The following is a 72,089-nucleotide window of genomic DNA, read 5'->3' on the forward strand; positions in this document are numbered from 1 at the left end:
TTATTTTACGAGATACAGCTGTGGGTTTTATTTGTATTTTTGAAAATAACAGAGCTTGTGGGTGTATCCGTATTATTTTCCAAGATACAGTTAAGGGTTGTATTTGTATTTTTGAAAATAACACATCTTGAGTGTGTATTTTTATTATTTTCCGAGATACAGCTAAGAGTTGTATTTATATTTTTGAAAATAACACAGCTTGGTGGTGTATTTGTATTATTTTCCGAGATACAGCTAAGGTGTGTATTTCTATTTTTTAAAATAACACAGATTGTGGGTGTATTTGTATTATTTTCCGAGATACAGCTAAGGGTTGTATTTGTATTATTGAAAATAACAGAGTTTGGGGGTGTATTTGTATTATTTTGCGAGATACAGCTAAGGGTTGAATTTGTATTTTTGAAAATAACACAGCTTGAGGGTGAATTTGTATTATTTTCCGAGATAGAGCTAAGGGTTGTATTTGAATTTTTGAAAATAACACAGCTTGGGGGTGTTTTTGATTTATTTTCCGAGATACAGCTAAGGGTTGATTTTATTTTTGAAAATAACACAGGTTGGGGGTGTATTTCTATTATTTTCCGAGATACAGCTCAGGTTTGTATTTGTATTTTTGAAAATAACAACGCTTGCGTGTGTATTTTTATTATTTTCCTAGATACAGCTAAGGGTTGTATTTGAATTTTTGAAAATAAACGAGTTTGGGGGTGTATTTGTATTATTTTCCAAGATACAGCTAAGGGCTGTATTTGTATTTTTGAAAATAACACAGCTTTGTGGTGTATTTGTATTATTTTCAGAGATACAGCTGTGGGTTTTATTTGTATTTTTCAAAATAACAGAGCTTGTGGGTGTATCCGTATTATTTTCCAAGATACAGTCAAGGGTTGTATTTGTATTTTTGAAAATAAAACATCTTGGGGTTGTATTTGTATTATTTTACGAGATACAGCTATGGGTTGTATTTGTATTTTTGAAAATAACACAGCTTGGGGGTGTTTTTGTATTATTTTCCGAGATACAGCTAAGGTGTGTATTTCTATTTTTAAAAATAACACAGATTGGGGGTGTATTTGTATTATTTTCCGAGATACAGCTTAGGGTTTTATTTGTATTATTGAAAATAACAGAGCTTGGGGTTCTATTTGTATTATTTTCCGAGATACAGCTAAGGGTTGTATTTCTATTTTTGAAAATAACCCAGCTTGGGGTTGTGTTTGTATTATTTTCCAAGATACAGCTATGGGTTTTATTTGTATTTTTGAAAATAACACAGCTTGCTGGTGTATTTGTATTATTTTCCGTGATACAGCTCAGGGTTGTATAGGTATTTTTGAATATAAAACAGCTTGGGGGTGTATTTGTATTATTTTCCGAGATACAGCTAAGGGTTTTATTTGTATTACTGAAAATAACAGAGCTTTGGGGTGTATTTGTATTATTTTCCGAGATACAGCTCAGAGTTTTATTAGTATTTTGGAAAATAACACAGCTTGGGGGTGTATTTGTATTATTTTCCGAGATACAGCTAAGCGTTGTATTTGTATTTTTGAAAATAACACAGCTTGGTGGTGTATTTGTATTATTTTCCGAGATACACCTCAGGGTTGTATTTGTATTTTTGAAAATAACAGAGCTTCGGGGTGTATTTGTATTATTTTCCGATATACTGCTATGAGTTGTATTTGTATTTTTGAAAATAAGACAGCTTGGGTGTGTATTTGTATTATTTTCCGAGATACAGCTAAGGTTTGTATTTGTATTATTGAAAATAACAGAGCTTTGGGGTGTATTTGTATTATTTTCCGAGATACAGCTCAGGGTTGTATATGTATTTTTGAAAATAACACAGTTTGGGGGTATATTTGTATTATTTTCCGAGATACACCTAAAAATTTTATTTATATTTTTGAAAATAACACAGCTTGGGGGTGTATTTGTATTATTTTTCGAGATACAGCTTTTGGTTTTATTTGTATTTTTGAATATAACACAGCTTGGGCGTGTATTTGTATTATTTTCCAAGTTACAATTCAGGGATGTATTTGTGTTTTTGAAAATAACACAGCTTGTGGGTGTATTTGTATTATTGTCCGAGATATAACCAAGGATTGTAATTGTATTTTTGAAAATAACACAGCTTGGGGGTGTATTTGTATTATTTTCCGAGATACAGCTATGGGTTGTATTTGTATTTTTGAAAATACCACAGCTTGGGGGAGTATTTCTATTATTATTTGAGATACAGCTCAGAGTTTTATTTGTATTTTGGAAAATAACCCAGCTTGGGGGTGTATTTGTATTATTTTCCGAGATACAGCTAAGAGTTGTATTTGTGTTTTTGAAAATAACACAGCTTGCGTGTGTATTTGTATTATTTTCCGAGATACAGCTATGGGTTGTATTTGTGTTTTTGAAAATAACACAGCTTGGGGGTGTATTTCTATTATTATCCGAGATATTGCTCTGGGTTGTATTTGTATTTTTGAAAATAACACAGCTTGGGGTTTTGTTTGTATTATTTTCCAAGATACAGCTATGGGTTTTATTTGTATTTTTGAAAATAACACAGCTTGGGGGTATATTTGTTTTATTTTCTGAGATACAGCTAAGGGTTGTATTTGTATTTTTGAAAATAACACAGCTTTGGGGTGTATTTGTATTATTTTACGAGATACTGCTCTGGGTTGTATTTTTATTTTTGAAAATAACACAGCTTTGGGGTGTATTTGTATTATTTTCCGAGATACATCTCAGGGTTGTATTTGTATTTTTGAAAATAACACAGCTTGGTGGTGTATTTGTATTATTTTCCGAGATACAGCTAAGGGTTGTATTTGTATTATTGAAAATATCAGAGCTTTGGGGAGTATTTGTATTATTTTACGAGATACAGCTATGGGTTGTATTTGTATTTTTGAAAATAACACAGCTTGTGGGTGTATTTGTATTATTTTCCGAGATACATCTATTGGTTGTATTTGTATTTTTGAAAATAACACAGCTTCAAGGTGTATTTCTATTACTATCCGAGATACAGCTCAGGGTTGTATTTGTATTTTTGAAAATAACACAACTTTGGCGTGTATTTGTATTATTTTCTAAGATACAGCTATGGGTTTTATTTGTATTTTTGAAAATAACACAGCTTGGGGGTGTATTTGTATTATTTTCCGAGATACAGCTCAGGGTTGTATTTGTATTTTGTTAATTAAACAGCTTGGGGGTTTATTTGTATTATTTTCCGAGATACAGCTAGGGGTTGTATTTGTATTTTTGAAAATAACACAGCTTGGGGGTTTATTTTTATTATTTTCCGAGATACTGCTAAGGGTTGTATTTGAATTTTTGAAAATAAACGAGTTTGGGGGTGTATTTGTATTATTTTCCAAGAAACAGCAAAGGGCTGTATTTCTATTTTTGAAAATAACACAGCTTGGTGGTGTATTTGTATTATTTTACGAGATACAGCTGTGGGTTTTATTTGTATTTTTGAAAATAACAGAGCTTGTGGGTGTATCCGTATTATTTTCCAAGATACAGTTAAGGGTTGTATTTGTATTTTTGAAAATAACACATCTTGGGGGTGTATTTGTATTATTTTCCGAGATACAGCTAAGAGTTGTATTTATATTTTTGAAAATAACACAGCTTGGTGGTGTATTTGTATTATTTTCCGAGATACAGCTAAGGTGTGTATTTCTATTTTTGAAAATAACACAGATTGTGGGTGTATTTGTATTATTTTCCGAGATACAGCTAAGGGTTGTATTTGTATTATTGAAAATAACAGAGTTTGGGGGTGTATTTGTATTATTTTGCGAGATACAGCTAAGGGTTGAATTTGTATTTTTTAAAATAACACAGCTTGAGGGTGAATTTGTATTATTTTCCGAGATAGAGCTAAGGGTTGTATTTGAATTTTTGAAAATAACACAGCTTGGGGGTGTTTTTGATTTATTTTCCGAGATACAGCTAAGGGTTGATTTTATTTTTGAAAATAACACAGGTTGGGGGTGTATTTCTATTATTTTCCGAGATACAGCTCAGGTTTGTATTTGTATTTTTGAAAATAACAACGCTTGGGTGTGTATTTTTATTATTTTCCTAGATACAGCTAAGGGTTGTATTTGAATTTTTGAAAATAAACGAGTTTGGGGGTGTATTTGTATTATTTTCCAAGATACAGCTAAGGGCTGTATTTGTATTTTTGAAAATAACACAGCTTTGTGGTGTATTTGTATTATTTTCAGAGATACAGTTGTGGGTTTTATTTGTATTTTTCAAAATAACAGAGCTTGTGGGTGTATCCGTATTATTTTCCAAGATACAGTCAAGGGTTGTATTTGTATTTTTGAAAATAAAACATCTTGGGGTTGTATTTGTATTATTTTACGAGATACAGCTAAGGGTTGTATTTGTATTTTTGAAAATAACACAGCTTGGGGGTGTTTTTGTATTATTTTCCGAGATACAGCTAAGGTGTGTATTTCTATTTTTAAAAATAACACAGATTGGGGGTGTATTTGTATTATTTTCCGAGATACAGCTTAGGGTTTTATTTGTATTATTGAAAATAACAGAGCTTGGGGTTCTATTTGTATTATTTTCCGAGATACAGCTAAGGGTTGTATTTGTATTTTTGAAAATAACACAGCTTGAGGGTGAATTTGTATTATTTTCCGAGATACAGCTAAGGGTTGTATTTGCATTTTTGAAAATAACACAGCTTTGGGGTGTTTTTGTATTATTTTCAGAGTTACAGCTCAGGGTTGTATTTGTATTTTTGAAAATAACACAGATTGGGGGTGTATTTGTATTATTTTCCGAGATACAGCTAAGGATTGTATTTGCATTTTTGAAAATAACATAGCTTGGGCTGTATTTGTATTACTTTCAGAGATACAGCTAACGGTTGTATTTGTATTTTTGAAAATAACAGAGATTTGGGTTGTATTTGTATTATTTTCCGAGATACTGCTATGGGTTGTATTTGTATTTTTGAAAATAACACAGCTAGGGGGTGTATTTGTATTATTTTCCGAGATACAGCTCAGGGTTTTATTTGTATTTTTGAAAACAACACAGCATGGGGGTGTATTTGTATTATTTTCCGAGATACAGCTAAGGTTTTTATTTGTATTATTGAAAATAACAGAGCTTTGGGGTGTATTTGTATTATTTTTTGGGATACAGCTAAGGGTTGTATTTGTATTTTTGAAAATAACACAGCTTGGGGGTGTATTTCTATTATTTTCCGAGATACAGCTATGGGTTGTATTTGTATTTTTGAAAATAACACAGCTTGGGCGTGTATTTGTAATATTTTCTGAGATTCTGCTATGGGTTGTATTTGTATTTTTGGAAATAACACAGCTTGGGGGTGTATTTGTATTATTTTCCGAGATACAGCTTATGGTTGTATTTGTATTTTTGAAAATAACACACCTTGGGGGTGTATTTGTATTATTTTCGAGATACAGCTCAGGGTTGTATTTGTATTTTGGAAAATAACACAGCTTTGGGGAGTATTTTTATTATTTTCCGAGATACAGCTAAGGGTTGTATTTGAATTTTTGAAAATAAACGTGTTTGGTGGTGTATTTGTATTATTTTCCAAGATACAGCTAAGGGCTCTATTTGAATTTTTGAAAATAACACAGCTTGGTGGTGTATTTGTATTATTTTCAGACATACAGCTGTGGGTTTTATTAGTATTTTTCAAAATAACAGAGCTTGTGGGTGTATCCGTATTATTTTCCAAGATACAGTCAAGGGCTGTATTTGTATTTTTGAAAATAACACATCTTGGGGGTGTATTTGTATTATTATCCGAGATTCAGCTAAGGGTTGTATTTGTATTTTTGAAAATAACACAGCTTGGGGTTGTTTTTGTATTATTTTCTGAGATACAGCTAAGGTGTGTATTTCTATTTTTGAAAATAACACAGATTGGGGGTGTATTTGTATTATTTTCCGAGATACAGCTAAGGGTTTTATTTGTATTATTGAAAATAACAGAGCTTGTGGGTGTATTTGTATTATTTTCCAAGATACAGCTAAGGGCTTTATTTATATTTTTGAAAATAACACAGCTTGTTGGTGTATTTCTATTATTATTCGAGATACAGCTCAGAGTTTTATTTGTATTTTGGAAAATAACACAGCTTGGGGGTGTATTTTTATTATTTTCCGAGATACAGCTAAGGGTTGTATTTGTATTTTTGAAAATTACACAGGTTGGTGGTGTATTTCTATTAATTTCCGAGATACAGCTCAGGGTTGTATTTGTATTTTTGAAAATAACACAGCCTGGGGGTGTATTTGTATTATTTTCCGAGATACAGCTAAGGGTTGTATTTGTATTATTGAAAATAACAGAGCTTTGATGTGTATTTGTATTATTTTCAGAGATACAGGTAAGGGTTGTATTTGAATTTTTGAAAATAACACAGCTTGGAGTTGTTTTTTTATTATTTTCCGAGATACACCTCAGGGTTGTATTTGTATTTTTAAAATAACACAGCTTGGGGGTGTATTTGTATTATTTTCCGAGTTATAGCTCAGGGTTGTATATGTATTTTTGAAAATAACACAGCTTTTGGGTATATTTTATTATTTTCCGAGATGCAGCTAAGGATTGTATTTGTATTTTTGAAAATAACACAGCTTGGGTGTGTATTTGTATTATTTTCCGAGATACAGCTGAGTATTGTATTTGTATTTTTGAAAATAACACAGCTTCGGGGTGTATTTCTATTATTTTCCGAGATACAGCTCAGGGTTGTATTTGTGTTTTTGAAAATAGCCCACCTTGGTTTTGTGTTTGTATTATTTTCCAAGATTCAGCTATGGGTTTTATTTGTATTTTTGAAAATAACACAGCTTGCTGGTGTATTTGTATTATTTTCCGCGATACAGCTCAGGGTTGTATAGGTATTTTTGAAAATAACACAGCCTGGGGGTGTATTTGTATTATTTTCCGAGATACAGCTAAGGGTTGTATTTGTATTACTGAAAATAACAGAGCTTTGCGGTGTATTTGTATTATTTTCCGAGATACAGCTCAGAGTTTTATTAGTATTTTGGAAAATAACACAGCTTGGGGGTGTATTTGTATTGTTTTCCGAGATACAGCTAAGCATTGTATTTGTATTTTTGAAAATAACACAGCTTGGGGGTGTATTTGTATTATTTTCCGAGATACAGCTCAGGGTTGCATTTGTATTTTTGAAAATAATAGAGCTTGGGGGTGTATTTGTATTATTTTCCGATATACTGCTATGAGTTGTATTTGTATTTTTGAAAATAAGACAGCTTGGGTGTGTATTTGTATTATTTTCCGAGATACAGCTCAGGGTTCTATTTGAACTTTTGATAATAACACAGCTTCGGGGTGTATTTGTATTATTTTTCGAGATACCGCTATGGTTTGTATTTGTATTATTTAAAATAACAGAGCTTTGGGGTGTATTTGTATTATTTTCCGAGATACAGCTAAGAGCTGTACTTGTATTTTTGAAAATAACACAGCTTAAGGGTGTTTTTGTATTATATTCCGAGATACAGCTCAGGGTTGTATTTGTATTTTTGAAAATAACACAGCTTGGGAGTGTATTTGTATTATTTTCCGAGTTACAGCTCAGGGTTGTATATGTATTTTTGAAAATAACACAGTTTGGGGGTATATTTGTATTATTTTCCTAGATACACCTAAAAATTTTATTTGTATTTTTGAAAATAACACAGCTTGGGGGTGTACTTGTATTATTTTCTGAGATACAGCTTTTGGTTTTATTTGTATTTTTGAAAATAACACAGCTTGGTGGTGTATTTGTATTATTTTCCAAGTTACAATTCAGGGATGTATTTGTATTTTTGAAAATAACACAGCTTGGGGGTGTATTTGTATTATTGTCCGAGATACAGCCAAGGATTGTAATTGTATTTTTGAAAATAACACAGCTTGGGGGTGTATTTGTATTATTTTCCGAGATACAGCTATGGGTTGTATTTGTATTTTTGAAAATACCACAGCTTGGGGGTGTATTTCTATTATTATTCGAGATACAGCTCAGAGTTTTATTTGTATTTTGGAAAATAACCCAGCTTTGGGGTGTATTTGTATTATTTTCCGAGATACAGCTAAGAGTTGTATTTGTGTTTCTGGAAATAACACAGCTTCCGTGTGTATTTGTATTATTTTCCGAGATACAGCTATTGGTTGTATTTGTATTTTTGAAAATAACACAGCTTGGGGGTGTATTTCTATTATTATCCGAGATAGAGCTCTGGGTTGTATTTGTATTTTTGAAAATAACACAGCTTGGGGTTTTGTTTGTATTATTTTCCAAGATACAGCTATGGGTTTTATTTGTATTTTTGAAAATAACACAGCTTGGGGGTGTATTTGTTTTATTTTCCGAGATAAAGCTAAGGGTTATATTTGTATTTTTGAAAATAACACAGCTTTGGGGTGTATTTGTATTATTTTCCGAGATACTGCTCTGGGTTGTATTTGTGTTTTTGAAAATAACACAGCTTTGCGGTGTATTTGTATTATTTTCCGAGATACAGCTCAGGGTTGTATTTGTATTTTTGAAAATAACACAGCTTGGAGGTGTATTTGTATTATTTTCCGAGATACAGCTAAGGGTTGTATTTGTATTATTGAAAATAACAGAGCTTTGGGGTGTATTTGTATTATTTTCCGAGATACAGCTATGGGTTGTATTTGTATTTTTGAAAATAACACAGGTTGTGGGTGTATTTGTATTATTTTCCGAGATACAGCTAATGGTTGTATTTGTATTTTTGAAAATAACACAGCTTTGGGGTGTATTTGTATTATTTTCCGAGATACTACTATGGGTTGTATTTGTATTTTTCAAAATAACACAGCTTGGGGGTGTATTTCTATTATTTTCCGATATACAGCTCAGGGTTGTATTTGTATTTTTGAAAATAACACAGCTTGGGTGTGTATTTGTATTATTTTCCGAGATACAGGTGAGTATTGTATTTGTATTTTTGAAAATAACACAGCTTGTGGGTGTATTTCTATTATTATCCGAGATACAGCTCAGGGTTATATTTGAATTTTTGAAAATTACACAGTTTTGGGGTGTATTTGTATTATTCTCCGAGATATAGCTAAGGATTGTATTTGTATTTTTGAAAATAACACAGCTTTGGGGTGTATTTGTATTATTTTCCGAGATACATCTATTGGTTGTATTTGTATTTTTGATAATAACACAGCTTGGGGGTGTATTTCTATTATTATCCGAGATACAGCTAGGGTTGTATTTGTGTTTTTGAAAATAACCCACCTTGGGTTTGTGTTTGTATTATTTTCCAAGATACAGCTATGGGTTTTATTTGTATTTTTGAAAATAACACAGCTTGCTGGTGTATTTGTATTATTTTCCGCGATACAGCTCAGGGTTGTATAGGTATTTTTGAAAATAAAACAGCTTGGGGGTGTATTTGTATTATTTTCCGAGATACAGCTAAGGGTTTTATTTGTATTACTGAAAATAACAGAGCTTTGGGGTGTATTTGTATTATTTTCCGAGATACAGCTCAGAGTTTTATTAGTATTTTGGAAAATAACACAGCTTGTGGGTGTATTTGTATTATTTTCCGAGATACAGCTAAGCGTTGTATTGTTATTTTTGAAAATAACACTGCTTGGTGGTGTATTTGTATTATTTTCCGAGATACAGCTCAGGGTTGTATTTTTATTTTTAAAAAAACACAGCTTGGGTGTGTATTTGTATTATTTTCCGAGTTACAGCTCAGGGTTGTGTATGTATTTTTGAAAATAACACAGTTTGGGGCTATATTTGTATTATTTTCCGAGATACACCTAAAAATTTTATTTATATTTTTGAAAATATCACAGCTTGGGGGTGTATTTGTATTATTTTCTGAGATACAGCTTTTGGTTTTATTTGTATTTTTGAAAATAACACAGCTTGGGGGTGTATTTGTATTATTTTCCAAGTTACAATTCAGGGATGTATTTGTATTTTTGAAAATAACACAGCTTGTGGGTGTATTTGTATTATTGTCCGAGATATAGCCAAGGATTGTAATTGTATTTTTGAAAATAACACAGCTTGGGGGTGTATTTGTATTATTTTCCGAGATACAGAGATGGGTTGTATTTGTATTTTTGAAAATACCACAGCTTGGGGGAGTATTTCTATTATTATTTGAGATACAGCTCAGAGTTTTATTTGTATTTTGGAAAATAACCCAGCTTGGGGGTGTATTTGTATTATTTTCCGAGATACAGCTAAGAATTGTATTTGTGTTTTTGAAAATAACACAGCTTGTGTGTGTATTTGTATTATTTTCCGAGATACAGCTATTGGTTGTATTTGTCTTTTTGAAAATAACACAGCTTGGGGGTGTATTTCTATTATTATCCGAGATAGAGCTCTGGGTTGTATTTGTATTTTTGAAAATAACACAGCTTGGGGTTTTGTTTGTATTATTTTCCAAGATACAGCTATGGGTTTTATTTGTATTTTTGAAAATAACACAGCTTGGGGGTGTATTTGTTTTATTTTCCGAGATACAGCTAAGGGTTGTATTTGTATTTCTGAAAATAACACAGCTTTGGGGTGTATTTGTATTATTTTACGAGATACTGCTCTGGGTTGTATTTGTATTTTTGAAAATAACACAGCTTTGGGGTTTATTTGTATTATTTTCCGAGATACAGCTCAGGGTTGTATTTGTATTTTTGAAAATAACACAGCTTGGTGGTGTATTTGTATTATTATCCGAGATACAGCTAAGGGTTGTATTTGTATTATTGAAAATATCAGAGCTTTGGGGTGTATTTGTATTATTTTCCGAGATACAGCTATGGGTTGTATTTGTATTTTTGAAAATAACACAGCTTGTGGGTGTATTTGTATTATTTTGCGATATACAGCTAACGGTTGTATTTGTATTTTTGAAAATAACACAGCTTTGGGGTGTATTTGTATTATTTTCCGAGATACTACTATGGGTTGTATTTGTATTTTTGAAAATAACACAGCTTGGGGGTGTATTTGTATTATTTTCCGAGATACAGCTCAGGGTTTTATTTGTATTTTTGAAAATAACACAGCATGGGGGTGTATTTGTATTATTTCCGAGATACAGATAAGGGGTGTATTTGTATTATTGAAAATAACAGAGCTTTGGTGTGTATTTGTATTATTTTCCGAGATACAGCTAAGGATTGTATTTGTATTAATGAAAATAACACAGCTTGGGGGTGTATTTCTATTATTTTCCGAGATACAGCTATGGGTTGTATTTGTATTTTTGAAAATAACACAGCTTGGGCGTGTATTTTTATTACTTTCCGAGATTCTGCTATGGGTTGTATTTGTATTTTGAAAATTACACAGCTTGGGGGTGTATTTGTATTATTTTCCGAGATACAGCTCATGGTTGTATTTGTATTTTTGAAAATAACACATCTTGGGGGTGTATTTGTATTATTTTCGAGATACAGCTAAGGGTTGTATATGTATTTTGGAAAATAACACAGCTTGGTAGTGTATTTTTATTATTTTCCGAGATACAGCTAAGGGTTGTATTTGAATTTTTGAATATAAACGAGTTTGGGGGTGAATTTGTATTATTTTCCAAGATACTGCTAAGGGCTGTATTTGTATTTTTGAAAATAACAAAGCTTGCTGGTGTATTTGTATTATTTTCTGAATTCAGCTGTGGGTTTTATTTGTATTTGTCAAAATAACAGAGCGTGTGGGTGTATCCGTATTATTTTCCAAGATACTGTTAAGGGTTGTATTTGTATTTTTGAAAATAACAAATCATGGGGGTGTATTTGTATTATTTTTCGAGATACAGCTAAGGGTTGTATTTGTATTTTTGAAAATAACACAGCTTGGGTGTGTTTTTGTATTATTTTCCGAGATAAAGCTAAGGTGTGGTTTTCTATTTTTGAAAATAACACAGATTGGGGGTGTATTTGTATTATTTTCCGAGATACAGCTAAGGGTTGTATTTGTATTATTGAAAATAACAGAGCTTGGGGGTGTATTTGTATTGTTTTCCGAGATTCAGCTAAGGGTTGTATTTGTATTTTTGAAAATAACACTGCTTGGGGGTGAATTTGTATTATTTTCCGAGATACAGCTAAGGTTTGTATTTGTATTTTTGAAAATAACACAGCTTGGGGGTGTTTTTGTATTATTTTCCGAGATACAGCTAAGGATTGTATTTGTATTTTTGAAAATAACCCAGCTTGGGGGTGTATTTGTATTATTTTTTGTGATACAGCTTTGGGTTGTATTTGTATTTTGAAAATAACACAGCTTGGGTGTGTATTTCTATTATTATCCGGGATACAGCTAACGGTTGTATTTGTATTTTTGAAAATAACACAGCTTGGGGGTGTATTTGTATTATTTTCCAAGATACAGCTGTGGATTTTATTTGTATTTTTGAAAATAACACAGCTTGGGGGTGTTTTTGTATTATTTTCCGAGATACAGATCAGGGTTGTATTTGTATTTTGGAAAATAACACAGCTTGGGGGTGTATTTGTATTATTTTCCGAGATACAGCTAAGGGTTGTATTTGTATTTTGGAAAATAACACAGCTTGAGGGTGTATTTGTATTATTTTCCGAGATACAGCTATGGGTTGTATTTGTATTTTTGAAAATAACACAGCTTGGGGGTGTATTTCTGTTATTATCCGAGATGCAGCTCAGAGTTTTATTTGTATTTTGGAAAATAACACAGCTTGTGGGTGTATTTGTATTATTTTCCCAGATACACCTAAGAGTTGTATTTGTATTTTTGAAAATAACACAGATTGGGGGTGTACTTGTATTATTTTCCAAGTTACAACTCAGGGATGTATTTGCATTTTTGAAATAACACAGCTTGGGGGTGTATTTGTATTATTTTCCGAGATACAGCTAAGGATTGTATTTGTATTTTTGAAAATAACACAGCTTGGGGGTATATTTGTATTATTTTCCGAGATACAGCTATGGGTTGTATTTGGATTTTAAAAATAACACAGCTTGGGTGTGTATTTCTATTATTATCCGAGATACAGCTCAGGGTTGTATTTGTATTTTTGAAAATAACACACCTTGGGGGTGTATTTGTATTATTTTCCAAGATACAGCTATGGGTTTTATTTGTATTTTTGAAAATAACAGGGCTTGGGGGTTTATTTTTATTATTTTCCGAGATACAGCTCAGGGTTGTATATGTATTTTGGAAAATAACACAGCTTGGGGGTGTATGTGTATTATTTTCCGATATACAGCTAAGTGTTGTATTTGTATTTTTGAAAATAACACAGCTTTGGGGTGTATTTGTATTATTTTCTGAGATACTGCTATGGGTTGTATTTGTATTTTTGAAAATACCACAGCTTGGGGGTGTATTTCTATTATTATTCGAGATACAGCTCAGAGTTTTATTTGTATTTTGGAAAATAAAACAGCGTGGGGGTGTATTTGTATTATTTTCCGAGATACAGCTAAGGGTTGTATTTTTATTTTTGAAAATAACACAGCTTTGGGGTGTATTTGTATTATTTTCCGAGATACAACTATGGGTTGTATTTGTATTTTTGAAAATACCACAGCTTGGGGGTGTATTTCTATTATTATCCGAGATACAGCTCAGAGTTTTATTTGTATTTTGGAAAATAACACACCTTGTGTGTGTATTTGTATTATTTTCGAGATACAGCTCAGGGTTTTATTTGTATTTTGGAAAGTAACACAGCTTGATGTGTATTTGCATTATTTTCCGAAATACAGCTAACGTTTGTATTTGTATTTTTGAAAATAACACAGATTTGGAGTGTATTTGTATTATTTTCCGTGATAGAGCTAAGGGTTGTATTTGTATTATTGAAAATAACAGACCTTGGGGGTGTATTTGTATTATTTTCTGAGATACAGCTATGGTTTGTATTTGTATTTTTGAAAATAACACAGCTTTGGCGTGTATTTGTATTATTTTCCGAGATACAGCTCATGGTTGTATTTGTATTTTTGAAAATAACACACCTTGTGTGTGTATTTGTATTATTTTCGAGATACAGCTCAGGGTTGTATTTGTATTTTGGAAAATAACACAGCTTGGTGTGTATTTGTATTATTTTCCGAAATACAGCCAACGGTTGTATTTGTATTTTTGAAAATAACACAGATTTGGGGTGTATTTGTATTATTTTCCGTGATAGAGCTAAGGGTTGTATTTGTATTATTGAAAATAACAGACCTTGGGGGTGTATTTGTATTATTTTCCGAGATACAGCTAAGGGTTGTATTTGTATTTTTGAAAATAACACAGCTTGAGGGTGAATTTGTATTATTTTCCGAGATACATCTAAGGGTTGTATTTGTATTTTTGAAAATAAGACAATGTGGGGTGTTTTTGTATTATTTTTCGAGATACAGCTCAGGGTTGTACTTGTATTTTTGAAAATAACACTGCTTGTGGGTGTATTTGTATTATTTTCCGAGATACAGCTCAGGGTTGTATTTGTATTTTTGAAAATAACACAGCTTGGGCGTGTATTTATATTATTTTCCGAGATACAGCTATGGGTTGTATTTTTATTTTGAAAATAACACAGCTTCGTGGTGTATTTCTATTATTATCCGAGTTACAGCTAAGGGTTGTATTTGTATTTTTGAAAATAACACAGCTTGGGCTGTGTATTTGTATTATATTCTAAGATACAGCTATGGGTTGTATTTGTATATTTGAAAATAACACAGCTTGGGCGTGTATTTGGATTATTTTCCGAGATACAGCTCAGGGTTGTATTTGTATTTTGGTAAATAACAAAGCTTGGGGGTGTATTTGTATTATTTTCCGAGATACCGCTAACGGTTGTATTTGTATTTTGGAAAATAACACAGCTTGGGGGTGTATTTGTATTATTTCCGAGATACAGCTAAGGGTTGTATTTGTGTTATTGAAAATAACAGAGCTTGGGGGTGTATTTTTATTATTTTCCGAGATACAGCTAAGGGTTGTATTTGAATTTTTGAAAATAAACGAGTTTGGGGGTGTATTTGTATTATTTTCCAAGATACAGCTAAGGGCTGTATTTGTATTTTTGAAAATAACACAGATTGGGGTGTATTTGTATTATTTTCCGATTTACAGCTAAGGGTTGTTTTTGTATTTTGGAAAATAACACAGCTTGGTGGTGTATTCTTATTATTTTCCGAGATACAGCTAAGGGTTGTGTTTTTATTTTTGAAAATAACACAGCTTGTGGGTGTATTTGTATTATTTTCCAAGATACAGATAAGGGCTGTATTTGTATTTTTGACAATAACACAGATTGGTGGTGTATTTGTATTATTTTCCGAGATACAGCTGTGGGTTGTATTTGTATTTTTGAAGATAACACAGCTTGGGGGTGTATTTGTATTATTTTCGGAGATACAGCTCATGGTTGTATTTGTATTTTTGAAAATAACACACCTTGGGGGTTTATTTGTATTATTTTCGAGATACAGCTCAGGGTTGTATTTGTATTTTTGAAAATAACACATCTTGGGGGTGTATTTCTATTGTTTTCCGAGATACAGCTATGGGTTGTATTTGTATTTTTGAAAATAACACAGCTTGGGCGTGTATTTGTATTATTTTCCGATATTCTGCTATGGGTTGTATTTGTATTTTTGAAAATAACACAGCTTGGGCGTGTATTTGTATTATTTTCCGATATACAGCTCATGGTTGTATTTGTATTTTTAAAAATAACACAACTTGGGGGTGTTTTTGTATTATTTTCGAGATACAGCTCAGGGTTGTATATGTATTTTGGAAAATAACACAGATTGGGGGTGTATTTTTATTATTTTCCGAAATACAGCTAAATGTTGTATTTGAATTTTGGAAAATAAACGAGTTTGAGGGTGTATTTGTATTATTTTCCAAATACAGCTAAGGGCTCTATTTGTATTTTTGAAAATAATACAGCTTGGTGGTGTATTTGTTTTATTTTCGAGATACAGCTGTGGGTTTTATTTGTATTTTTGAAAATAACAGAGCTTGAGGGTGTATCCGTATTATTTTCCAAGATACAGTTATGGGTTGTATTTGTATTTTTGAAAATAAAACAGCTTAAGGGTGTTTTTGTATTATTTTCCGAGATACAGCTAAGGTGTGTATTTCTATTTTTGAAAATAACACAGCTTGGGGGTGTATTTTTATTATTTTCCGAGATACTGCTAAGGGTTGTATTTGAATTTTTGAAAATAAACGAGTTTGGGGGTGTATTTGTATTATTTTCCTAGAAACAGCTAACGGCTGTATGTGTATTTTTGTAAATAACACAGCTTGGTGGTTTATTTGTATTATTTTACGAGATACAGCTGTGGGATTATTTGTATTTTTGTAAATAACAGAGTTTGTGGGTGTATCTGTGTTATTTTCGAAGATACAGTTAAGGGTTGTATTTTTATTTTTGAAAATAACCCATCTTGGGGGTGTATTTGTATTATTTTCCAAGATACATCTAAGGGTTGTATTTGTATTTTTGAAAATAACACATCTTGGGGGTGTTTTTGTATTATTTTCCGAGATACAGCTAAGGTGTGTATTTCTATTTTTGAAAATAACACAGATTGGGGGTGTATTTGTATTATTTTTTGAGATACAGCTAAGGGTTATATTTGAATTTTTGAAAATAACACAGCTTGGGGGTGTATTTGTATTATTTTCCGAGATACAGCTAAGGGTTGTATTTGTATTTTTGAAAATAACACAGCTTGGGGGTGTATACGTATTATTTTCCTAGATACAGCAAAGGGTTGTATTTGTATTTTTGAAAATAACACAGCTTGGGGGTGTATTTATATTATTTTCCGAGATACAGCTATGGTTTGTATTTGTATTTTTGAAAATAACACAGCTTGGGCGTGTATTTGTATTATTTTCCGAGATTCTGCTATGGGTTGTATTTGTATTTTTGAAAATAACACAGCTTGGCGGTTCATTTGTATTATTTTCCGAGATAGAGCTCTGGGTTGTATTTGTATTTTTGAAAATAACACAGCTTGGGGTTGTGTTTGTATTATTTTCCAAGATACAGCTATTTGTTTTATTTGTATTTTTGAAAATAACACAGCTTGGGGGTGTATTTGTTTTATTTTCCGAGATACAGCTAAGGGTTGTATTTATATTTTTGAAAACAACACAGCTTTGGGGTGTATTTGTATTATTTTCCGAGATTCTGCTCTGGGTTGTATTTGTATTTTTGAAAATAACACAGCTTTGGGGTGTATTTGTATTATTTTCCGAGATACAGCTCAGGGTTGTATTTGTATTTTTGAAAATAACACAGCTTTGGGGTGTATTTGTATTATTTTCCGAGATAAAGCTAAGGGTTGTATTTGTATTTTTGAAAATAACTCAGCTTGGGGGTGTATTTCTGTTGTTTTCCGAGATACAGCTATGGTTTGTATTTGTATTTTTGAAAATAACACAGCTTGGGCGTGTATTTGTATTATTTTCTGAGATTCTGCTATGGGTTGTATTTGTATTTTTGAAAACAACACAGCTTGGGGGTGTATTTGTATTATTTTCCTAGATACAGCTCATGGTTGTATTTGTATTTTTGAAAATAACACACCTTGGGGGTGTATTTGTATTATTTTCGAGATACAGCTCAGGGTTGTATTTGTATTTTGGAAAATAACACAGCTTGGGTGTGTATTTTTATTATTTTCCGAGATACAGCTAAGGGTTGTATTTGAATTTTTGAAAATAAACGAGTTTGGGGGTGTATTTGTATTATTTTCCAAGATACAGCTAAGGCTGTATTTTTATTTTTGAAAATAACACAGCTTTGTGGTGTATTTGTATTATTTTCAGAGATACAGCTGTGGGTTTTATTTGTATTTTTCAAAATAACAGAGATTGTGGGTGTATCCGTATTATTTTCCAAGATACAGTCAAGGGTTGTATTTGTATTTTTGAATATAACACATCTTGGGGGTGTATTTGTATTATTTTACGAGATACAGCTAAGGGTTGTATTTGTTTTTTTGAAAATAACACAGCTTGGGGGTGTTTTTGTATTATTTTCCGAGATACAGCTAAGGTGTGTATTTCTATTTTTGAAAATAACACAGATTGGGGGTGTATTTGTATTATTTTCCGAGATACAGCTAAGGGTTTTATTTGTATTGTTGAAAATAACAGAGCTTGGGGGTGTATTTGTATTATTTTCCGAGATACAGCTAAGGGTTGTATATGTATTTTTGAAAATAACACAGCTTGAGGGTGAATTTGTATTATTTTCCGAGATACAGCTAAGGGTTGTATTTGTATTTTTGAAAATAACACAGCTTGGGGGTGTTTTTCTATTATTTTCCGAGATACAGCTAAGGGTTGTATTTGTATTATTGAAAATAACAGAGCTTTGGGGTGTATTTGTATTATTTTCCGAGATACAGCTAAGGGTTGTATTTGTATTTTTGAAAATAACACAGCTGGGGTTGTATTCCTATTATTTTCCGAGATACAGCTATGGTCTGTATTTGTATTTTTGAAAATAACACAGTTTGGGCGTGTATTTGTATTATTTTCTGAGATTCTGCTATGGGTTGTATTTGTATTTTTGAAAATAACACAGCTTGGGGGTGTATTTGTATTATTTTCCTAGATACAGCTCATGGTTGTATTTGTATTTTTGAAAATAACACACCTTGGGGGTGTATTTGTATTATTTTCGAGACACAGCTCAGGGTTTTATTTGTATTTTGGAAAATAACACAGCATGGGGGTGTATTTGTATTATTTTCCAAATACAGCTAAGGGCTCTATTTGTATTTTTGAAAATAACACAGCTTGGTGGTGTATTTGTTTTATTTTCGAGAAACAGCTGTGGCGTTTATTTGTATTTTTGAAAATAACAGAGATTGTGGGTGTATCCGTATTATTTTCCAAGACACAGTTAAGGGTTGTATATGTATTTTTGAAAATAACACATCTTGGGGGTGTATTTGTATTATTTTCCGAGATATAGCTAAGGGTTGTATTTGTATTTTTGAAAATAACACAGCTTGGGTGTGATTTTGTAGTATTTTCCAAGATACGGCTAAGGGTTGTATTTGTACTTTTGAAAATAACACAGCTTGGGGGTGAATTTGTATTATTTTCCGAGATACAGCTAAGGGTTGTATTTGTATTTTTGAAAATAACACAGCTTGGGGGTGTTTTTGTATTATTTTCCGAGTTACAGCTCAGGGTTTTATTTGTATTTTTGAAAATAACACAGATTGTGGGTGTGTTTGTATTTTTTTCCGAGATACAGCTAAGGATTGTATTTGTATTTTTGAAAATAACACAGCATGGGTGTGTATTTCTATTGTTTTCCGAGATACAGCTATGGGTTGTATTTGTATTTTTGAAAATAACACAGCTTGGGCGTGTATTTGTATTATTTTCCGAGATTCTGCTATGGGTTGTATTTGTATTTTTGAAAATAACACAGCTTGGGCGTGTATTTGTATTATTTTCCGAGATACAGCTGCTGGTTGTATTTGTATTTTAGAATATAACACAACTTGGGGGTGTTTTTGTATTATTTTCGAGATACAGCTCAGGGTTGTATATGTATTTTGGAAAATAACACAGCTTGGGGGTGTATTTTTATTATTTTCCGAATTACAGCTAAAGGTTGTATTTGAATTTTGGAAAATAAACGAGTTTGGGGGTGTATTTGTATTATTTTCCAAATACAGCTAAGGGCTCTATTTGTATTTTTGAAAATAACACAGCTTGGTGGTGTATTTGTATTATTTTTGAGATACAGCTGTGGGGTTTATTTGTATTTTTGAAAATAACAGAGATTGTGGGTGTATCCGTATTATTTTCCAAGATACAATTAAGGGTTGTATATGTATTTTTGAAAATATCACATCTTGGGGGTGTATTTGTATTATTTTCCGAGATACAGCTAAGGGTTGTATTTGTATTTTTGAAAATAACACAGCTTGGGGGTGTTTTTGTAGTATTTTCCGAGATACGGCTAAGGTGTGTATTTCTATTTTTGAAAATAACACAGATTGGGGGTGTACTTGTATTATTTTCTGAGATACAGCTAAGGGTTGTATTTGTATTATTGAAAATAACAGAGCTTGGGGGTGCATTTGTATTATTTTCCGAGATACAGCTAAGGCTTGTATTTGTACTTTTGAAAATAACACAGATTGGGGGTGAATTTGTATTATTTTCCGAGATACAGCTAAGGGTTGTATTTTTATTTTTGAAAATAACACAGCTTGGGGGTGTTTTTGTATTATTTTCCGAGTTACAGCTCAGGGTTGTATTTGTATTTTTGAAAATAACACAGATTGTGGGTGTGTTTGTATTTTTTTCCGAGACACAGCTAAGGATTGTATTTGTATTTTTGAAAATAACACAGCTTGGGGGTGTATTTGTATTATTTTCCGAGATACAGCTATGGGTTGTATTTGTATTTTGAAAATAACACAGCTTGTGTGTGTATTTCTATTATTATTCAAGATACAGCTCAGGGTTGTCTTTGTGTTTTTGAAAAAAACAAAGCTTTGGGGTGTATTTTTATTATTTTCCAAGATACAGCTATGGGTTTTATTTGTATTTTTGAAAATAACACAGCTTGGCGGAGTATTTGTATTATTTTCTGAGATACAGCTCAGGGTTGTATTTGTATTTTGGAAAATAACACAGCTTGGGGGTGTATTGGTATTATTTTCAGAGATACAGCTAAGGGTTTATTTGTATTTTGGAAAATAACACAGCTTGGGGGTGTATTTGTATTATTTTCCGAGATACAGCTATGGGTTGTATTTGTATTTTTGAAAATAACACAGCTTGAGGGTGTATTTCTATTATTATCCGAGATGCAGCTCAGAGTTTTATTTGTATTTTGGAAAATAACTCACCTTGTGTGTGTATTTGTATTATTTTCCGAGATACACCAAATGTTGTATTTGTATTTTTGAAAATAAAGCAGCTTGGGGGTGTATTTGTATTATTTTCCAAGTTACAACTCAGGGATATATTTGTATTTTTGAAAATAACAAAGCTTGGGGGTGTATTTGTATTATTTTTCGAGGTACAGCTAAGGGCTGTATTTGTATTTTTGAAAATAACACAGCTTGGCGGTGTATTTTTATTATTTTCCAAGATGCAACTATGGGTTGTATTTGGATTTTGAAAATAACACAGCTTGGGTGTGTATTTCTGTTATTATCCGAGATACAGCTCAGGGTTGTATATGTATTTTTGAAAATAACATACCTTGGGGGTGTATTTGTATTATTTTCCAAGATAGAGCTATGGGTTGTATTTGTATTTTGGAAAATAACAGGGCTTGGGGGTGTAATTGTATTATTTTCCGAGATACAGCTCAGGGTTGTATTTGTATTTTTGAAAATAACACAGCTTCGGGGTGTATTTGTATTATTTTCCGAGATACATCTATGGGTTGTATTTGTATTTTTGAAAATAACACATCTTGGAGGTGTATTTGTATTATTTTCCGAGACACAGCTAAGGGTTGTATTTGTATTATTGAAAAAAACAGAGCTTCAGGGTGTATTTTTATTATTTTCTGAGATACAGCTAAGGGTTGTATTTGTATTTTTGAAAATAACACAGCTTCGCGGTGCATTTGTATTATTTTCCGAGATACAGCTAAGAGTTGTATTATTATTTTTGAAAATAACACAGCTTGGGGGTGAATTTGTATTATTTTCGGAGTTCCAGCTAAGAGTTGTATTTGCATTTTTGAAAATATCATATCTTGTGGGTGTACTTGTATTATTTTCCAAGATACAGCTATCGGTTATATTTGTATTTTTCAAAATAACACAGCTTGGGGGTGTATTTGTTTTATTTTCCGAGACAAAGCTAAGGGTTATATTTTTATTTTTGAAAATAACACAGCTTGGGGGTGTATATGTATTATTTTCCGAGATACAGCTAAGGGTTGTATTTGTATTTTTGAAAATAACAGCTCTTGGGATGTATTTGTATTATTTTCCGAGATACAGCTAAGGGTTGTATTGTATTTTTGAAAATTACACAACTTGGCGATGTATTTGTATTATTTTCCGAGATACAGCTTACGGTAGTATATGTATTTTTGAAAATAACACAGCTTGTGGGTGTACTTGTATTATTTTCCGAGACACAGCTATGGGTTGTATTTGTATTTTTGAAAATAACACAGCTTGGGGGTGTATTTGCATTATTATCCGAGATACAGCTCAGGGTTGTATTTATATTTTTGAAAGTAACACAGCTTGGGGGTGTATTTGTATTATTTTCCGAGACACAGCTAAGGGTTTATTTGTATTTTTGAAAATAACAAAGCTTTGGGGTGTATATGTATTATTTTCCGAGACACAGCTAAGGGTTTTATTTCAATTTTTGAAAATAACACAGCTTGTGGGTGTATTTGTATTATTTTCCGAGATACAGCTAAGGGTTGTAATTTATTTTTGAAAATAACACAGCTTGGGGGTGTTTTTGTATTATTTTCCGAGATACAGCTCTGGGTTGTATTTGTATTTTTGTAAATTACACAGCTTGGGGGTGTATTTGTATTATTTTCCGAGTTACACCTCAGGGTTGTATTTGTACTTTTGAAAATAACACAGCTTGGTAGTGTATTTTTATTATTTTCCGAGATAAAGCTAAGGATTGTATTTGTATTTTTGAGAATATCAGAGCTTGGTGTTTTATTTGTATTATTTTCCGAGATACAGCTATGGATTGTATTTGAAGTTTGAAAATAACACTGCTTGGGGGTGTATTTCTATTATTATCTGAGATACAGCTCAGAGTTTTATTTGTATTTTTGAAAATAACACACCTTGGGGGTGTATTTGTGTTATTTTCCAAGATACAGCTAAGGGTTTTATTTGTATTTTTGAAAATAACACGGCTTGGGAGAGTATTTGTATTATATTCCGAGATACAGCTAAGGGTTGTATTTGTATTTTGGAAAATAACACAGCTTGGGGGTGTATTTGTATTATTTTCCGAGTTACCACTCATTGTTGTTTTTTATTTTTGAAAATAACACAGCTTGGGGGTGTATTTGTATTATTTTTCGATATACAGCTATGGGTTGTATTTGTATTTTTGAAAATAACACAGCTTTGGGGTGTACTTGTATTATTTTCCGAGATACTGCTATGGGTTGTATTTGTATTTTTGAAAATAACACAGGTTTGGGGTGTATTTGTATTATTTTCCGAGATACAGCTCAGGGTTGTATTTGTATTTTTGAAAATAACACAGCTTGGGTGTGTATTTGTATTATTTTCCGAGATACAGCTAAAAATAGTATTTGTTTTTTTGAAAATAACACGCCTTGGGGGTGTATTTCTATTATTATCCGAGATACAGCTCAGGGTTGTATTTGTATTTTTGAAAATAACAGAGTTTGGGGGTGTATTTGTGTTATTTTCCGAGATACAGCTAAGGATTGTATTTGTATTTTTGAAAATAACACAGCTTGGGGGTGTATTTCTATTATTTTCAGATATACAGCTAAGGGTTGTATTTGCATTTTTGAAAATAACCCAGCTTGGTGGTGTATTTGTATTATTTTCCGAGATTCAGCTATGGGTTGTATTTGTATTTTTGAAAATTCCACAGATTGGCGGTGTATTTCTATTATCCGAGATACAGCTCAGAGTTTTATTTGTATTTTGGAAAATAACGCCGCTTGGGGGTGTATTTGTATTATTTTCCGAGATACAGCTAAGAGTTGTATTTGTATTTTTGAAAATAACACAGCTTGGGGGTGTATTTTTATTATTTCCGAGATACAGCTAAGAGTTGTATTTGTATTTTTGAAAATAACACAGCTTTGGTGTGTATTTGTATTATTTTCCGAGATACTGCTCTGGGTTGTATTTGTATTTTTGAAAATAACACAGCCTTGGGTTGTATTTGTATTATTTTCTGAGATACAGCTCAGGGTTGTATATATATTTTTGAAAATAACACAGATTTGGGGTATATTTGTATTATTTCTGAAATACAGCTATGGATTGTATTTGTATTTTTGAAAATAACACAGCTTGGGTGTGTATTTGTATTACTTTCCGAGATACAGCTGAGGATTGTATTTGTATTTTTGAAAATAACACAGCTTGGGGGTGTATTGGTATTATTATCCGAGATACAGCTCAGGGTTGTATTTGTATTTTTGAAAAAAACACAGCTTGGGGGTGTATTTGTATTATTTTCCGAGATACAGTTAAGGATTGTATTTGTATTTTTGAAAAAAACACAGCTTGGGGGTGTATTTGTATTATTTTCCGAGATACAGCTAAGGATTGTGTTTGTATTTTTGAAAATAACACAGCTTGGGGGTGAATTTGTATTATTTTCGGAGTTCCAGCTAAGAGTTGTATTTGCATTTTTGAAAATAACATATCTTGTGGGTGTACTTGTATTATTTTCAAAGATACAGCTATCGGTTATATTTGTATTTTTGAAAATAACCCAGCTTGGGGGTGTATTTGTTTTATATTCCGAGACAAATCTAAGGGTTATATTTTTATTTTTGAAAATAACACAGCTTCGGGGTGTATATGTATGATTTTCCGAGATACACCTAAGGGTTGTATTTGTATTTTTGAAAATAACAGCTCTTGGGGATGTATTTGTATTATTTTCCGAGATACAGCTAATGGTTGTATTTGTATTTTTGAAAATAACACAGCTTGTGGGTGTACTTGTATTATTTTCTGAGACACAGCTAAGGGTTGTATTTGTATTTTTGAAAATAACACTGCTTGGGGGTGTATTTCCATTATTTTCCGAGATACAGCTAAGGGTTGTATTTTATTTTTGAAAATAAACCTGGTTGGGGGTTTATTTGTATTATTTTCTGAGGTACAGCTAAGGGTTGTATTTGTATTATTCAAAATAATAGAGCTTGGGGGTGTACGTGTATTATTTTCCGAGATACAGCTAAGGGTTGTATTTGTATTTTTGAAAATAACACAGCTTCGGGGTGTATTTGTATTATTTTCCGAGTTACAGCTCAGGCTTGTATTTGTATTTTTGAAAATAACACAACTTGTGGGTGTATTTGTATTATTTTCCAAGATACAGCTAAGGGTTGTATTTGTATTTTTGAAAATAACACCGCTTGGGGGTGTATTTATATTATTTTCCGAGATACAGCTAAGGGTTTTATTTGTATTTTTGAAAATAACACAGCTTGGGGTTGTATTTGTATTATTTGCCGAGATACAGCTAAGGGTTTTATTTCTATTTTTGAAAATAACACAGCTTGTGGGTGTATTTGTATCATTTTCCGAGATAGAGCTAAGGGTTGTATTTGTTTTATTGAAAATTACAGAGCTTGGGGGTGTATTTGTATTATTTTCCGAGATACAGCTAAGGGTTGTATTTGTATTTTTGAAAATAATACAGCTTGGTGGTGTTTTTGTATTAGTTTCCGAGATACAGCTCAGGGATTTACATGTATTTTTGAAAATAACACTGCTTGAGTGTGTCTTTGTATTATTTTCCGAGTTAGAGCTCACGGTTGTATTTGTATTTTTGAAAATAACACAGCTTGTGGGTGTATTTGTATTATTTTTCGAGATTCAGGTAAGGATTGTATTTGTATTTTTGAAAATAACACCGATTGTGGGTGCATTTGTATTATTTTCCGAGATAAAGTTATGGGTTGTATTTGAATTTTTGAAAATAACACAGCTTGGGGGTGTATTTGCACTATTATCCGAGATACAGCTCAGGGTTGTATTTGTATTTTTGAAAATAACACAGCTTGGGGGTGTATTTGTATTATTTTCCGAGATACAGCTAACGGTTGTATTTGTATTTTTGAAAATAACACAGCTTGGGTGTGTATTTGTATTATTTTCCAAGACACAGCTAAGGGTTTTATTTGAATTTTTGAAAATAACACAGCTTGGGGGTGTATTTGTATTATTTTCCGAGATACAGCTAAGGGTTGTAATTTATTTTTGAAAATAACACAGCTTGGGGGTGTTTTTGTATTATTTTCCGAGATACAGCTCAGGGTTGTATTTGTATTTTTGAAAATAACACAGCTTGGGTGTGTATTTGTATTATTTTCCGAGATACAGCTGAGAATTGTATTTGTATTTTTGAAAATAACACGCCTTGGTGGTGTATTTCTATTATTATCCGAGATACAGCTCAGGGTTGTATTTGTATTTTTGAAAATAACACAGTTTGTGGGTGTATTTGTATTATTTTCCGAGATACAGCTAAGGATAATATTTGTATTTTTGAAAATAACATAGCTTGGGGGTGTATTTCTATTATTATCCGAGATACAGCTCAGAGTTTTATTTGTATTTTGGAAAATAACACAGCTTGGGGGTGTATTTGTATTATTTTCCGAGATACAGCTAAGAATTGTATTTGTATTTTTGAAAATAACACAGCTTGTGGGTGTATTTGTATTATTTTCCGAGATACAGCTAAGGGTTGTATTTGTATTTTTGAAAATAACACAGATTTGGGGTGTATTTGTATTATTTTCCGAGATACTGCTCTGGGTTGTATTTGTATTTTTGAAAATAAAACTGTTTTGGGTTGTATTTGTATTATTTTCCGAAATACAGCTCTGGGTTGTATATGTATTTTTGAAAATAACACAGCTTTGGGGTATATTTGTATTATTTTCCGAAATACAGCTAAGGATTGTATTTGTATTTTTGAAAATAACACAGCTTGGGTGTGTATTTGTATTATTTTTCGAGATACAGCTGAGGATTGTATTTGTATTTTTGAAAATAACACAGCTTGTGGGTGTATTTGTATTATTATCCGAGATACAGCTCAGGGTTGTATTTGTATTTTTGAAAAAAAATACAGCTTGGGGGTGTATTTGTATTATTTTCCGGATACAGCTAAGGATTGTATTTGTATTTTTGAAAATAACACAGCTTGGGGGTGTATTTGTATTATTTTCCGAGATACATCTATTGGTTGTATTTGTATTTTTTAAAATAACACAGCTTGGGGGTGTATTTCTATTATTATCCGAGACATAGCTCAGGGTTGTATTAGTATTTTTGAAAATAACACAGCTTGGGTTTGTGTTTTTATAATTTTCCAAGATACAGCTATGGGTTTTATTTGTATTTTTGAAAATAACACAGCTTGTGGGTGTATTTGTATTATATTCTGCGATACAGCTCAGGGTTGTATTGGTATTTTGGAAAATAACACAGCTTGAGGGTGTATTTGTGTCATTTTCCGAGATACAGGTAAGGATTGTGTTTGTATTTTTGAAAATAACACAGCTTGGGGGTGAATTTGTATTATTTTCGGAGTTCCAGCTAAGAGTTGTATTTACATTTTTGAAAATAATGTATCTTGTGGGTGTACTTGTATTATTTTCAAAGATACAGCTATCGGTTATATTTGTATTTTTGAAAATAACACAGCTTGGGGGTGTATTTGTTTTATTTTCCGAGACAAATCTAAGGGTTATATTTGTATTTTTGAAAATAACAGCTCTTGGGGATGTATTTGTATTATTTTCCGAGATACAGCTAAGGGTTGTATTGTATTTTTGAAAATTACGCAACTTGGCGGTGTATTTGTATAATTTTCCGAGATACAGCTAACGGTTGTATTTGTATTTTTGAAAATAACACAGCTTGTGGGTGTACTTGTATTATTTTCCGAGACACAGCTAAGGGTTTTATTTGTATTTTTGGAAATAACACAGCTTGGGGGTGTATTTGCATTATTTTCCGAGATACAGCTAGGGGTTTTATTTTATTTTTGAAAATAAAACTGGTTGGGGGTTTATTTGTATTATTTTCGGAGGTACAGCTAAGGGTTGTATTTGTATTATTCAAAATAATAGAGCTTGGGGGTGTATGTGTATTATTTTCCGAGATACAGCTAAGGGTTGTATTTGTATTTTTGAAAATAACACAGCTTGGGGGTGTTTTTATTTTATTTTCCGAGATACAGCTCAGGGTTGTATTTGTATTTTTGAAAATAACACAGCTTCGCGGTGTATTTGTATTATTTTCCGAGTTACAGCTCAGACTTGTATTTGTATTTTTGAAAATAACACAGCTTGTGGATGTATTTGTATTATTTTCTGAGATACAGCTAAGGGTTGTATTTGTATTTTTGAAAATAACACCGCTTGGGGGTGTATTTATATTATTTTCCGAGATACAGCTAAGGGCTGTATTTGTATTTTTGAAAATAACACAGCTTGGGGTTGTATTTGTATTATTTGCCGAGATACAGCTAAGTGTTTTATTTCTATTTTTGAAAATAACACAGCTTGTGGGTGTATTTGTATCATTTTCCGAGATACAGCTAAGGGTTGTATTTGTTTTATTGAAAATTACAGAGCGTGGGGGTGTATTTGTATTATTTTCCGAGATACAGTTATGGGTTGTATATGTATTTTTGAAAATAACACAGCTTGGGGGTGTATTTGTATTATTTTCCGAGATACAGCTAAGGGTTGTATTTGTATTTTTGGAAAGAAACGAGCTTGGGGGTGTATTTGTATTATTTTCCGAGATATAGCTAAGGGCTTTATTTGTATTTTTGAAAATAACACAGCTTTGGTGTGTATTTGTATTATTTTCCAAGATACAACTGTGGGTTTTATTTGTATTTTTGAAAATAACGCAGATTGGGGGTGTATTTTTATTATTTTCCGAGATACAGCTAAGGGTTGTATTTGTATTTTTGAAAATAACACATCTTGGGAGTGTGTTTTTATTATCTTCTGAGATATAGCTAAGGGTTGTATTTGTATTTTGGAAAATAACACAGCTTGGGGGTGTTTTTGTATTATTTTCCGAGATACAGCTCAGGGTTTTATTTGTATTTTCGAAAATAACACAGCTTGGGGGTGTATTTGTATTATTTTCCGAGATGTAGCTAAGGGTTGTATTTGTATTTTTTTGAAAATAACACAGCTTGGGGGTGTATTTGTATTATTTTTCGAGATACAGTTAAGGATTGTATTTGTATTTTTGAAAATAACACAGATTGGGGGTGTATTTGTATTATTTTCCGAGATACTGCTATGGGTTGTATTTGTATTTTTGAAAATAACAGAGTTTGGCTGTGTATTTGAATTATTTTCCGAGATACAGCTAAGGGTTGTATTTGTATTTTTGAAAATAACACAGCTTTTGGGTGTATTTTTATTATTTTTTGAGATACAGCTAAGGTTTGTATTTGTATTATTGAAAATAACAGAAATTTGGGGTGTATTTGTATTATTTTCCGAGATACAGCTAAGGGTTGTATTTGTATTTTTGAAAATAAAACAGTTGGGGTTGTTTTGTAATTATTTTCCAAGATACAACTCAGGGTTTTATTTGTATTTTTGAAAATAACACAGCTTGGTGGTGTATTTGTATTATTTTCAAAGATACAGCTAAGGGTTGTATTTGCATTTTTGAAAATAACATGTCTTGTGGTTGTACTTGTATTATTTTCTGAGATAAAGCTATAGGTTGTATTTGATTTTTGAAAATAACACAGATTGTGGGTGTATTTGTATTATTTTCCGAGATACAGCTAAGGGTTTTATTTGTATTTTTGAAAATAACACAGCTTGGTGGTGTATTTGTATTATTTCCGAGATAGAGCTAAGGTTTGTATTTGTATTACTGAAAATAGCAGAGCTTTGGGGTGTATTTGTATTATTTTCCGAGATAGAGCTCAGGGTTCTATTTGTATTTTGCAAAATAACACAGCTTGTGGGTGTATTTCTATTATTTTCCGGGATACAGCTAAGGGTTGTATTTGTATTTTTGAAAATAAACGAGCTTGTGGGTGCATTTGTATTATTTTCTGAGATATAGCTAAGGGCTTTATTTGTATTTTTGAAAATAACACAGGTTTTGTGTTTATTTGTATTATTTTCCAAGATATAGCTGTGGGTTGTATTTGTATTTTCGAAAATAACGCAGATTGTATGTGTATTTTTATTATTTTCCGAGATACAGCTAAGGGTTGTATTTGTATTTTTGAAAAAAACACAGCTTCGGCGTATTTTTTTTATTATTTTCCGAGATACAGCTCAGGGTGGTATTTGTATTTTTGAAAATAACACAGCTTGTAGTTTTATTTTTATTATTTTCCGAGTTACAGCTCAGGGTTGCATTTGTATTTTTGAAAATGACACAGCTTGGGGGTGTATTTGAATTATTTTCCGAGATACAGCTAAGGGTTGTATTTGTATTTTTGAAAATAACACATTTTGAGGGTTTATTTTTATTATTTTCTGACATACAGCTAAGGGTTTTATTTGTATTTTTGAAAATAACACAGCTTGGGGGTGTATTTGTATTATTTTCCGCGATACAGCTCAGGGTTGTATTTGTATTATTGAAAATAACAGAGCTTGGGGGTGTAATTGTATTATTTTCCGAGATACAGCTAAGGCCTGTATTTGTATTTTTGAAAATAACACAGCTTGTGGGTGTTTTTGTATTATTTTCCGAGATACAGCTCAGGGTTGTATTTGTATTGTTGAAAATAACACCGCTAGTGGGTGTATTTGTATTATTTTCCGAGTTACAGCTCAGGGTTTTATTTGTATTTTTGAAAATAACACAGCTTGTTGGTGTGTTTGTATTATTTTCCAAGATACAGCTAAGTATTGTATTTGCATTTTTGAAAATAACACAGCTTGGGGGTGTATTTGTGTTATTTTCCGAGATACAGCTATGGGTTGTATTTGTATTTTTGAAAATAACACAGCATGTGGGTGTATTTCTATTATTATCCTAGATACAGCTCAGGGTTTTATTTGTATTTTGGAAAATAGCACAGCTTGGGGGTGTATTTGTATTATTTTCCGAGATACAGCTGAGTTGTATTTGTATTTTTGAAAATAACACAGCTTGGGGCTCTATTTGTATTATTTTCCGAGATATAGCTAAGAGTTGTAGTTTTATTGTTGAAAATAAACGATCTTTGGGGTGTATTTGTATTATTTTCTGAGATACAGCTAAGGGCAGTATTTGTATTGTTGAAAATAATACAGCTTGGGGGTGTATTTGTATTATTTTCCGAGATACAGCTTTGGGTTTTATTTCTATTTTTGAAAATAACACAGCTTGGGGGTGTATTTGTATTATTTTCCGAGATACAGCTAAGGGTTGTACTTGTATTATTGAAAATAACAGAACTTGGGTGTGTATTTGTATTATTTTCCGAGATACAGCTAAGGGTTGTATTTGTATTTTTGAAAATAACGCAGCTTTGGGGTGTATTTGCATTATTTTCCAAGATACAGCTGTGGGTTGTATTTGTATTTTTGAAAATAACGCAGATTGGGGGTGTATTTTTATTATTTTCTGATATAAAGCTAAGGGTTGTATTTGTATTTTTGAAAATAACACATCTTGGGGGTGTATTTTTATTATTTTCTGAGATACAGCTAAGGGTTGTATTTGTATTTTTGAATATAACACAGCTTGGGGGTGTATTTATATTATTTTCTGAGATACAGCTAAGGTTTGCCTTTGTATTTTTGAAAATAACACAGCTTGGGGGTGTATTTGTATTATTTTCCGCGATACAGCTCAGGGTTGTATTTGTACTTTGGAAAATAACAAAGCTTGGGGGTGTATTTGTATTATTTTTCGAGATACAGCTATGGGTTGTATTTGCATGTTTGAAAATAACACAGCTTGGGGGTGTATTTATATTTTTTTCCGTGATACTGCTCAGGGTTGTATTTGTATTTTGCAAAATAACACAGCTTGGGGGTGTATTTGTATTATTTTCCGAGATACAGCTAAGGGTTGTATATGTATTTTTGAAAATAAACGTGCTTGGGGGTGTATTTGTATTATTTTCTGAGATACAGCTAAGAGCTGTATTTGTATTTTTGAAAATAAGACAGCTTTGGGGTGTATTTGAATTATTTTCCGAGATACACCTCAGGGTTGTATTTGTATTTTTGAAAATAACACAGCTTTTGGGTGTATTTGTATTATTTTCCGAGATACAGCTAAAGATTTTATATGTATTTTTGAAAATAACACAGCTTGGGGGAGTATTTCGGTTATTTTCCGAGATACGGCTATGGGTTGTATTTGTATTTTTGAAAATAACACAGCTTGGGTGTGTATTTCTTTTATTATTCGAGATACAGTTCAGGGTTGTATTTGTATTTTTGAAAATAACACAGCCTGGGGGTGTATTTGTATCATTTTTCATGATACAGCTAAGGGTTGTATTTGTATTTTTGAAAATAAAACAGCTTTTGGGTGTATTTGTATTATTTTCCGAGATACAGCTAAGGGTGGTGTTTGTATTTTTGAAAATAACGCAGCTTTGGGGTGTATTTGTATTATTTTCCGAGATACAGCTAATGGTTGTATTTGTATTTTTGAAAATAACACATCTTGGGGGTGTATTTGTATTATTTTCTGAGATACAGCAAAGGGTTGTATTTGTATTTTTGAAAATAACACAGCTTGAGGGTGTATTTGTATTATTTTCCGAGATACAGCTAAGGGTTTTATTTCTATTTTTAAAAATAACACAGCTTGGGGGTGTATTTGTATCATTTTCTGAGATACAGCTAAAGATTGTATTTGTATTTTTGAAAATAACACAGCTTGGTGGTGTATTTGTATTATTTTGCGAGATACAGCTAAGGGTTGTATTTGTATTTTTGAAAATAACGCAGCTTGGGGGTGTATTTGTATTATATTCCGAGATACAGCTCAGGGTGGTATTTGTATTTTTGAAAATAACGCAGCTCGGTGGTGTATTTGTATTATTTTTCGAGGTACAGCTCAGGGTTGTATTTGTATTTTAGAAAATAACACAGTTTTGGAATGTATTTGTATTATTTTCCAAGATACAGCTATGTGTTGTATTTGTATTTTTGAAATTAACACAGCTGTGGGGTGTATTTATATTATTTTCTGAGATACATCTAAGGTTTGTATTTGTATTTTTGAAAATAAACCTGCTTGGGGGTGTATTTGTATTATTTTCTGAGATACAGCTAAGAGCTGTATTTGTATTTTTGAAAATAACAGAGCTTTGGTGTGTATTTGTATTATTTTCCGAGATACAGCTGTGGGTTTTATTTGTATTTTTGAAAATAACAGAGCTTGGGTGTGTATTTTTATTATTTTCCGAGATAAAGGTAAGGGTTGTATTGTTATTTTTGAAAATAAGACAGCTTGGGGGTGTTTTTGTATTATTTTCCGAGATACAGCTTTGGGTTTTATTTCTATTTCTGATAATAACACAGCTTGGGGGTGTATTTGTATCATTTTCCGAGATACTGCTAAGGGTTGTATTTGTAATATTTAAAATAACAGAGCTTGGGGGTGTATTTGTATTATGTTCCGAGATACAGCTAAGGGTTGTATATGTATTTTTGAAAATAACAGAGCATGGGGGTGTTTATGTATTATTTTCCGAGATACAGCTCAGGGATGTATATGTATTTTTGAAAATAACACAGCTTGGGGCTGTATTTGTATTATTTTCCGAGTTACAGCTCAGGGTTGTATTTGTATTTTTGAAAATAACACAGCTTGGGGGTGGATTTGTATTATTTTCCGAGATACAGCTAAGGGTTGTATTTGTGTTTTTGAAAATAACACAGCTTGGGGTGTACTTGTATTATTTTCCGAGATACAGCTAAGGGTTGTATTTGTATTTTTGAAAATAACCGCGCATGGGGGTGTATTTGTGTTATTTTCCGAGATACAGCTAAGGGCTGTATTTGTGTTTTTGAGAATAACAGAGCCTGGGGGTGTATATGTATTATTTTTCGAGATACAGCTAAGGGTTGTATTTGTATTTTTGAAAATAACAGAGCTTTTGTGTGTATTTGTATTATTTTCCGAGATACAGCTAAGGGTTGTATTTGTATTTTTGAAAATAACACAGCTTGGGGGTGTATTTGTATTATTTTCAAAGATACAGCTAATGGTTGTATTTGCATTTTTGAAAATAACATATTTTGTGGGTGTACTTGTATTATTTTCCGAGATAAAGCTATCGATTGTATTTTATAATTGAAAATAACAAAGATTGGGGGTGTATTTGTATTATTTTCCGAGATACAGCTATGTGTTGTATTTGTATTTTTGAAAATAACACAGCTTTGGGTTGTATTTGTATTATTTTCTGAGATGGAGCTGTGGGTTGTATTTGTGTTTTTGAAATTAACAGAGCTTGGGGGTGTATTTGTATTATTTTCCGAGATACAGCTAAGGGTTGTATTTGTATTTTTGAAAATAACACATCTTAGGGGTGTATTTGTATTATTTTCTGAGATACAGAAAAGGGTTATATTTGTATTTTTGAAAATAACACACCTTGAGGGTGTATTTGTATTATTTTCCGAGATAGATTTAAGGTTTTTATTTCTATTTTTAAAAATAAAACAGCTTGGGGGTGTATTTGTATCATTTTCCGAGATACAGCTAAGGGTTGTATTTGTATTATTGAAAATAACAGAACTTGGGTGTGTATTTTTATTATTTTCCGAGATACAGCTAAGGGTTGTGTTTGTATTTTTGAAAATAACACAGCTTGGGGGTGTTTTTGTATTATTTTCCGAGATTCAGCTTTGGGTTTTATTTCTATTTTTGAAAATAACACAGCTTGGGGGTGTATTTGTATCATTTTCCGAGATACAGCTAAGGGTTGTATTTGTATTTTTGAAAATAACACAGCTTGGGGGTGTATTTGTATTATTTTCCGAGATACAGCTGAGGGTGGTATTTGTATTTTTGAAAATAACACAGCTTGGAGTTTTATTTTTATTATTTTCCGAGTTACAGCCCAGGGTTACATTTGTATTTTTGAAAATGACACAGCTTGGGGGTGTATTTGAATTATTTTCCAAGATACAGCTAAGGGTTGTATTTGTATTTTTGAAAATAACGCAGCTTGGGGGTGTATTTGTATTATTTTCCGAGATACAGCTAAGGGTTGTATTTCTATTTTTGAAAATAACACAGCTCGGTGGTGTATTTGTATTATTTTCCGAGATACAGCTCAGGGTTGTATATGTATTTTAGAAAATAACACAGCGTTGGGGTGTATTTGTATTATTTTCCGAGATACAGCTATGGGTTTTATTTGTATTTTTGAAAATAACACAGCTTGGGGGTGGATTTGTATTATTTTCCGAGATAGAGCTCAGGGTTCTATATGTATTTTGCAAAATAACACAGCTTGTGGGTGTATTTCTATTATTTTCCGGAATACAGCTAATGGTTGTATTTGTATTTTTGAAAATAAACGGGCTTGTGGGTGTATTTGTATTTTTTTCTGACATATAGCTAAGGGCTTTATTTGTATTTTTGAAAATAACACAGCTTTCGGGTGTATTTGTATTATTTTCCAAGATACAGCTGAGGGTTGTATTTGTATTTTTGAAAATAACGCAGATTCGGTGTGTATTTTTATTATTTTCGGAGATACAGCTAAGGGTTGTAGTTGTATTTTTGAAAATAACACAGCTTGGGGGTATATTTATATTATTTTCCGAGATACAGCTAAGTTTTGTATTTGTATTTTTGAAAATATCACTGTTGGGGGAGTATTTGTATTATTTTCCGAGATACAGCTAAAGGTTTTATTTCTGTTTTTAAAAATAACACAGCTTGGGGGTGTATTTGAATTATTTTCCGAGATACAGTAAGGGTTGTATTTGTATTTTTGAAAATGACACATTTTGAGGGTGTATTTGTATTATTTTCCGCGATACAGCTCAGGGTTGTATTTGTATTATTGAAAATAACAGAGCTTGGGTGTGTATTTGTATTATTTTCCGAGATACAGCTAAGGGTTGTATTTGTATTTTTGAAAATAACACAGATTGGGTTTGTTTTTGTATTATTTTCCGAGATACAGCTCAGGGTTGTATTTGTATTGTTGAAAATAACACCGCTAGGGGGTGTATTTGTATTATTTTCCGAGTTAAAGCTCAGGGTTTTATTTGAGTTTTTGAAAATAACACAGCTTGGTGGTGTATTTGTATTATTTTCCGAGATACAGCTAAGGATTGTATTTGCATTTTTGAAAATAACACCGCTTGGGGGAGTATTTGTGTTATTTTCCGAGATACAGCTATGGGTTGTATTTGTATTTTTGAAAATAACACAGTATGTGGGTCTATTTCTATTATTATCCTAGATAGAGCTCAGGGTTTTATTTGTATTATGGAAAATAGCACAGCTTGGGGGTGTATTTGTATTATTTTCCGAGATACAGCTGAGTTGTATTTGTATTTTTGAAAATAACACAGCTTGGGGGTGTATTTGTATTATTTTCCGAGACACAGCTTTGGGTTTTATTTCTATTTTTGAAAACAACACAGTTTGGGGGTGTATTTGTATCATTTTCAGAGATACAGCTAAGTGTTGTATTTGTATTATTGAAAATAACAGAGTTTGGGGGTGTATTTGTATTATTTTCCGAGATACAGCTAAGAGTTGTATTTTTATTTTTGAAAATCACACAGCTTGGGGGTGTTTTTGTATTACTTTCCGAGATGCAGCTCAGGGATGTATATGTATTTTTGAAAATAACACAGCTTGGGGTTGTATTTGTATTATTTTCCGAGTTACAGCTCAGGGTTGTATTTGTATTTTTGAAAATAACACAGCTTGGGGGTGTATTTGTATTATTTACCGAGAGACAGCTAAGGGTTGTATTTGTATTTTTGAAAATAACACAGCTTGGTGGTGTATTTGTATTATATTCCGAGATACAGCTATGGGTTGTATTTGTATTTTTGAAAATAACACAGCTTGGTGGTGTATCTGTATTATTTTCCGAGATACAGCTGTGGGTTGTATTTGTGTTTTCGAAATTAACAGAGCTTGGGGGTGTATTTGTATTATTTTCCGAGATAGAGCTAAGGGTTTGTATTTGTATTTTTGAAAATAATACAGCTTGGGGGTGTCTTTGTATTATTTTCCGAGATACAGCTAAGGTTTGTATTTCTATTTTTGAAAATAACACATATTGGGGGTGTATTTGTATTATTTTCCGAAATACAGTTAAGGGTTGTATTTGTATTATTGAAAATAACAGAGCTTGGGGGTGTATTTGTATTATTTTCCGAGACACAGCTAAGGGTTGTATTTGTATTTTTGAAAATAACACAGCTTGGGGGTGTTTTTGTATTATTTTCCGAGATAAAGCTCAGGTTTGTATTTGTATTTTTGAAAATAACACCGCTAGGGGGTGCATTTGTATTATTTTCCGAGTTACAGTACAGGGTTGTATTTGTATTTTTAAAAATAACACAGCTTGGGGTGTATTTGTATTATTTTCCGAGTTACAGCTCAGGGTTGTATTTGTATTTTTGAAAATAACACAGCTTGGTGGTGTATGTGTATTATTTTCCGAGATGCAGCTAAGGATTTTATTTGTATTTTTGAAAATAACACAGCTTGGGGGTGTATTTGTATTATTTTCCGAGATATAGCTATGGATTGTATTTGTATTTTTGAAAATAACACTGCTAGGGGGTGTATTTGTATTATTATCCGAGATACAGCTCAGGATTTTATTTGTATTTTGGAAAATAAAACAGCTTGGCGGTGTATTTGTATTATTATCCGAGATACAGCTGTGGGTTTTATTTTTATTTTTGAAATTAACAGAGCTTGGGAGTGTATTTGTATTATTTTCCGAGATACAGCTAAGGGTTGTATATGTATTTTGGAAAATAACACAGCTTGAGGGTGTATTTGTATTATTTTCCGAGATACAGCTAAGGGTTGTATTTGTATTTTTGAAAATAACCGAGCTTGGGGGTGTATTTGTATTACTTTCCGAGATACAGCTAAGGGCTGTATTTGTATTTTTGAAAATAACACAGCTTGGCGGTGTATATGTATTATTTTTCATGATACAGCTAAGGGTTGTATTTGTATTTTTGAAAATAAAACAGCTTTTGGGTGTATTTGTATTATTTTCCGAGACACAGCTAAGGGTTGTATTTGTATTTTTTAAAATAACACAGCTTGTGGGTTTATTTGTATTATTTTCAAAGATACAGCTAAGGGTTGTATTTGCATTTTTGAAAATAACATATCTTTTCGTTGCACTTGTATTATTTTCCGAGATAAAGCTCTCGGTTGTATTTGATTTTTGAAAATAACACAGATTGGGGGTGTATTTGTATTATTTTCCGTGATACAGTTAAGGGTTGTATTTGTATTTTTGAAAATAACACAGCTTGGTGGTGTATTTGTATTATTTTCCGAGTTAGAGCTAAGGTTTGTATTTGTATTATTGAAAATAACAGAGCTTTGGGGTGTATTTGTATTATTTTCCGAGATACAGCTTAGGGTTGTATATGTATTTTTGAAAATAAAACAGCTTGGGGTGGTTTTGGTATTATTTTCCGAGATAGAGCTCAGGGTTTTATTTGTATTTTTGAAAATAACACTGCTTGTGAGTGTATTTGTATTATTTTCCGAGATACAGCTAAGGGTTGTATTTGTATTTTTGAAAATAACACAGCCTGGGGGTGTTTTTGTATTATTTTCCGAGATAAAGCTAAGGATTGTATTTCTATTTTTGAAAATAACACAGATTGGGTGTATATTTGTATTATTTTCCGAGATACAGCTAAGGGTTGTATTTGTATTATTGAAAATAACAGAGCTTGGGGGTGTATTTGTATTATTTTCCGAGATACAGCTAAGGGTTGTATTTGTATTTTTGAAAATTACACAGCTTGGGGATGTTTTTGTATTATTTTCCGAGATACAGCTCAGGGTTGTATTTGTATTTTTGAAAACAACACAGCTTGGGGGTGCATTTGTATTATTTTCCGAGATGGAGCTGTGGGTAGTTTTTGTGTTTTTGAAATTAACAGAGCTTGGGGGAGTATTTGTATTATTTTCCGAGATACAGGTAAGTGTTGTATTTGTATTTTTGAAAATAACAAATCTTGGGGGTGTATTTGTATTATTTTCTGATATACAGCAAAGGGTTGTATTTGTACTTATGAAAATAACACAGCTTGAGGGTGTATTTGTATTATTTTCCGAGATACACCTAAGGGTTTTATTTCTATTTTTAAAAATAACACAGCTTAGGGGTGTATTTGTATCATTTTCCGAGATACAGCTAAGGGTTGTATTTGTATTATTGAAAATAACAGAACTTGGGTGTGTATTTGTATTATTTTCCGAGATACAGCTAAGGGTGGTGTTTGTATTTTTGAAAATAACGCAGCTTTGGGGTGTATTTGTATTATTTTCCGAGATACAGCTAATGGTTGTATTTGTATTTTTGAAAATAACACATCTTGGGGGTGTATTTGTATTATTTTCTGAGATACAGCAAAGGGTTGTATTTGTATTTTTGAAATTAACACAGCTTGAGGGTGTATTTGTATTATTTTCCGAGATACAGCTAAGGGTTTTATTTCTATTTTTAAAAATAACACAGCTTGGGGGTGTATTTGTATCATTTTCCGAGATACAGCTAAGGGTTGTATTTGTATTTTTGAAAATAACACAGCTTGGTGGTGTATTTGTATAATTTTCCGAGATACAGCTTAGGGTTGTATTTATATTTTTGAAAATAACGCAGCTTGGGGGTGTATTTGTATTATATTCCGAGATACAGCTCAGGGTTGTATTTGTATTTCTGAAAATAACGCAGCTCGGTGGTGTATTTGTATTATTTTTCGAGGTACAGCTCAGGGTTGTATTTGTATTTTAGAAAATAACACAGTTTTGGAATGTATTTGTATTATTTTCCAAGATACAGCTATGTGTTGTATTTGTATTTTTGAAAATAACACAGCTTCGCGGTGTATTTGTATTATTTTCCGAAATAGAGCTCAGGGTTGTATTTGTATTTTGCAAAATAACACAGCTTGGGGGTGTATTTGTATTATTTTCCGGGATAAAGCTAAGGGTTTTATTTGTATTTTTGAAAACAAACGAGCTTGGGGGTGTATATGTATTATTTTCTGAGATATAGCTAAGGGCTTTATTTGTATTTTTGAAAATAACACAGCTTTGGGGTGTATTTGTATTATTTTCCAAGATACAGCTGTGGGTTTTATTTGTATTTTTGAAAATAACGCATATTTGGCGTGTATTTTTATTATTTTCCGAGATACAGCTAAGGGTTGTATTTGTATTTTTGAAAATAACACATCTTGGGGGTGTATTTTTATTATTTTCTGAGATACAGCTGAGTGTTGTATTTGTATTTTTGAAATTAAAACAGCTTTGGGGTGTATTTATATTATTTTCTGAGATACAGCTAAGGTTTGTATTTGTATTTTTGAAAATAAACGTGATTGGGGGTGTATTTGTATTATTTTCTGAGATACAGCTAAGAGCTGTATTTGTATTTTTGAAAATAACACAGCTTTGGGGTGTATTTGTATTATTTTCCGAGATACAGCTATGGGTTTTATTTGTATTTTTGAAAATAACAGAGCTTGGGGGTGTATTTTTATTATTTTCCGAGATAAAGGTAAGGGTTGTATTTTTATTTTTGAAAATAACACAGCTTGGGGGTGTTTTTGTATTATTTTCCGAGATACAGCTTTTGGTTTTATTTCTATTTTTGAAAATAACACAGCTTGGGGGTGTATTTGTATCATTTTCCGAGATACAGCTAAGGGTTGTATTTGTATTATTGAAAATAACAGAGCTTGGGGTGTATTTGTATTATTTTTCGAGATTCAGCTAAGGGTTTTATATGTATTTTTGAAAATAAAAGAGCTTGTGGGTGTTTATTTATTATTTTCCGAGATACAGCTCAGGGATGTATATGTATTTTTGAAAATATCACAGCTTGTGGCTGTATTTGTATTATTTTCCGAGTTACAGCTCAGTGTTGTATTTGTATTTTTGAAAATAACACAGCTTGGGGGTGTATTTGTATTATTTTCCGAGATACAGCTAAGGTTTTTATTTGTAGTTTTGAAAATAACACAGCTTGGGGGTGTATTTGTATTATTTTCCGAGATAAAGCTAAGGGTTGTATTTGTATTTTTGAAAATAACACAGATTGGGGGTGTATTTGTATTATTTTCCGAGATACAGCTCAGGGTTGTATTTGTATTTTGGAAAATAACACAGCTTCGGGGTGTATTTATATCATTTTCCAAGATACAGCTATGGGTTGTATTTGTATTTTTAAAAATAACACAGCTTGTCAGTGTATATGTATTATTTTCCGAGATACAGCTAAGGGTTGTATTTGTATTTTGAAAAAAAACACAGCTTGGGGATGTATTTGTATTATTTTCCGAGATACAGCTAAGGGTTGTATTTGTATTTTTGAAAATAAACGAGCTTGGGGATGTATTTGTATTATTTTCCGAGATACAGCTAAGGGCTGTATTTGTATTTTTAAAAATAACACAGCTTGGTGGTGTATTTGTATTATTTTCCGAGATACAGCTGTGAATTTTATTTGTATTTTTGAAAATAACAGAGTTTGGGGGTGTATTTGTATTATTTTCCGAGATACAGCTAAGGGTTGTATTTGTATTTTTGAAAATAACACATCTTGGCGGTGTATTTGTATTATTTTGCTAGATACAACTAAGGGTTGTATTTGTATTTTTGAAAATAACACAGCTTGGGTGTGTATTTGTATTACTTTCCGAGATACAGCTAAGGGTTTTATTTCTATTTTTAAAAATAACACAGTTTGGGGGTCTATTCGTATTATTTTCCGAGATATAGCTAAGGGTTGTATTTGTATTTTTGAAAATAAACGTGCTTGGGGGTGCATTTGTATTATTTTCTGAGATACAGCTAAGAGCTTTATTTGTATTTTTGAAAATAACACAGCTTTGGGGTGTATTTGTATTATTTTCCGAGATACAGCTGAGGGTTGTATTTGTGTTTTTGAAAATAACAGAGCTTGTGGGTGTATTTTTATTATTTTCCGAGATACAGGTAAGGGTTGTATTTGTATTTTTGAAAATAACACAGCTTGTGGGTGTTTTTGTATTATTTTCAGAGATACAGCTCAGGGTTTTATTTGTATTTTTGTAAATAACACAGCTTGGGGGTGTATTTGTATTATATTCCGAGTTACAGCTCAGGGTTTTATTTGTATTTTTGAAAATAACACAGCTTGGGGGTGTATTTGTATTATTTTCCGAGATACAGCTAAGGGTTTTATTTCTATTTTTGAAAATAACGCAGCTTTGGGGTGTATTTGTATTATTTTCCGAGATACAGCTAATGGTTGTATTTGTATTTTTGAAAATAACACAGCTTGGGGGTGTATTTGTATTATTTTCCCAGATACAGATAAGGTTTGTATTTGTATTTTGGAAAATAACACAGCTTGGGTGTGTATTTGTATTATTTTCCGATATACAGCTAAGGGCTGTATTTGTATTTTTGAAAATAACAAAACATGGGGGTGTATTTGTATTATTTTCCGAGATACAGCTAAGTGTTGTATTTGTATTTTTGAAAATAACACAGCTTAGAGGTGTATTTGCATTATTTTCCGAGATACAGCTAAGGGTTGTATTTGTATTTTTGAAAATAACGCAGCTTGGGGGTGTATTTGTATTATTTTCCGAGATACAGCTCAGGGTTGTATTTGTATTTTTGAAAATAACACAGCTCGGTGTTGTATTTGTATTATTTTCCGAGATACAGCTCAGGGTTGTATTTGTATTTTAGAAAATAACACAGCTCGGTGTTGTATTTGTATTATTTTCCGAGATACAGCTACGGGTTGTATTTGTATTTTTGAAAATAACACAGCTCGGTGTTGTATTTGTATTATTTTCCGAGATACAGCTCAGGGTTGTATTTGTATTTTTCAAAATAACACAGTTTGGGCGTGTATTTGTATCATTTTCCCGGATACAACTAAGGGTTGTATTTGTATTTTTGAAAATAACACAGCTAGCTGTTGTATTTGTATTATTTTCCGAGATACAGCTCAGGGTTGTATTTGTATTTTAGAAAATAACACAGCTTTGGGGTGTATTTGTATTTTTTTCCAAGGTACAGCTATGGGTTTTATTTGTATTTTTGAAAATAACACAGCTTTGGGGTGTATTTGTATTATTTTCCAAGATACAGCTGAGGGTTGTATTTGTATTTTTGAAAATAACGCAGATTGGGGATGTATTTTTATTATTTTTCGAGATACAGCTCAGGGTTGTATTTGTATTTTTTAAAATAACACCGCGAGAGGGTGTATTTGTATTATTTTCCGAGTTACACCTAAGGGTTGTATTTGTATTTTTGAAAATAACACAGCTTGGTGGTGTATTTGTATTATTTTCCGAGATACAGTTAAGGATTGTATTTGTATTTTTGAAAATAACACATCTTGGGGGTGTATTTGTATTATTTTCCGAGATACTGCTGTGGGTTGTATTTGTATTTTTGAAAATGACACAGCTTGTGTGTGTATTTCTATTATTATCCGAGATACAGCTCAGGGTTTTATTTGTATTTTGGAAAATAACACAGCTTGTGGGTGTATTTGTATTATTTTCCGAGATACAGCTAATGGTTGTATTTGTATTTTTGAAAATAACACAGCTTGGGGGTGTATTTGTATTATTTTCCCAGATATAGGTAAGGTTTGTATTTGTATTTTTGAAAATAACACAGCTTGGAGGTGTATTTGCATTATATTCCGAGATACAGCTAAGGGTTGTATTTGTATTTTTGAAAATAACGCAGCTTGGGGGTGTATTTGTATTATTTTCCGAAATACAGCTCAGGGTTGTATTTGTATTTTTGAAAATAACACAGCTTGGTGGTGTATTTTTATTATTTTCCGAGATACAGCTATGGGTTGTATTTGTATTTTTGAAAATAACACAGGTAGCTGTTGTATTTGTATTATTTTCGGAGATACAGCTCAGGGTTGTATTTGTATTTTTGAAAATAACACAGCTTGGTGGTGTATTTGTATTATTTTCCGAGACAGAGCTCAGGGTTGTATTTGTATTTTGCAAAATAACACAGTTTGGGCGTGTATTTGTATTACTTTCCGGGATACAACTAAGGGTTGTATTTGTATTTTTGAAAATAAACGCCCTTGTGGGTGTATTTGTATTATTTTCTGAGATATAGCTTAGGGCTTTATTTGTATTTTTTAAAATAACACAGCTTTGGGGTGTATTTGTATTATTTTCCAAGATACAGCTGTGGGTTGTATTTGTATTTTTGAAAATAACGCAAATTGGGGGTGTTTTTTTATTATTTTCCGAGATACAGCTCAGGGTTGTATTTGTATTTTTAAAAATAACACCGTGAGGGGGTGTATTTGTATTATTTTCCGAGTTACAGCTAAGTGTTGTATTTGTATTTTTGAAAATAACACAGCTTTGTGGTGTATTTGTATTATTTTCCGAGATACAGCTAAGGATTGTATTTGTATTTTTGAAAATAACACATCTTGGGGGTGTATTTGTATTATTTTCCGAGATACAGCTATGGGTTGTATTTGTATTTTTGAAAATAACACAGCTTGTGGGTGTATTTCTATTATTATCCGAGATACAGCTCAGGGTTTTATTTGTATTTTGGAAAATAACACAGCTTGGGGGTGTATTTTTATTATTTTCCGAGATACAGCTAAGAGTTGTATTTGTATTTTTGAAAATAACACAGCTTGGGGGTGTATTTTTATTATTTTCCGAGATACAGCTATGGGTTGTATTTGTATTTTTGAAAATAACACAGCTGGTGGGTGTATTTCTATTATTACCCGAGATACAGCTCAGGGTTTTTTTTTGTATTTTGGAAAATAACACAGCTTGGGAGTGTATTTGTATTATTTTCCGAGACACAGCTATTTGTTGTATTTGTATTTTTGAAAATAACACAGCTTGTGGGTGTATTTCTGTTATTATCCGATATACAGCTCAGGGTTTTATTTGTATTTTGGAAAATATCACAGCTTGGGGGTGTATTTGTATTATTTTCGGAGATACAGCTAAGAGTTGTATTTGTATTTTTGAAAATAACACAGCTTAGGGGTGTATTTGTATCATTTTCCGAGATACAGCTAAGGGTTGTATTTGTATTATTGAAAATAACAGAGCTTGGTGGTGTATTTGTATTATTTTCCGAGATACAGCTAAGGGTTGTAATTGTATTTTTGAAAATAACACAGCTTGGGGGTGTTTTTGTATTATTTTCCGAGATAGATCTCAGGGATATATATGTATTTTTGAAAATAACACAGCTTGAGTGTGTATTTGTATTATTTTCCGAGTTACAGCCCAGGGTTGTATTTGTATTTTTGAAAATAACATAGCTTGTGGGTGGATTTGTATTATTTTCCGAGATACAGCTAAGTGTTGTATTTGTATTTTAGAAAATAACACAGCTTGGGGGTGTATTTGTATTATTTTCCGAGATACAGCTATGGGTTGTATTTGTATTTTTGAAAATAACACAGCTTGGGGGTGTATTTGTATTATTTTCCGATATAGAGCTGTCGGTTGTATTTGTGTTTTTGCAATTAACAGAGTTTGGGGGTGTATTTGTATTATTTTCGGAGATACAGCTAAGGGTTGTATTTGTGTTTTTGAAAATAACACATCTTGGGGGTGTATTTGTATTATTTTCTGAGATACAGCTGAGGGTTTTATTTGTATTTTTGAAAATAACACAGCCTGGGGCTGTATTTATATTATTTTCCGAGATACAGCTAAGGTTTGTATTTGTATTTTTGAAAATAACACACCTTGGGGGTGTATTTTTATTATTCTCTGAGATACAGCTAAGGTTTGTATTTGTATTTTTGAAAATAACACAGCTTGGGAGTGTATTTATATTATTTTCCGAGATACAGCTAAGGGTTGTATTTGTATTTTTTTAAATAAACGAGCTTGGGGTGTATTTGTATTATTTTCAGCGATACCGCTCAGGGTTGTATTTGTACTTTGGAAAATAACACAGTTTGGGGGTGTATTTGTATTATTTTCCGAGATACTGCTCAGGGATGTATTTGTATTTTTGAAAACAACACAGCTTGGCGGTGTATTGGTATTATTTTCCGAGATACAGCTAAGGGTTGTATTTGTATTTTTGAAAATAACACATCTTATGGGTGTATTTGTATTATTTTCTGAGATATAGCTAAGGTTTGTATTTGTATTTTTGAAAATAACACAGCTTGCGGGTGTATTTGTATTATTTTCCGAGATACAGCAAAGGGTGTTATTTCTATTTTTAAAAATAACACAGCTTGGGAGTGTATTTGTATCATTTTCCGAAATACAGCAAAGGGTTGTATTTGTATTATTGAAAATAACAGAACTTGGGTGTGTATTTGTATTATTTTCCGAGATACAGCTAAGGGTTGTATTTGTATTTTTGAAAATAACGCAGCTTTGGGGTGTATTTGTATTATTTTCCGAGATACAGCTAATGGTTGTATTTGTATTTTTGAAAATTACACAGCTTCGGGGTGTATTTGTATCATATTCCCAGATAAAGATAAGGTTTGTATTTGTATTTTGGAAAATAACACAGCTTGGGGGTGTATTTGTATTATTTTCCGATATACAGCTAAGGGCTGTGTTTGTATTTTTGAAAATACCAAAACTTGGGGGTGTATTTGTATTATTTTCGGAGATACAGCTAAGGGTTGTATTTGTATTTTTGAAAATAACACAGCTTGGAGGTGTATTTGTATTATTTTCCGAGATACAGCTAAGGGTTGTATTTGTATTTTTGAAAATAACGCAGCTTTGTGGTGTATTTGTATTATTTTCCGAGATACAGCTCAGGGTTGTATTTGTATTTTTGAAAATAACACAGCTTGTGGGTGTATTTGTATTATTTTCCGAGATACAACTATGGGTTGTATTTGTATTTTTGAAAATAACACAGCTTGTGGGTGTATTTCTATTATTATCCAAGATACAGCTCAGGGTTTTAGTTGTATTTTGGAAAATAACACAGCTTGGGGTGTATTTGTATTATTTTCCGTGATACAGCTAAGAGTTGTATTTGTATTTTTGAAAATAACACAGCTTGAGTGTGTATTTGTATTATTTTCCGAGTTACAGCCCAGGGTTGTATTTGTATTTTTGAAAATAACACAGCTTGTGGGTGGATTTGTATTATTTTCCGAGATACAGCTAAGCGTTTTATTTGTATTTTTGAAAATAACACAGCTTGGGGGTGTATTTGTATTATTTTCCGAGATACAGCTATGGGTTGTATTTGTATTTTTGAAAATAACACAGCTTGGGGGTGTATTTGTATTATTTTCCGAGATAGAGCTGTGGGTTTTATTTGTGTTTTTGAAATTAACAGAGCTTGGGGGTGTATTTGTATTATTTTCGGAGATACTGCTAAAGGTTGTATTTGTATTTTTGAAAATATCAAATCTTTGGGGTGTATTTGTATTATTTTCTGAGATACAGCTAAGGGTTGTATTTGTATTTTTGAAAATAACACAGCTTGGGGTTGTATTTATATTATTTTCCGAGATACAGCTAAGGTTTGTATTTGTATTTTTGGAAATAACACACCTTGGGGGTGTGTTTTTATTATTCTCTGAGATACAGTTAAGGGTTGTATTTGAATTTTTGAAAATATCAGAGCTTGGTGGTGTATTTATATTATTTTCCGAGATACAGCCAAGGGTTGTATTTGTATTTTTGAAAATAAACGAGCTTGGGGGTGTATTTATATTATTTTCCGCGATACAGCTCAGGGTTGTATTTGTACTTTTGAAAATAACACAGTTTGGGGGTGTATTTGTATTATTTCCCGAGATACTGCTCAGGGATGTATTTGTATTTTTGAAAATAACACAGCTTGGGTGTGTATTTATATTATTTTCCGAGATACAGCTAAGGTTTGTATTTTATTTTTCAAAATAACACAGCTTGAGGGTGTATTTGTATTACTTTCCGAGATACAGCTAAGGGTTTTATTTCTATTTTTGAAAATAACACAGCTTGTAGGTGTATTTGTATTATTTTCTGAGATACAGCTCTGGGTTGTATTTGTATTATTGAAAATAACACAGCTTCGGGGTGTATTTGTATTATTTTCCAAGATACAGCTAAGGGTTGTATTTTCGTTTTTGAAAATTACACAGCTTGGGGGTGTATTTGTATTATTTTCCCAGATACAGCCCAGGGTTGTATTTGTATTTTGGAAAATAACACAGCTTGGGTGTGTATTTGTATTATGTTCCGATATACAGCTCGTGGTTTTATTTGTATTTTTGAAAATAACACAGCTTGCGGGTGTATTTGTATTATTTTCCGATTTACAACTCAGGGTTGTATTTGTATTTTTGAAAATAACCCAGCTTGGGAGAGTATTTGTATTATTTTCAGAGATACTGCTTTGGGTTCTATTTGTATTTTTGAAAATAAGACAGCTTGGTGGTGTATTTGTATTATTTTCAGACATACACCTCAGTGTTGTATATGTATTTTTGAAAATAAAATAGTCTGGGGGTGTATTTGCATTATTTTCCAACATACAGCTATGGGTTGTATTTGTATTTTTGAAAATAACACACCTTGGGGGTGTATTTGTATTATTATCTGAGATACAGCTCAGGGTTTTATTTGTATATTGGAAAATAACACAGCTTGGGGGTGTATTTGTATTATTTTCCGAGATACAGCTAAGGGTTGTATTTGTATTTTTGAAAATTACACAGCTTGCTGGTGTATTTGTATTATTTTCCGAGATATAGCTAAGGTTTGTACTTCTATATTTGAAAATAACAGAGCTTTGGGGTGTATATGTATTATTTTCCAATATACAGCTATGGGTTGTATTTGTATTTTTGAAAATAACACAGCTTGGGGGTGTATTTGTATTATTTTCCGAGATACAACTAATGGTTGTATTTGTATTTTTGAAAATAACACAGTTGGGGGTGTATTTATATTATTTTCTGAGATACAGCTAAGGTTTGTATTTGTATTTTTGAAAATAACACAGCTTGGGGGTGTATTTGTATTATTTTCCAAAATACAGCTATGGGTTGTATTTGTATTTTTGAAAATAACACAGCTTGGTGGTGTATTTGTATTATTTTCCGAGATACAGTTCAGGGTTGTATTTGTATTTTGCAAAATAACACAGTTTGGGTGTGTATTTGTATTATTTTCCGAGATACAACTAAGGGTTGTATTTGTATTTTTGAACATAAACGACCTTGTGGGTGTATTTGTATTATTTTCTGAGATACAGCTCAGGGTTGTATTTGTATTTTTGAAAATAACACAGCTTGGGGGTGTATTTTTATTATATTCCAAGATACAGCTGTGGGTTGTATTTGTATTTTTGAAAATAACGCAGAATGGGGGTGTATTTTTATTATTTTCCTAGATAGAGCTAAGGGTTGTATTTGTATTTTTGAAAATAACACAGCTTTTATTTTTATTTCTATTATTATCCGAGATACAGCTCAGGGTTGTATTTGTATTTTGGAAAATAACGCAGCTTGGGGTTGTTTTTTATTATTTTCCGAGATACAGGTAAGGCTTTTATTTGTATTATTGAAAATAGCGCAGCCTAGGGGTGTATTTTTATTATTTTCCGAGATACAGCTATGTGTTGTATTTGTATTTTTGAAAATAACGCAGCTTGGTGGTGTATTTGTGTTATTTTCCGAGATACAGCTCAGGGTTGTATTTGTATTTTAGAAAATAACGCAGCTTGGGGGTGTATTTTTTTTATTTTCCGAGATACAGCTATGGGTTGTATTTGTATTTTGGAAAATAACGCAGCTTGGGTTTGTATTTGTATTATTTTCCGAAATACAGCTAAGGTTTGTATTTGTATTTTTGAAAATAACAGAGCTTGGGGGTGTATTTGTATTATTTTCCAAGATAAAGCTAAGGTTTGTATTTGTATTTTGGAAAATAACACAGCTTGGGGGTGTATGTGTATTATTTTCCGAGATACAGCTAAGGGCTGTATTTGAATTTTTGAAAATAACACAACTTGGGGGTGTATTTGTATTATTTTCCAAAATACAGCTAATGGTTTTATTTGTATTTTTGAAAATAACACAGCTTGGGGGTGTATTTGTATTATTTTCCGAGATACAGCTCAGGGTTGTATTTGTATTTTTGAAAATAACACAGCTTGGGGGTGTATTCGTATTATTTTCTGAGATACAGCTAAGGGTTGTATTTGTGTTTTTGAAAATAACGCAGCTTGGGGTGTATTTGTATTATTCTCCGAGATACAGGTAAGCGTTGTATTTGTATTTTTGAAAATAACGCAGCTTGGGGTGTATTTGTATTATTCTCTGAGATACAGCAAAGGGTTGTATTTGTATTTTTGAAAATTACACAACTTGGGGGTGTATTTGTATTATTTTCCGAGATACAGCTAAGGGTTGTTTTTGTATTTTTGAAAATAACACAGCTTGGGGGTGTGTTTGTATTATTTTCCCAGATACAGATAAGGATTTTATTTGTATTTTGGAAAATAACACAGCTTGGGGTTGTATTTGTATTATTTTCCGATATTCAGCTAAGGGCTGTATTTGTATTTTTGAAAATAACACAACTTGGGGGTGTATTTGTATTATTTTCCGAGATAAACTAAGGGTTGTATTTGTATTTTGAAAATAACACAGCTCGGTTGTGTATTTGTATTATTTTCCGAGATACAGCTCAGGGTTGTATTTCTATTTTAGAAAATAACACAGCTTGGGGGTGTATTTGTATTATTTTCCGAGACAGAGCTAAGGGTTGTGTTTGTATTTTTGAAAATAACCTAGCTTGGCGGAGTATTTGTATTATTTTCCGAGATACAGCTAAGGGCTGTATTTGTATTTTTGAAAATAACACAGGTTGAGGTTGTATATGTATTATTTTTCGAGATACATGTAAGGGTTTTATGTGTATTTTTGAAATTAACAGTGCTTGGGGTGTATTTGTATTATTTTCCGAGATACAGAAAAGGGTTGTATATGTATTTTTTAAAATAACACAGCTTGGGGGTGTATTTGTATTATTTTCCGAGATACTGCTATGAGTTGTATTTGTATTTTTGAAAATAACACAGCTCGGTTGTGTATTTGTATTATTTTCCGAGATACAGCTCAGGGTTTTATTCCTATTTTAGAAAATAACACAGCTTGGGTTTGTATTTGTATTATCTTCCAAGATACAGCTATGGGTTTTATTTGTATTTTTGAAAATAACACAGCTTGGGGGTGTATTTGTATTATTTTCCGAGATACAGCTCAGGGTTTTATTTGTATTTTGCAAAATAACACAGCTTGGGGGTGTATTTTTATTATTTTCTGAGATACAGCTAAGGGTTTTATTTGTATTTTTGAAAATAAACGAGCTTGGGGGTGTATTTGTATTATTTTCTGAGATACAGCTAAGGGCTTTATTTGTATTTTTGAAAATAACACAGCTTTGGGGTGTGTTTTTATTATATTCCAAGATACAGCTGTGGGTTGTATTTGTATTTTTGAAAATAACGCAGATTGGGGGTGTATTTTTATTATTTTCCGAGATAGAGCTAAGGGTTGTATTTGTATTTTTGAAAATAACACAGCTTGGGGTTTTATTTCTATTATTATCTGAGATACAGCTCAGTGTTGTATTTGTATTTTTGATAATAACATAGCTTGGGGGAGTATTTGTATTATTTTCCATGATACAGCTATGGGTTGTATTTGTATTTTGGAAAATAACACAGCTTGGGAGTGTATTTGTATTATTTTCTGAGATACAGCTCAGGGTTGTCTTTGTATTTTGTAAAATAACACAGTTTGGGGTTGTATTTGTATTATTTTCCGAGATACAGATAAGGGTTGTATTTGTATTTTTGAAAATAACACAGCTTGGGGGAGTATTTGTCTTATTTTCCGAGATAAAGCTAAGGGTTCTATTTGTATTTTTGAAAATAGCACAGCTTGACGGAGTATTTGTATTATTATCCGAGATACAGTTCAGGGGTGTGTTTGTATTTTTCAAAATAACACAGCTTTGGGTTGTATTTCTATTATTATCCGAGATACAGCTCAGGGTTGTATTTGTATTTTTGATAATAACCAGCTTGGAAGTGTATTTGTATTATTTTCCAATATACAGATATGGGTTGTATTTTTATTTTGGAATATAACACAGCTTGGGGTGTATTTGTATTATTTTCCGAGATACAGCTCAGGGTTGTATTTGTATTTTTGAAAATAACGCAGCTTGGGCTGTATTTGTATTATTTTCCGAAATACAGCTAAGGGTTGTATTTGTATTTTTGAAAATAGCGCAGGTTAGGGGTGTATTTGTATTATTTTCCGAGATACAGCTAAGGGTGTATTTGTATTTTTGAATATAACGCAGCTTGCGTGTGTATTTGTATTATTTTCTGACATACAGCTAAGGTTTTTATTTGTATTTTTGAAAATAAGGCAGCTTGGGGGTGTATTTGTATTATATTGCGAGATACAGCTAAGGGTTGTATTTGTATTTTTGAAAATAACACAGCTTGGGTGTGTATTTGTATTTTTTTCCCAGATACAGCTAAAGTTTGTATTTGGATTTTGGAAAATAATACAGCTTGGGGGTGTATTAGTATTATTTTCCGAGATATAGCTAAGGGCTGTATTTGTATATTTGAAAATAAAACAGCTTGATGGTGTATTTGTATTATTTTCTGAGATACAGCTATGGTTTGTATTTGTATTTTTGAAAATAACAGAGCTTGGGCTTGTTTTTGTATTATTTTCCGAGACATAGCTAAGGATTGTATTTGTATTTTTTAAAATAACACAGCTTGGGAGTGTATTTGTATTATTTTCCGAGATAAAGCTAAGGGTTGTAGTTCTATTTTTGTAAATAACACAGCTTTTGGGTTTATTTGTATTATTTTTTGAGATACAGCTAAGGGTTGTATTTGTATTTTTTAAAATAACACAGCCTTGGTGTGTATTTGTATTATTTTCAATGATACAGCAAAGGTTTGTATTTGCATTGTTGAAAATAACATATCTTTTGGGTGTACATGTATTATTTTCCGATATACAGCTATCGGTTGTATTTGTATTTTTGAAAATAACACAGCTTGGTTGTGTATTTGTATTATTTTCCGAGATACAGCTCAGGGTTGTATTTGTATTTTTGAAAATAACCCTGCTTGGGGGTGTATTTAAATTATTTTCCGACATACAGCTAAGGTTTATACTTGTATTTATGAAAATAACACAGCTTTGGGGTGTATTTGTATTATTTTCCAAGATACAGCTATGTTTTTATTTGTATTTTTGAAAATAATGCCGCTTGGGGGTGTATTTGTAATATTTTCCGAGATACAGCTAAGGGTTGTATTTGTATTTTTGAAAATAACACAGCTTGGGGGTGTATTTGTATTATTTTCCAAGATAAAGCTAAGGTTTGTATTTGTATTTTGGAAAATAACACAGCTTGGGGGTGTATTTGTATTATTTTCCGATATACAGCTAAGGGCTGTATTTGTATTTTTGAAATTAACACAACTTGGGTTGTATTTGTATTATATTCCGAGATACAGCTAAGGGTTGTATTTGTATTTTTGAAAATAACACAGCTCGGTGGTGTATTTGTATTATTTTCCGAGATACAGCTCAGTGTTATATATGAATTTTAGAAAATAACACAGCGTTGGGGTGTATTTGTATTATTTTCCGAGATACAGCTATGGGTTTTATTTGTATTTTTGAAAATAACACAGCTTGGTGGTGTATTTGTATTATTTTCCGAGATAGAGCTCAGGGTTCTATTTGTATTTTGCAAAATAACACAGCTTGTGGGTGTATTTCTATTATTTTCCGGGATACAGCTAATGGTTGTATTTGTATTTTTGAAAATAAACGAGCTTGTGGGTGTATTTGTATTTTTTTCTGAGATATAGCTAAGGGCTTTATTTGTATTTTTGAAAATAACACAGCTTGGGGGTGTATTTGTATTATTTTCCGAGATACAGCTAAGGGTTGTATTTGTATTTTTGAAAATAAACGAGCTTGTGGGTGTATTTGTATTTTTTTCTGAGATATAGCTAAGGGCTTTATTTGTATTTTTGAAAATAACACAGCTTTCGGGTGTATTTGTATTATTTTCCAAGATACAGCTGTGGGTTGTATTTGTATTTTTGAAAATAACGCAGATTCGGTGTGTATTTTTATTATTTTCCGAGATACAGCTAAGGGTTGTATTTCTATTTTTGAAAAAAACACAGCTTCTGGGTGTTTTTTTTTATTATTTTCCGAGATACAGCTCAGGGTGGTATTTGTATTTTTGAAAATAACACAGCTTGGAGTTTTATTTTTATTATTTTCCGAGTTACAGCTCAGGGTTGCATTTGTATTTTTGAAAATGACACAGCTTGGGGGTGTATTTGAATTATTTTCCGAGATATAGCTAAGGGTTGTATTTGTATTTTTGAAAATGACACATTTTGAGGGTGTATTTTTATTATTTTCTTACATACAGCTAAGGGTTTTATTTGTATTTTTGAAAATAACCCAGCTTGGGGGTGTATTTGTATTATTTTCCGCGATACAGCTCAGGGTTGTATTTGTATTATTGAAAATAACAGAGCTTGGGTGTGTATTTGTATTATTTTCCGAGATACAGCTAAGGGTTGTATTTGTATTTTTGAAAATAACACAGCTTGGGGTTGTTTTTGTATTATTTTCCGAGATACAGCTCAGGGTTGTATTTGTATTGTTGAAAATAACACCGCTAGGGGGTGTATTTGTATTATTTTCCGAGTTAAAGCTCAGGTTTTATTTGTGTTTTTGAAAATAACACAGCTTGGTGGTGTGTTTGTATTATTTTCCAAGATACAGCTAAGGATTGTATTTGCAATTTTGAAAATAACACAGCTTGGGGGAGTATTTGTGTTATTTTCCGAGATACAGCTATGGGTTGTATTTGTATTTTTGAAAATAACACAGCATGTGGGTCTATTTCTATTATTATCCTAGATAGAGCTCAGGGTTTTATTTGTATTTTGGAAAATAGCACAGCTTGGGGGTGTATTTGTATTATTTTCCGAGATACAGCTGAGTTGTATTTGTATTTTTGAAAATAACACAGCTTGGGGGTGTATTTGTATTATTTTCCGAGATATAGCTAAGAGTTGTATTTTTATTGTTGAAAATAAACGATCTTTGGGGTGTATTTGTATTATTTTCTGAGATACAGCTAAGCGCTGTATTTGTATTGTTGAAAATAATACAGCTTGGGGGTGTATTTGTATTATTTTCCGAGATACAGCTTTGGGTTTTATTTCTATTTTTGAAAATAACACAGATTGGGGGTGTATTTGTATTATTTTCCGATATACAGCTAAGGGTTGTATTTGTATTATTGAAAATAACAGAGCTTAGGGGTGTATTTGTATTATTTTCCGAGATACAGCTAAGGGTTGTATTTGTATTTTTGAAAGTAACAGAGCTTGGGGGTGTATTTGTATTATTTTCCGAGATAGAGCTATGGGTTTTATTTCCATTTTTTAAAATAACACAGCTTTGGGGTGTATTTGTATCGTTTTCCGAGATACAGCTAAGGGTTGTATTTGTGTTTTTGAAAATAACACAGCTTGGTGGTGTATTTGTATTATTTTCGGAGATACAGCTAAGGTTTGTATTTGTATTATTGAAAATAACAGAAATTTGGGGTTTATTTGTATTATTTTCCGAGATACAGCTAAGGGTTGTATTTGTATTTTTGAAAATAACACAGCTTGGGGGTGTTTTTGTATTATTTTCCGAGACACAGCTCAGGGTTGTATTTGTATTTTTGAAAATAACACCGCTCGGGGGTGTGTTTGTATTATTTTCCGAGTTACAGCTCAGGGTTGTATTTGTATTTTTGAAAATAACACAGCTTGGGGGTTTATTTGTATTATTTTCCGAGATACAGCTAAGGGTTGTGTTAGTATTATTGAAAATAAAAGAACTTGGGTGTGTATTTGTATTATTTTCCGAGATACACCTAAGGGTGGTGTTTGTATTTTTGAAAATAACGCAGCTTTGGGGTGTATTTGAATTATTTTCCGAGATACAGCTAATGGTTGTATTTGTATTTTTGAAAATAACACAGCTTGCGGGTGTATTTGCATTATTTTTCGATATGCAGCTAAGTGTTGTATTTGTATTTTTGAAAATAACAGAACTTGGGGGTGTATTTGTATTATTTTCCGACATACAGCTAAGGGTTGTATTTGTATTTTTGAAATTAACACAGCTTGGGGGTGTATTTGTATTATTTTCCGAGATACAGCTAAGGGTTGTATGTGTATTTTTGAAAATAACGCAGCTTGGGGGTGTATTTGTATTATATTCCGAGATACAGCTCAGGGTTGTATTTGTATTTTTGAAAATAACACAGCTCGGTGGTGTATTTGTATTATTTTTCGAGATACAGCTCAGGGTTGTATTTGTATTTTAGAAAATAACACAATTTTGGAATGTATTTGTATTATTTTCCAAGATACAGCTATGGGTTGTATTTGAATTTTTGAAAATAGCACAGCTTCGCGGTGTATTTGTATTATTTTCCGAGATAGAGCTCAGGGTTGTATATGTATTTTGCAAAATAACACAGCTTGGGGGTGTATTTGTATTATTTTCTGAGATATAGCTAAGTGCTTTATTTGTATTTTTGAAAATAACACAGCTTTGTGGTGTATTTGTATTATTTTCCAAGATACAGCTGTGGGTTTTATTTGTATTTTTGAAAATAACGCAGATTGGGCATGTATTTTTATTATTTTCCGAGATACAGCTAAGGGTTGTATTTGTATTTTTGAAAATAACACATCTTGGGGGTGTATTTTTATTATTTTCTGAGATACAGCTGAGGGTTGTATTTGTATTTTTGAAATTAACACAGCTTTGGGGTGTATTTATATTATTTTCTGAGATACAGCTAAGGTTTGTATTTGTATTTTTGAAAATAAACGTGCTTGTGGGTGTATTTGTATTATTTTCTGAGATACAGCTAAGAGCTGTATTTGTATTTTTGAAAATAACACAGCTTTGGGGTGTATTTGTATTATTTTCCGAGATACAGCTATGGGTTGTATTTGTATTTTTGAAAATAACAGAGCTTGGGGGTGTATTTTTATTATTTTCCGAGATAAAGGTAAGGGTTGTATTTTTATTTTTGAAAATAACACAGCTTGGGTGTGTTTTTGTATTATTTTCCGAGATACAGCTTTTGGTTTTATTTCTATTTTTGAAAACAACACAGCTTGGGGGTGTATTTGTATCATTTTCCGAGATACAGCTAAGGGTTGTATTTGTATTATTGAAAATAACAGAGCTTGGGGGTGTATTTGTATTATTTTCCGAGATTCAGCTAAGGGTTTTATATGTATTTTTGAAAATAAAAGAGCTTGGGGGTGTTTATTTATTATTTTCCGAGATACAGCTCAGGGATGTATATGTATTTTTGAAAATAACACAGCTTGGGGCTGTATTTGTATTATTTTCCGAGTTACAGCTCAGGGTTGTATTTGTATTTTTGAAAATAACACAGCCTGGGGGAGGATTTGTATTATTTTCTAAGATACAGCTAAGGTTTTTATTTGTGTTTTTGAAAATAACACAGCTTGGGTGTGTATTTGTATTATTTTCCGAGTTACAGCTTTGGGTTTTATTTCTATTTTTGAAAATAACACAGCTTGGGGGTGTATTTGTATTATTTTCCGATATACATCTAAGGGTTCTATTTGTATTATTGAAAATAACAGAGCTTAGGGGTTTATTTGTATTATTTTCCGAGATAGAGCTATAGGTTTTATTTCTATTTTTAAAAATAACACAGCTTGGGGGTGTATTTGTATCATTTTCCGAGATACAGCTAAGGGTTGTATCTGTATTATTGAAAATAACAGAACTTGGGTGTGTATTTGTATTATTTTCCGAGATACAGCTAAGGGTTGTATTTGTATTTTTGAAAATAACGCAGTTTTGGGGTGTATTTGTATTATTTTCCGAGATACAGCTAATGGTTGTATTTGTATTTTTGAAAATAACACAGCTTGGGGGTGTATTTGTATTATTTTCCCAGATACAGATAAGGTTTGTATTTGTATTTTGGAAAATAACACAGCTTGGGGGTGTATTTATATTATTTTCCGATATACAGCTAAGGGTTCTATTTGTATTTTGGAAAATATCACAGCTTGGGCGTGTATTTGTATTATTTTCGGAGATACAGCTAAGAGTTGTATTTGTATTTTTGAAAATAACACAGCTTAGGTGTGTATTTGTATCATTTTCCGAGATACAGCTAAGGGTTGTATTTGTATTATTGAAAATAAAAGAGCTTGGTGGTGTATTTGTATTATTTTCCGAGATACAGCTAAGGGTTGTAATTGTATTTTTGAAAATAACACAGCTTGGGGGTGTTTTTGTATTATTTTCCGAGATAGATCTCAGGGATGTATATGTATTTTTGAAAATAACACAGCTTGAGTGTGTATTTGTATTATTTTCCGAGTTACAGCCCAGGGTTGTATTTGTATTTTTGAAAATAACATAGCTTGTGGGTGGATTTGTATTATTTTCCGAGATACAGCTAAGTGTTGTATTTGTATTTTAGAAAATAACACAGCTTGGGGGTGTACTTGTATTATTTTCCGAGATACAGCTATGGGTTGTATTTGTATTTGTGAAAAAAACACAGCTTGGGGATGTATTTGTATTATTTTCCGAGATAGAGCTGTCGGTTGTATTTGTGTTTTTGAAATTAACAGAGTTTGGGGGTGTATTTGTATTATTTTCAGAGATACAGCTAAGGGTTGTATTTGTGTTTTTGAAAATAACACATCTTGGGGGTGTATTTGTATTATTTTCTGAGATACAGCTGTGGGTTTTATTTGTAATTTTGAAAATAACACAGCTTGGGGCTGTATTTATATTATTTTCCGAGACACAGCTAAGGTTTGTATTTGTATTTTTGAAAATAACACACCTTGGGGGTGTATTTTTATTATTCTCTGAGATACAGCTAAGGGTTGTATTTGTATTTTTGAAAATAACACAGCTTGGGGGTGTATTTATATTATTTTCCGAGATACAGCTAAGGGTTGTATTTGTATTTTTTTAAATAAACGAGCTTGGGGGTGTATTTGTATTATTTTCAGCGATACAGCTCAGGGTTGTATTTGTACTTTGGAAAATAACACAGTTTGGGGGTGTATTTGTATTATTTTCCGAGATACTGCTCAGGGATGTATTTGTATTTTTGAAAACAACACAGCTTGGGGGTGTATTGGTATTATTTTCCGAGATACAGCTAAGGGTTGTATTTGTATTTTTGAAAATAACCCATCTTGTGGGTGTATTTGTATTATTTTCTGAGATATAGCTAAGGTTTGTATTTGTATTTTTGAAAATATCAAAGCTTGCGGGTGTATTTGTATTATTTTCCGAGATACAGCAAAGGGTGTTATTTCTATTTTTAAAAATAACACAGCTTGGGAGTGTATTTGTATCATTTTCCGAAATACAGCTAAGGGTTGTATTTGTATTATTGAAAATAACAGAACTTGTGTGTATTTGTATTATTTTCCGAGATACAGCTAAGGGTTGTATTTGTATTTTTGAAAATAACGCAGCTTTGGTGTGTATTTTTATTATTTTCCGAGATATAGCTAATGGTTGTATTTGTATTTTTGAAAATTACACAGCTTCGGGGTGTATTTGTATTATATTCCCAGATAAAGATAAGGTTTGTATTTGTATTTTGGAAAATAACACAGCTTGAGGGTGTATTTGTATTATTTTCCAATATACAGCTAAGGGCTGTATTTGTATTTTTGAAAATAACAAAACTTGGGGGTGTATTTGTATTATTTTCGGAGATACAGCTAAGGGTTGTATTTGTATTTTTGAAAATAACACAGCTTCGAGGTGTATTTGTATTATTTTCCGAGATACAGCTATGGGTTGTATTTGTATTTTTGAAAATAATGCAGCTTGGGGGTGTATTTGTATTATTTTCCGAGATACAGCTCAGGGTTGTATTTGTATTTTTGAAAATAACACAGCTTGGTGGTGTATTTGTATTATTTTCCGAGATACAGCTATGGGTTGTATTTGTATTTTTGAAAATAACACAACTTGTGGGTGTATTTCTATTATTATCCGAGATACAGCTCAGGGTTTTAGTTGTATTTTGGAAAATAACACAGCTTGGGGGTGTATTTGTATTATTTTCCGAGATACAGCTAAGAGTTGTATTTGTATTTTTGAAAATAACACAGCTTTAGTGTGTATTTGTATTATTTTCCGGGTTACAGCCCAGGGTTGTATTTGTATTTTTGAAAATAACACAGCTTGGGGTTTTATTTCTATTATTATCCGAGATACAGCTCAGTGTTGTATTTGTATTTTTGATAATAACATAGCTTGGGGGAGTATTTGTATTATTTTCCATGATACAGCTATGGGTTGTATTTGTATTTTGGAAAATAACACAGCTTGGGAGTGTATTTGTATTATTTTCTGAGATACAGCTCAGGGTTGTCTTTGTATTTTGTAAAATAACACAGTTTGGGGGTGTATTTGTATTATTTTCCGAGATACAGATAAGGGTTGTATTTGTATTTTTGAAAATAACACAGCTTGGGGGAGTATTTGTGTTATTTTCCGAGATAAAGCTAAGGGTTGTATTTGTATTTTTGAAAATAGCACAGCTTGACGGAGTATTTGTATTATTATCCGAGATACAGTTCAGGGGTGTGTTTGTATTTTTCAAAATAACACAGCTTTTGGTTGTATTTCTATTATTATCCGAGATACAGCTCAGGGTTGTATTTGTATTTTTGATAATAACACAGCTTGGAAGTGTATTTGTATTATTTTCCAATTTACAGATATGGGTTGTATTTTTATTTTGGAATATAACACAGCTTGGGGTGTATTTGTATTATTTTCCGAGATACAGCTAAGGGTTGTATTTGTATTTTTGAAAATAACGCAGCTTGGGCTGTATTTGTATTATTTTCCGAAATACAGCTATTGGTTGTATTTGTATTTTTGTAAATAGCGCAGCTTAGGGGTGTATTTGTATTATTTTCCGAGATACAGCTCAGGGTTGTATTTGTATTTTTGAAAATAACGCAGCTTGCGTGTGTATTTGTATTATTTTCTGACATACAGCTAAGGTTGTTATTTGTATTTTTGAAAATAAGGCAGCTTGGGGGTGTATTTGTATTATATTGCGAGATACAGCTAAGGGTTGTATTTGTATTTTTGAAAATAACACAGCTTGGGTGTGTATTTGTATTTTTTTCCCACATACAGCTAAAGTTTGTATTTGGATTTTGGAAAATAATACAGCTTGGGGGTGTATTAGTATTATTTTCCGAGATATAGCTAAGGGATGTATTTGTATATTTGAAAATAAAACAGCTTGATGGTGTATTTGTATTATTTTCTGAGATACAGCTATGGTTTGTATTTGTATTTTTGAAAATAACAGAGCTTGGGCTTGTTTTTGTATTATTTTCCGAGACACAGCTAAGGGTTGTATTTGTATTTTTTAAAATAACACAGCTTGGGTGTGTATTTGTATTATTTTCCGAGATACAGCTAAGGGTTGTAGTTCTATTTTTGTAAATAACACAGCTTTTGGGTTTATTTGTATTATTTTTTGAGATACAGCTAAGGGTTGTATTTGTATTTTTTAAAATAACACAGCCTGGGTGTGTATTTGTATTATTTTCAATGAGAAAGCAAAGGCTTGTATTTGCATTGTTGAAAATAACATATCTTGTGGGTGTACATGTATTATTTTCCGATATACAGCTATCGGTTGTATTTGTATTTTTGAAAATAACACAGCTTGGTTGTGTATTTGTATTATTTTCCGAGATACAGCTCAGGGTTGTATTTGTATTTTTGAAAATAACCCTGCTTGGGGGTGTATTTAAAGTATTTTCCGAGATACAGCTAAGGTTTATACTTGTATTTATGAAAATAACACAGCTTTGGGGTGTATTTGTATTATTTTCCAAGATACAGCTATGTTTTTATTTGTATTTTTGAAAATAATGCCGCTTGGGGGTGTATTTGTATTATTTTCCGAGATACAGCTAAGGGTTGTATTTGTATTTTTGAAAATAACACAGCTTGGGGGTGTATTTGTATTATTTTCCAAGATAAAGCTAAGGTTTGTATTTGTATTTTGGAAAATAACACAGCTTGGTGGTGTATGTGTATCATTTTCCGAGATACAGCTAAGGTTTGTATTTGTAATTTTGAAAATAACACAACTTGGGGGTGTATTTGTATTATATTCCGAGATACAGCTAAGGGTTGTATTTGTATTTTTGAAAATAACACAGCTTGGGAGTGTATTTGTATTATTTTCCGAGATACAGCTCAGGGTTGTATTTGTATTTTTGAAAATAACACAGCTTGAAGGTGTATTTGTGTTATTTTCCGAATATAGCTAAGGGTTGTATTTGTATTTTTGAAAATAACGCAGCTTGGGGTGTATTTGTATTATTCTCCGAGATACAGCTAAGGGTTGTATTTGTATTTTTGAAAATTACACAATTTGGGGGTGTATTTGTATTATTTTCCGAGATACAGCTAAGGATTGTTTTTGTATTTTTGAAAATAACACAGCTTGGGGGTGTATTTATATTATTTTCCCAGATACAGATAAGGATTTTATTTGTATTTTTGAAAATAACACAGCTTGGGGTTGTATTTGTATTATTTTCCGATATTCAGCTAAGGGCTGTATTTGTATTTCTGAAAATAACACAACTTGGGGGTGTATTTGTATTATGTTCCGAGATACAACTAAGGGTTGTATTTGTATTTTTGAAAATAACACAACTTGGGAGTGTATTTGTATTATTTTCCGAGATAAAGCAAAGGGTTGTATTTGTATTTTGGAAAATAACACAGCTTGTGGGTGTATTTGTATTATTTTCCGTGATACAGCTCAGGGTTGTATTTATATTTTTGAAAATAACACAGCTTGGGAGTGTATTTGTATTATTTTCCGAGACAGAGCTAAGGGCTTTATTTGTATTTTTGAAAATAACACAGCTTTGGGGTGTATTTTTATTATTTTCCAAGATACAGCTGTGGGTTGTATTTGTGTTTTTGAAAATAACGCAGATTGGGGGTGTATTTTTATTATTTTCCGAAATAGAGCTAAGGGTTGTATTTGTATTTTTGAAAATAACACAGCTTGGGGGTGTTTTTGTATTATTTTCCGAGATACAGCTCAGGGTTGTATTTGTATTTTGGAAAATAAAACAGCTTGGGGGTGTATTTGTATTATTTTCCGAGATACAGCTCAGGGTTGTATTTGTATTTTGGAAAATAACACAGCTTGGCGGTGTAATTGTACTATTTTTCGAGATAGAGTTAAGGGTTGTATTTGTATTTTTGAAAAAACACAACTTGGGGGTTTATTTGTATTATTTTCCGAGATAAAGCTCAGGGTTGTATTTGTATTTTTGAAAATAACAGAGCTTGGTGGTATATTTGTATTATTTTCCGAGATACAGCTACGTTTTTATTTGTATTTTTGAAAATTACACAACTTGGGGGTGTATTTGTATTATTTTCTGAGATACAGCTAAGGGTTTTATTGTATTTTTGAAAATAACAGAACTTGGAGGTGTATTTGTATTATTTTCCGAGATACAGCTATGGGTTTTATTTGTATTTTTGAAAATAACACAGCTCGTTGGTGTATTTGTATTATTTTCCGAGATACATCTCAGGGTTGTAATTGTATTTTTGAAAATAACACAGCTTGGGGGTGTATTTGTATTATTTTCCAAGATACAGCTATGGGTTGTATTTGTATTTTTGAAAATAACACAGCTTGGTGGTGTATTTGTATTATTTTCTGAGATACAGTTCAGGGTTGTATTTGTATTTTGCAAAATACCACAGTTTGTGTGTGTATTTGTATTATTTTCCGAGATACAGCTAAGGGTTGTATTTGTATTTTTGAAAATAAACGAGCTTGTGGGTGTATTTGTATTATTTTCTGAGATACAGCTAAGGGCTTTATTTGTATTTTTGAAAATAACACAGCTTTGGGGTGTATTTTTATTATATTCCAAGATACAGCTGTGGGTTGTATTTGTATTTTTGAAAATAACGCAGATTGCGGGTGTATTTTTATTATTTTCCGAGATAGAGCTAAGGGTTGTATTTGAATTTTTGAAAATAACACAGCTTGGGGTTTTATTTCTATTATTATACGAGATACAGCTCAGGGTTGTATTTGTATTTTGTAAAATAACGCAGCTTGGGGGTGTTTTTTATTATTTTCCGAGATATAGCTAAGGCTTGTATTTGTATTATTGAAAATAGCGCAGCCTAGGGGTGTATTTTTATTATTTTCTGAGATACAGCTATGTGTTGTATTTGTATTTTTGAAAATAACACAGCTTGGTGGTGTATTTGTGTAATTTTCCGAGATACAGCTCCGGGTTGTATTTGTATTTTTGAAAATAACGCAGCTTGGGGGTGTATTTTTTTTTTTATTTTCCGAGATACAGCTATGGGTTGTATTTGTATTTTGGAAAATAAGGCAGTTTGGGGGTGTGTTTGTATTATTGTCAGAGATACAGCTAAGGGTTGTATTTATATTATTGAAAATAACGCAGCTTGGTGGTGTATTTGTATTATTTTCCGAGATACAGCTAAGGGTTTTATCTGTATTTTTGTAAATAACGCAGCTTGGGGGTGTATTTGTATTATTTTCCGAGATACAGCTAAGGTTTGTATTTGTAATTTTGAAAATAACGCAGCTTAGTGGTGTATTTGTATTATTTTCTGAGATACTGCTAAGGGTTGTATTTGTGTTTTTGAAAAAAACGCAGCTTGGGGGTGTATTTGTATTATTTTCCGAGATACAGCTAAGGGTTTTATTTGTATTTTGGAAAATAACACAGCTTGGGGGTGTATTTGAATTATTTTCCGAGATACTGCTATGGGTTGTATTTGTAGTTTTTAAAATAACACAGCTTGGGGATGTATTTGTATTATTTTCCGAGATACAGCTCAGGGTTGTATTTGTATTTTGGAAAATAACAGTGCTTTGGGGTGTATTTGTATTATATTCCGAGATACAGCTAAAGGTTGTATTTGTATTTTTGAAAATAACACAGCTTGGGTGTGTGTTTGTATTATTTTCCGATGTACAGCTAAGGGTTGTATTTGTATTTTTGAAAATAACACTGCTTGCGGGTGAATTTGTATTGTTTTCCGAGATACTGCTATGGGTTGTATTTGTATTTTTGAAAATAACACGTCTCGGTGGTGTATTTGTATTATTTTCCGAGATACAGCTCAGGATTGTATTTGTATTTTTGAAAATAACACAGCTTGGAGGTGTATCTGTATTATTTTCCGAGATACAGCTCAGGGTTGTATTTGTATTTTTGAAAATAACAGAGCTTGGGGGTGTATCTGTATTATTTTCCGAGATAGAGCTAAGGGTTGTATTTGTATTTTTGAAAATAACACATCTTGTGGGAGTATTCGTATTATTTTCCGAGATACAGCTAAGGGTTGTATTTGTATTTTTGAAAATAAACGAGCTTGTGTGTGTATTTGTATTATTTTCTGAGATACAGCTAAGGGCTTTATTTGTATTTTTGAAAATAACACAGCTTTAGGGTGTATTTTTATTATATTCCAAGATACAGCTGTGGGTTGTATTTGTATTTTTGAAAATAACGCAGATTGCGGGTGTATTTTTATTATTTTCCGAGATAGAGCTAAGGGTTGTATTTGAATTTTTGAAAATAACACAGCTTGGGGTTTTATTTCTATTATTATGCGAGATACAGCTCAGGGTTGTATTTGTATTTTGTAAAATAACGCAGCTTGGGGGTGTTTTTTATTATTTTCCGAGATATAGCTAAGGCTTGTATTTGTATTATTGAAAATAGCGCAGCCTAGGGGTGTATTTTTATTATTTTCCGAGATACAGCTATGTGTTGTATTTGTATTTTTGAAAATAACACAGCTTGGTGGGGTATTTGTGTAATTTTACGAGATACAGCTCCGGGTTGTATTTGTATTTTTGAAAATAACGCAGCTTGGGGGTGTATTTTTTTTTTATTTTCCGAGATACAGCTATGGGTTGTATTTGTACTTTGGAAAATAAGGCAGTTTGGGGGTGTGTTTGAATTATTGTCAGAGATACAGCTAAGGGTAGTATTTATATTATTGAAAACAACGCAGCTTGGTGGTGTATTTGTATTATTTTCCGAGATACAGCTAAGGGTTTTATCTGTATTTTTGTAAATAACGCAGCTTGGGGGTGTATTTGTATTATTTTCCGAGATAAAGCTAAGGTTTGTATTTGTAATTTTGAAAATAACGCAGCTTAGTGGTGTATTTGTATTATTTTCTGAGATACTGCTAAGGGTTGTATTTGTGTTTTTGAAAAAAACACAGCTTGGGGGTGTATTTGTATTATTTTCCGAGATACAGCTAAGGGTTTTATTTGTATTTTGGAAAATAACACAGCTTGGGGGTGTATTTGAATTATTTTCCGAGATACTGCTATGGGTTGTATTTGTAGGTTTTAAAATAACACAGCTTGGGGATGTATTTGTATTATTTTCCGAGATACAGCTCAGGGTTGTATTTGTATTTTGGAAAATAACAGTGCTTTGGGGTGTATTTGTATTATATTCCGAGATACAGCTAAAGGTTGTATTTGTATTTTTGAAAATAACACATCTTGGGTGTGTGTTTGTATTATTTTCCGATGTACAGCTAAGGGTTGTATTTGTATTTTTGAAAATAACACTGCTTGCGGGTGAATTTGTATTGTTTTCCGAGATACTGCTATGGGTTGTATTTGTATTTTTGAAAATAACACGGTTCGGTGGTGTATTTGTATTATTTTCCGAGATACAGCTCAGGATTGTATTTGTATTTTTGAAAATAACACAGCTTGGAGGTGTATCTGTATTATTTTCTGAGATACAGCTCAGGGGTGTATTTGTATTTTTGAAAATAACAGAGCTTGTGGGAATATTTGTATTATTTTCCGAGATACAGCTAAGGGTTGTATTTGTATTTTTGAAAATAAACGAGCTTGTGTGTGTATTTGTATTATTTTCTGAGATAAAGCTAAGGGCTTTATATGTATTTTTGAAAATAACACAGCTTTAGGGTGTATTTTTATTATATTCCAAGATACAGCTGTGGGTTGTATTTGTATTTTTGAACATAACGCAGATTGCGGGTGTATTTTTATTATTTTCCGAGATAGAGCTAAGGGTTGTATTTGAATTTTTGAAAATAACACAGCTTGGGGTTTTATTTCTATTATTATCCGAGATACAGCTCAGGGTTGTATTTGTATTTTGTAAAATAACGCAGCTTGGGGGTGTTTTTTATTATTTTCCGAGATATAGCTAAGGCTTGTATTTGTATTATTGAAAATAGCGCAGCCTAGGGGTGTATTTTTATTATTTTCCGAGATACAGCTATGTGTTGTATTTGTATTTTTGAAAATAACACAGCTTGGTGGTGTATTTGTGTAATTTTCCGAGATACAGCTCCGGGTTGTATTTGTATTTTTGAAAATAACGCAGCTTGGGGGTGTATTTTTTTTTTTATTTTCCGAGATACAGCTATGGGTTGTATTTGTACTTTGGAAAATAAGGCAGTTTGGGGGTGTGTTTGTATTATTGTCAGAGATACAGCTAAGGGTTGTATTTATATTATTGAAAATAACGCAGCTTGGTGGTGTATTTGTATTATTTTCCGAGATACAGCTAAGGGTTTTATCTGTATTTTTGTAAATAACGCAGCTTGGGGGTGTATTTGTATTATTTTCCGAGATACAGCTAAGGTTTGTATTTGTAATTTTGAAAATAACGCAGCTTAGTGGTGTATTTGTATTATTTTCTGAGATACTGCTAAGGGTTGTATTTGTGTTTTTGAAAAAAACGCAGCTTGGGGGTGTATTTGTATTATTTTCTGAGATACAGCTAAGGGTTTTATTTGTATTTTGGAAAATAACACAGCTTGGGGGTGTATTTGAATTATTTTCCGAGATACTGCTATGGGTTGTATTTGTAGTTTTTAAAATAACACAGCTTGGGGATGTATTTGTATTATTTTCCGAGATACAGCTCAGGGTTGTATTTGTATTTTGGAAAATAACAGTGCTTTGGGGTGTATTTGTATTATATTCTGAGATACAGCTAAAGGTTGTATTTGTATTTTTGAAAATAACACAGCTTGGGTGTGTGTTTGTATTATTTTCCGATGTACAGCTAAGGGTTGTATTTGTATTTTTGAAAATAACACAGCTTGCGGGTGAATTTGTATTATTTTCCGAGATACTGCTATGGGTTGTATTTGTATTTTTGAAAATAACATGGCTCGGTGGTGTATTTGTATTATTTTCCGAGATACAGCTCAGGATTGTATTTGTATTTTTGAAAATAACAAAGCTTGGAGGTGTATCTGTATTATTTTCCGAGATACAGCTCAGGGGTGTATTTGTATTTTTGAAAATAACAGAGCTTGTGGGTGTATCTGTATTATTTTCCGAGATACAGCTAAGGGTTGTATTTGTATTTTTGAAAATAACACATCTTGTGGGAGTATTTGTATTATTTTCCGAGATACAGCTAAGTGTTGTATTTGTATGTTTGAAAATTACACAACTTGCTGGTGTATTTGTATTATTTTCCGAGATATAGCTAAGGTTTGTATTTCTCTTTTTGAAAATAACAGAGCTTGGGGGTGTATTTGTATTATATTCCGAGATACAGCTAAAGGTTGTTTTTGTATTTTTGAAAATAACACAGCTTTGGGGTGTATTTGTATTATTTTCCGAGATACAGCTAAGGGTTGTATTTGTATTTTTTAAAATAACACAGCTTTGGGGTGTATTTGTATTATTTTCCGAGATACTGCTATGGGTTGTAATTGTATTTTTGAAAATAACACTGCTTGTGGGTGTATTTGTATTATTTTCCAAGATACAGCTATGGGTTGTATTTGTATTTTTGAAAATAACACAGCTTTGGGGTGTAATTGTATTATTTTCCGAGATACAGCTCAGGGTTGTATTTGTATTTTGCAAAATAACACTGCATGGGGGTGTATTTGTATGATTTTCCGAGTTTCAGCTCAGGGTCGTATTTGTATTTTTGAAAATAACACAGCTTTGGGGTGTATTTGTATTATTTTCCGAGATACTGCTATGGGTTGTATTTGTATTTTTGAAAATAATACAGCTTGGGGGTGTATTTGTATTGTGTTCCGAGATACAGCTTACAGTTTTATTTGTATTTTTGAAAATAACACAGCTTGGGGGTGTTTTTGTATTATTTTCCGAGATACAGCTAAGGTTTGTATTTCTGTTTTTGAAAATGACAGAGGTTGGGAGTGTATTTGTATTATTTTCCGAGATATAGCTTAGGGTTGTATTTGTATTTCTGAAAATGACAGAGCTTGGGGGTGTATTTGTATTATTTTCCGAGATACAGCTAACGGTTGTATTTGTATTTTTGAAAATAACACAGCTTGGGGCTGTATTTGTATTATTTTCTGAGATACAGCTAGGGGTTGTATTTGGATTTTTGAAAATAACACAGCTTGGGGGTGTATTTCTATTATTATCCGAGATATAGCTCAGGGTTGTATTTGTTTTTTTGATAATAACACAGCTTGGGGGTGTATTTGTATTATTTACCGAGATACAGCTATGGGATGTATTAGTATTTTTGAAAATAACACAGCTTGGGGTTGTATTTGTATTATTTTCCGAGATACAGCTAAGGGTTGTTTTTGTATTTTTGAAAATAACACAGCTTGGGGGTGTATTTGTATTATTTTCCCAGATACTGCTATGGGTTGTATTTGTATTTTTGAAAATAACACGGCTCGGTGGTGTATTTGTAATATTTTCCGAGATACAGCTCAGGATTGTATATGTATTTTTGAAAATAACACAGCTTGGGCGAGTATTTGTATTATTTTCCAAGATACAGCTATGGGTTGATTTTGTATTTTTGAAAATAACACAGCTTAGGGGTGTATTTGTATTATTTTCCGAGATACAGCTCAGGGTTGTATTTGTATTTTGCAAAATAACACAGCTTGGGGGTGTATTTGTATTATTTTCCGAGATACAGCTAAGGATTGTATTTGTATTTTTGAAAATAAACGAACTTGGGGGTGTATTTGTATTATTTTCTGAGATACAGCTAAGGGCTGTATTTGTATTTTTGAAAATAACACAGCCTTGGGGTGTAATTGTTTTATTTTCCGAGATAAAGCTGTGGGTTGTATTTTTATTTTTGAAAATAACAGAGCTTGGGGGTGTATTTTTATTATTTTCCGAGATACAGCTAAGGTTTGTATTTGTATTTTTGAAAATAACACAGTTTGGGGGTGTTTTTGTATTATTTTCCGAGATAGAGCTCAGGGTTGTATTTGTATTTTGGAAAATAACACTGCTTGGGGTAGTACTTGTATTATTTTCCGAGTTACAGCTGTGGGTTGTATTTGTATTTTTGAAAATAACACAGTTTGGGTGTGTATTTCTATTATTTTCCGAGATACAGCTCAGGGTTGTATTTGTATTTTTTAAAATAACAGAGCTTTGGGGTGTATTTGTATTATTTTCCAAGATACAGCTATAAGTTGTGTTTGTGTTTTTGAAAATAACACAGCTTGGGGGTGTATTTGTATTATTTTCTGAGACACAGCTCAGGGTTGTATTTGTATTTTGCAAAATTACACAGCTTGGGCGTGTATTTGTATTATTTGCCGAGATACAGCTAAGGTTTGTATTTGTATTTTCGAAAATAACACAGCTTGGGGGTGTATTTGTATTATTTTTCGAGATACAGCTAAGGGTTGTATTTGTATTTTTGAAAATAACACAGCTTCGGTGTGTATTTGTATTATTTTCCAAGATACTGCTATGGTTTGTATTTTTATTTTATAAAATTACACAGCTCGAGGGTGTATTTGTATTATTTTCCCAGATACAGCTCAGGGTTGTCTTTGTATTTCGGAAAATAACACAGCTTGGGGGTGTATTTGTATTATTTTCCGACATACAGCTACGGGTTGTATTTTTATTTTTGAAAATAACGCAGCTTGTAGTGTAATTGTATTATTTTCCGAGATACAGCTATGGTTTGTATTTGTATTTTGGAAAATAACACAGCTTAGTGGTGTTTTTTATTATTTTCTGAGATACAGCTAAGGCTTGTATTTGTATTTTTCAAAATAACGCAGCTTGGGGGTGTATTTGTATTATTTTCCGAGATACAGCTAAGAGTTGCATTTGTATTTTTGAAAATAACGCAGCTTGGAAGTGTATTTTTAATATTTTCGGAGACACAGCTAAGGTTTGTATATTTATTTTTGAAAATAATGGAGCATTGGGGTGTATTTGTATTATTTTCCGATATACAGCTAAGGGCTGTATTTGTATTTTTGAAAATAACACAACTTGGGGGTGTATTTGTATTATTTTCCGAGATACAGCTCAGGGTTGTATTTGTATTTTAGAAAATCACACAAATGGGGGTTTATTTTTATCATTATCAGAGATACAGCTGAGGGTTGTTTTTGTATTTTGGAAAATAACAGAGCTTGGGGGTGTATTTGTATTATTTTCCGATATAGAGCTAAGGGCTGTATTTGTATTTTTAAAAATAACACAACTTGGTGTTGTATTTGTATTATTTTCCTAGATACAGCTAAAGGTTGTATTTGTATTTTTGAAAATAACACAACTTGGGGGTGAATTTGAAATATTTTCCGAGATAAAGCTAAGGGTTGTATTTGTATTTTGGAAAATAACACAGCTTGTGAATGTATTTGTATTATTTTCCGAGATACAGCTCTGGGTTGTATTTGTATTTTTGAAAATTACACAACTTGGGGGTGTATTGGTCTTAATTTCGGATATACAGGTAAGGATTGTATTTGTATATTTGAGAATAACAGAACTTGGGTGGGTATTTGTATTATTTTCTGAGATACAGCTAACGGTTGTATTTGTAT

This window comes from Saimiri boliviensis, chromosome 11, assembly GCF_048565385.1.
Source record: "Saimiri boliviensis isolate mSaiBol1 chromosome 11, mSaiBol1.pri, whole genome shotgun sequence".
In the NCBI taxonomy this organism is placed as follows: domain Eukaryota; kingdom Metazoa; phylum Chordata; class Mammalia; order Primates; family Cebidae; genus Saimiri; species Saimiri boliviensis.